A 72,089-nucleotide genomic window follows, 5' to 3' on the forward strand; every position below is an offset into this window, starting at 1 on the left:
TCCAGAGTTACTTCCAGACACACCAGGATGGGGACTCAGCTCTCCTATGTAACTCTGATCCCCCATCATGCATTCTTCAGAGTGGATCTTTTTTTATTTTAGTGTTTTTAATCTTTGAGTGTCTCCCACCACATTGAAGTCTTGGCAAGAGAAACAGATGACCTTGAGATGGAGAGGTTGTTATTACAGGACCTAACTCAGTGGGGGAAGAAGACCGATACTGGTGTCCTGTGCACACTGGGGGGGGGGTCACAGACACCCTCACATCTCACTGTGCAGAAAATTCCGTGTTCCCAGCACCCCTTGAGGCACTGAGATCTATTTATTCTGAGCCTTAGGAGGGAGAAATAGCTCCCAGCACAGGGTGGAATGATCAGGAGCAAGGGAAGGTGACCTCCATCCTGGAGCTGGTGAATGGATCTTGGCCTGGGTTTCAGGATCTGGTGACTGGCGATGGTCACTCAGCCCACCCAGGTATTAGAGCCAGAGTCACACTTTGGGCTGCACATATGGCAGGATGTGAATGTCCCCTCCAAAAGTCACATTGAAACTGAATTATCACTGTAATAGTATCCAGAGCTGTGGCCTTTAAAGTAATGATGTCACTCTGTCTTCATGAATGGATCAGTGCCTTCATGTTGAACTCAGGTGGTTGTTGCAGAAGTAGGATTCTGATGAAAGGATCAAGTTCAACCAGATTCTCTCTGTCCTCCACTCTTGCTCACCTGTTAACCATGGGACAATGTAACAGGAAGGCCCTTAACAGATGCCAGCATCACGCCCTGGGACTTTCCAGACTCTGAACTCTGAACTGAATAAACATTTACTCGTTATAAATAGCCCAATTAGTGGTATTTTTTTTATAACAAATGAAAGAGAACTGAGACAGGGTGCGTGGGCTCAACCATGTCCTTACTCAACCATAACCACCCTGGAGGGAATCTGTGCTCTGAAAACTGATTTACTGGCCAGGCATAGCGGCTCACAATGGTAATCCTAGCTCTATGGGAGGTGGAGGAGGGTGGATTGCTGGAGCTCAGGAGTTTGGGAGAATCACTTGAGCCCCAAGAGTTTGAATTTGCTGTGAGCTATAATGCTATAATACCACTTATTGGGCTATTTATAAATAGCTCTGTCTACCCAGGGCAACGGAGTGAGACTCTGTCTCAAAAAAAAAAAAAAAGATTTACTCAACATGTAGACATAATAAATGTGTGAAGATAATAACAGTAGATAAAATTGACATTTTATGGCAATAACAATAACAAGAAAACTTCACAATTCCACAAGTGCAATTCCTAGAAAACTAACCCTTAGCTTGATTCAGCCCCAGGCAGGGAGGGCATCAGTGTCTGCACCAGGCAGGGAGAACACAGGGGAGGTTTTCTGTCACTTCCGCCTGGGTCTGAAGCACTGTGTACTTGCCACTGTTGGTATGTAATGTGCCACGGTAATAGTCAGCCTCATCCTCTGCCTGCAGCCCGGAGATGTACAGGATCCCTGCATTGGCCGAGGCATCTTTAGATCCAGAGAAGCGGCTGGAAACCCCAGAGCCCTGATGCTTATCTGAGTCAGACTTGAACCTCAGGAGATACCGGGGAGGGCTCCCTGGCTTCTGCTGGTACCAGGACATGTGATAGCCACCAACAACAAAGCCGCTGCTCAGGGTGCAGGTGAGTCTGGCTGATGCTCCAGGAGAGGCAGAGAGGGAGGACGGCTGAGTCAGCACAGGCTGGGAGAGGGAACCTGCAAACACGGATGTTCATGGTTGAGAAACCAGGGAGAAAAGTGGAGCTGCGTGGGGACATGGGACAGAGGGCACTGACTGGGGCCAGGAGGCTGCTCCAGGACGTGGAGGCCCATCCCTGCCTGAGAAGTAGCAGAGGAGGAGAAGGAGGAGAGAGGCCCAGGCCATGGTGGACACGGTCCTCCTGAGCAGGACCGGGATCCTAGGCCTCTCTTATACCTCCACCAGGATCACAGGGGAGGGTTTATGGATGCAAATGTGTCCCACCCACCGCCTGCCCCCTCCCAGCCGCACGCATTTGTTGAGGATCTGGGGGCAGGTGGAGGGGGGAGTCTGGCAGGCAGGACCTGGGAGGACGCAGGTGCTGGGAAATCACACTGAGAGGACACAGCTGCAGAGTCTGTGCCAGGCTCCACTGCCCCAGCCATGCACAGACAGAGAAGGTTCTGCTTCCCTATGTCCCTTGGACACACCTTCCACCTCAAAGCCTAGACTGTTGAAAGGACCAAAGCAGTGCCTTTGGGCTCAGGAAACCCACCCATGGGGTCCCCATGTCTCTGAGTGAAATCGGCTGCCGGAAACTCACATTCATGGGACCTGCGTCCCCCACTCCCCTGGAGCAGGCTCAGCATTTCACAGCAGAGGAGGAGCCTCCCCTTCCCCTCTCACCTCCCACAAGGACATTGCTGCCCTCACAGCCATCATTGTCCCCATAGCTACCCCTCTGTCCTGATGTGACAGCTAAAGCTGTGAGTACTCATGAGTGAGCCAGGCCACCTCTGTGCCTGGAATTCCTCCCTGACCTATGTCCTCAGACAGGAAATGACTTCTCATTGTCTCATCACCACAATGTAGGGAGATTAGGAGCCTCAGGCAGCCCTGAGCACAGGTGACTGGGAGGGAAGGGGAGGTCTCTGCTGTGACAACTGGAAGGGCACAGTCCATGCTTTAGGACTGTCCACCTGCTGCAATGGTCCCTGGGTCCTGATGAACATGTGACTCAGAAGAGACTCATTTTCCACCTTTGAAGAAAACAAGGCCAGCCCAGCAGACACTGGTGTTAGCACATTTAGATAAACAGGCAACATTTCAGGGTCAGCAGAGGGGTTTGTTTTTGCTTTCAGTTTTCCTGAGAATTCAGAACTACTGAAGGGAAGATAGAGAGTTGAAAGATTTTAAATCAAACGTGCTTCCAAGAAGAGTTAGTTTATATGGTATGTATTTTAAAATTTGAAAATTATCATAGAACAAGACCTTGAGCAGGTTGAAGTTTTTGTCCCACTTTCTCATCTGCCTGTGTCACTGTGAGCAATACCACTGCTGTCAGAGGACTGACAGAAGTAATCAGCTTTGTACTCAGACTGGAGGTTGGAGATGGTTAAGTAGCGGTCAGCCCCAGAGCCAGAGCCTGAAAAGCAGTCAGGGATCCCGTCCCTCTTGGCATGGTTTCCAGCACTGTTAACATAATCAAGTACCGAGGGGCCTCTCCTGGCTGCTGCTGGAGTCATGCAAAGGTGTAGCCTCTGTGCACACTGCTCAGGGTGCAGGTGAGCTTGACCAAGGCTCCCAGGGAGGCAGAGGGTGGCTGAGTCAGCATGGGCTGAAAGAGGGACCCTGGAAACAAAGACACCAATTATAACCTGGAGGAAGGACAGGAGGGAAGAATATTCCGGGCATGAGTTCAAAAATTGGGGGTTCAGGGTGTTGAGGACCGTCCTGACCTGTGCAGTAAAGGAGGAGGCTGAGGAGGAGAAGTGGGGTCCAGGCTGTGGTGCAGACACCCCAGAGCTCTGCTGAGGCAGACACACTGCAGGTCTCTCTTATCGCCCCTCCAGCCCCAGGGCACAGAGAGGGGCCCTGCATGCAAATGTGCTGCTCTTCCCCTGCCCAGCCCAACCCTCCCTGGGTCTGTGTGCAGCCTCACTGGCTGGGTGTCATTTCTGGGATTGGGGATGGGCTGGGCTTTTGTAGAGGTTCCCCTAGGGATCAAGAGTGAACATAGCTGCTGGCACAAGTGAGCCCTTAGCAGAGCCCAAGGCCAGGAGTCAGGGTCCCCAGCTGAGCCCCACAGAGCCTTCAGTGTCAGGCCCACAGCGTCCCCTGCTGCCCACTTCCAGGTCCAGCATGTCTGTGACCAGATCCCAAGGAGTCCTGAGAAAGGCTCCTGACCTCCAGGGCCTTGACCACTGCCTACTCCCCGCCCAAGGGCCAAGCAAGGCCCCTCCACAGGGCAGCTCCTACCTCATCTCAGTTCTTCATTTTCTATTTTTGCCTCCTCAGTGGGAACAGGACACACAACTCACCCCATATTAAGGGGAAGGTGTGTCTCATACACAAACTGTACATGAAATAAGATGCCCGTTAGAGACACAATCATATCTAAATAGAACATCAAATTCCTGGGCTCAATGATCCTCTTGCATCAGCCTCCTGAGTATCTGGGAATATAGATAGAAGTCACCACATCTGCCTGATTTTCTTCACTTTTGTAGATATAGGGTTTCACTATGTCATCCAGGCTGGTCTCAAACTTCTGGCCTCAAGTGATCCTCCTGCTTTGACCTCCTTTGGGAGGCACCTCCTGCACCAGGCCATAATAAATATGCTAGTCTGCTTTGTGATAATAGCCATTATACTATCTGTATGTATCCCCTAACATCAGGTTCTGAACCTCAAACATACACAATAAAATTTTTTTTTTAAATAAAAATTATAAAAAAAAAAAAGATGCCCATTAGCTAAGAACAGGACAGGGCATGAGCCCACTTCCCAGGCTGCTCTGGAAGCCTGTTTCTCTGTCCCCACTGGATCCCTCAGGAGGTCACACACAGGGATCAGAGTGAGGAGTGTCTGGGGGATAAAGGAGCGGGCTGGAGACCCACTGGGGTCACTGGGGAGGGAGGAGAGACCCAGGGAAGATCCTTCCAGAAAGAGAAGGTCATGAGAAAAGAGATTTAGCTCACCCAGGGGCTTTTTCTGAAGTGTGAGATTAGAGAAGTTTACAAAATAGAGGATGTGAGTGAAAACACTCAAGGAAGTATTTTAAAAAGTTACATTAAAAATTTCTACATAAGTATTTTAGTACTTAGCTTGAGGACATAACAAGAGAGAAGGCAAGTGCAACGAACGGGACAGAGCCCTCAGGACTGACAAGGGCAGTCTTGAGTCAGAGAGGGGAGGGGAGAGAGTGAGGATGGTCCCCACGGCAGAAGGGACTGGAGGAGAGGCCAGGGGAGAGACTGGGCAGGAGTCAGAGCCGGCATAAAATCAAGGCAATGTTTGGAGTGTTTTTCTTTCCATGTCTGTTTTGTTTCTCAAAGAAAGTGGAGCCTGTTCCAGCTCCTCAGCTCTCCTTGAGTGGACCTGGGGATCCATAGCTGGTCAAAATCCCTCGGTTCTCTGTGTGAGAGGTTTCTCTTTGGTTTCAATTGTGACTATCTCTTTCCTTCTTACTTTCCGCCATTCTTACATATTCAGTGATGTTAAAGAACACATGTGGATGTTTTGAGGAGGGGCCTTCCCAGGCCCCACTCCAGACCCCTGAGGCAGAGTCCACATGTGACAGGATCCCCGCTGACCCCTGTGCACAGGAACATCTGAGAGTCTCTGGTCCGATACGGGCAGGAAGGTGCTGGTGGGTTTGGTGAAGGATTGTTTCTCTGGCCTCAGTATGTTCCGCCTCCTGCCAGTGAGCCTCCCAAACTGCCCTCCTGTGCCCCACGTGGTGCGTCATACATGTGTGGCTCCCCATGGAACATGACGGGTGTCTCTGAGCTCAGCAATCCGCAGAGCTGACAGAGGGCTTGATAATAAAAAGCACGATCTTCCCATCTTTACATCTTGATAGCAGTGAACAAGTGAAATAAAGTAAACAATGTAAAAGCCAAAATGTTTCTTTAGTACGTATAATCTTAATAATATCAAGCAGTATTTGTATATTTCTGTATTTTGAAGGCAGGGGAATTCATTGTATTCATTATTTTAATTACAGTCATAAAGTTTAGAAATAGGACTGCATATATCACGTACTTGTGGAAATATGAGAGTCAGGGTGAAAGAAGTACCATCGGATTCAGAAATATTGCTGTATTGATTGAGGTACTTGTTCTCCAGGAACGCTGTCACAATGCAGCACACCCTGGGGCTCTACACTCACAGAAGCGTGTTGTCTCACGGTTCCCGATGGTGGTCAGCACTGTGTTCCTTCTGAAAACTCCCGGGGGCCCTTCCAGGGCTGCCTGCTCCTGGTTTGCCCCCAGTCTTTCCTGTCCCTCATCTTGTAGCTCTGTAAATCTGTTTTCTGCCTCCATCATCACCTGGGATTCTTTCTACGTCCCCCTGTCTTCTCATGACCTTGTATTGAGGACACCAGGCCTACCATGTCAGAGCACCCTCATCTTAACTAATTTCAGTGACTTGGTATTATTATTGTTATTTTATTGAAACTGAGTCTCACTTGTGTGACCCTCAGTAGAGTGCTTTGGTGTCACAGCTCACAGCAACCTCCAACTCTTGGGCTTAAGTGATTCTCTTGCCTTAGCCTCCCAAGTATCTGGGATTACAGGTGCCTGCCACAACGCCTGGATTTTTTTTTTTTTTTTGATGGAGACATGGCTCAGGCTGGTCTTGAACCTGTGAGCTCAGGGCAAACCACCTGCCTTGGCCTCCCAGATTATAGCATGAGCCACCACGCCTGACCAGTGACATTACTTTTTAAATGATTTTATGTTAAGCAGGAATGGAGGTTTTCCCTTCAGCATATCTTCTTAGAGGGATTTATTTAAATATTAGAAAGAAATTTATGTTTTTAATTGTATATTTTAAAATGTTTCTAAAATGTCATATAACTGTGTTGTATTAAAATGGAACCTAAGAAAATAACATACCAGCAAGTGTTTCTTTCCTTTATTCTTATTTGGAAAAAAAAGGACATAATCCTAAATGCTTGCTTCTTTCTTTTTTTTTAGAGTTGACATAGCTTTATTATCATCTTTTAAAAATATCATTACATTCCCATTTATGCTGCTTATTTGCACCTTTAAAGCCCTCTCTATCAGGCACACAACCCAAATAACTGATTTCTTGTAAAACTTATGTATATAGAAAAATATTTCTTTTTTTATTAAGTCATTTGTATATAGGTCATGAATACATTTATGCCATTATGGGATTCAATGTGTTGATTATACAAATTGGAGAGTTTACATCCTATTTAAAATAACCTTCACCTCATTTACCCAATTACAGCGTTAAGACATTTGTGTTCTACACCTGATAGATCCAAATTGTACTTGTAATATGCTTCATAAGTGTGGTCCCCCTACTAACCCTCTCTCTATTGGGCCACCCTCCTTCCTTCCCCTCCCCCTCCCCTTCTCTCCTTCATCCTTGGCTGTAGTTGTGGTTCATCTTTCATATTAAAGGGTGAGTGATTATAAATTGGTTTCATAGTAGTACAGAGTACATTGGATTTTTTTTTCCATTCCTGAGATACTTTATTAAAAAGAATATTTTCCAGCTCCATCCCTGTAAACATAAAAGAGGTAAAGTCTCCATTTTTTTAATGCTGCATAGTATTCCATGGTATACATATACTGCAATTTATTAATTTATTCATGGGTTGATGGGCACTTGGGCTTCTTCCATGACTTGGTAATTATGAATTGAGCTTCAATGAACAATCTGGTGCAAATATCTTTGTTGCCAAATGATTTTTGGTCCTTTGGATTTACACTTAGAAGAATTGCAGGATCAAATGGCAGGTCTACAATTAGATTCCTTAGTATTCTCCAAACTTCCTTCCAAAAGGAACGTACTAGCTTGCATTCCCATCAGCAGTACAGAAGTGTTCCCTTCTCTCCACATCCACGCCAACATCTGTAGTTTTGGGATTTTTGTGATGTGGGTTACTCTTACCGGAGTTAGATGCTATCTCACAGTGGATTTGGTTTGCATTTCTTTGATGATTAAAGATGATGAGCATTTTTTCATGTGTCTGTAGACCATGCACCTATCTTCTTCAGAGAAGCTTCTGTTCATGTCTCTTGCCCACAATGAAATGGGATCACTTGTTTTTTCTTATTAATAAGTTTCAATTCTCTATGGATTCTGGTTATTAGACCTTTGTCAGAAATATAACTTGCAAAAATCCTCTCATTCTGAGAGCTGTCTATTTGCTTTACTTAGTGTATTCTTGGAAGTGCAGAATTTTTTTAATTTGATCAGACCCCAGTAATGTATTTTTGATGTTGCTTCAATTGCCCAGGGCGTCCTCCTCATAAAGTATTCTCCCAGGCCAATGTTTTCAAGTGTTTCTCCTGCACTCTCTCCAAGCATTTTTATAGTTTCAATGCTTGTTTATGAAGGAAATGTGTTTGACTTTAGGTCTTTAAACCTCATCCAGCTTTTGTTGGTACTTTTGGAACACAGAATGATTAAATTCTGCTTTTTGTGGTCCACTACTTCCCAAATCATCCACAGATATCCTCCACTGTAAAACTCAAATGAGGATGGGAATAAATTCATACCCTTCCATTCACCTTTCTTCCTAAAGGTAGTCGACATGGAGGCTGCCCTGAGAGTTTAGATGTCTGGCTATGTGCTTCTGACCTCACATGATCATATTTGACTGATCCAGGCTCAGTCAGGGGCAGGTTTACGACTTCTTTCCCCCTCGATCTCTCCATGGGCTGAGCATCCCTGTGGTGCAGCCTGTAGTAGTCATCAGCCTAGTCTGTGGGCTGGAACCTCAAGAGAGTCAGGGCAGCTTTTCCCCCAAGGAGGGAAAATGTGTACTTGGCTGGCATTCAGCATTGATTTCTGTTTAAACTATAAATTAATGTCCCTAGGTATTGGCTAAATTTGTGCTGGATCCACTAAGGATAGTGACCATTGTGACTGCTCCAGTGCTGAAGCCACAAGTGAGAGCGGTTGTCTCTCCAGGAGACATGGTAGAAGAGACCTGACTCAGCATAGCCTGGAAAGAGAACCCTGAAACCAAAATCAGACACCTGATAAGAATGAGGAAGGCAGGGGATGCTTTCAAAAGCTTTTCCCTGAAATCTTTATGTACCTGGGCAGAGTGTGCTGAAGGAGAGGGGGAGGAAAAGGAGGAGAGGCATCCAGGCCACAGTGTGGGCTTTCCAAAGACCCTGGAGCCCACAGTTTCTGCTGGACTCTGGAATGGTTCTTTTGTTTCCTCCTCACTGCCCCACCCCTGCCCCTGCCCCACCCCCAGGAGCAGGGTGTGCGTGTTGGGTTGTGCATTATGCAAATATGAGCTCTTCGCCAACACCAATGCCATCTGATTCTGTGTCCTTGGCCCTGGAGGCAGCTCCTCTGTCAGGCACTCTTCCCTTGACAGGAAGCACCTGCTGTCCCCTCTAACTCAGGCCAGTGAGCTCAGGCCCAGAGTCCATAAAATTGGAACATTTGAGGTTGTTTCAGGCATGGCTCAGCCCTGAGAAGACCCACAGCTCCCCGCACTGGGCTGAGATAACAGTGTTCGTACTTTCTTCTCCACTTGTGTGAAGTATCTTCCCTAGTGCCTGAATTTTAGTTTTGTTGGGTCTCATTTGTTTAAGTATTTTTGGTTCTTTAATTTCTGTTAGTTTTTTTCATGACTTCTTTTTGTTCTGAGGTTTCCACCTTTCATATTTGTTTGAAGACTATATGAAATAGCTCAACGGAGGCATTTTATGACTGATGACTTCAATATATCTGCTATACAATTTCATTACCTAAATTGTTTCAGTATTGAGGACAATCTTTTCTTATTCAAGTCATGATTTTCCTGGTTATTCATGTGATGGACTTTTTTATTGTATTCAAGTCATTTTAATTTGATATTATATTTTGAATTTGATATTATATTATGAAACTCCCTAGAGGTTTTGTCAATAAATATGACATAGCACCTGGTTTTGGTTCATTGGTTTTCTCAATTCAATTTCATTCTGTCATTCTGAGGAGAAATGAGACACATTCATCTTTTTAGGCATCTACTTACAGATTTTTCCATCAGCCAAATCCTGTTGGAAATGTGTCCCCTGCAGTCTGCTTATCGCTCGAGGTCCTGGGGCCTTGACTCTTTGTCATCCTGTATCATCATCTTTCTCTTTGAAGTCATCCCAACATGATGCTTATGACTTGAAGAAGGGGAAATGCACTTTTGGTCTGAAGTGGTGCTTTTCACCAGGTCAGCTCCCCCAGGCCCTCAGTGACCTTCATCCTGCATTTCTTCTCTGGACATGTCAGGGCTCAATAATGAACTGTGTGAGGTCTCAACATCCTCCCCTAACAAGATAATTTTCCCCAGACATAATCCCAGCCCTGTGAACATCTTCTTGACTCTATAGTGAAATAACATCACATCTTCTTGGGGGCTGATGAGTGGGTCCTCTTCCTATTGGCAGCGAGCCCCTTGAGAAATCTCAGAGCCCGTGGCTAGGGGTGTAAAACACAGGGGTCTCCTACAGGCACAGTCAAGCCAACTGTGTAGTACAGGAAGTGGGGTGAGGGCAGGGCTGGTGCTGCCAGGCTGGGCTGCTGACCCCCTTCACTGACAACACTTGGTTGGCACTGCAGGGGACAACATGCATTATTAAAGTCTGAGATTTCTACCAACTTCAGATAGAGCACAATAGGGAATCATGTGTCTCAAAATCAGAAATCTCTTTTTTTTTTTTTTTTTTTTTGTAGAGACAGAGTCTCACTGTACCGCCCTCGGTAGAGTGCCGTGGCATCACACGGCTCACAGCAACCTCTTAACTCTTGGGCTTACGCGATTCTCTTGCCTCAGCCTCCCGAGCAGCCGGGACTACAGGCGCCTGCCACAACGCCCGGCTATTTTTTTGTTGCCGTTTGGCCAGGGCTGGGTCCGAACCCGCCACCCTCGGCATATGGGGCCGGCGCCCTACTCACTGAGCCACAGGCACCGCCCAAAATCAGAAATCTCTTGAAAATGTTCTGTGTTTGAATGAGTTGGTGTGAACATCATGGAACATTCATTGATAAAAACACCTTATCTTAGCCTCAGTGCCTGTAGCTCAGCGGCTAAGGTACCAGCCACTGGTACCATACACTGGAGGTGTCGGGTTCGAACCAAGCCCAGGCCTGCTAAACAACAGTGACAACTACAACCAAAAACCAAACCATGGGCGGCGCCTGTGGCTCAAGGAGTAGGGCACCGGTCCCATATGCCAAAGGTGGCGGGTTCAAACATAGCCCCGGCCAAAATCCAAAAACCAAACCAAACAAACAAACAAACAAACAAAAAAAAATGGGCATTGTGGCGGGCACCTGTAGTTCCAGCTACTGGGAGGCTGAGGCAAGAGAATCATTTAAGTCCAAGAATTTGAGGTTTCTGTGAGCCATGATTCAATGGCACTCTACCAAGGGCAACATAGTGAGACTCTTGTCTCAAAGAAGAAAATTAAATAAATAAATAAATAAATTCCTTATTAAACAAAAACCACCTTATCTTAAAATGCTCTGATGGAAAAGAAGGGACAGGAATAGAATGTATATTTACCTTTATTTTCAGGGAGTATATTTTTATCTAGTTCATCCATGAATTAACATTTAGAAAAAAAAAAAGAAAAGGTATGGATATTCTGTTTGTGTCGACTTTTCTCTTTATTCACCTATTTTTGTTGGTGTTGTTGTTGATATTTGTTTGTTTGTTGAACAGAATCTCTGTCTATGCTCTGTTGTTCTGGGTAGAGTGCCATTCCCAAGCCTAGCTCACAGCAATCTCAAATTCCTGGGCTCAAGTGATCTTCCCACTTCAGCCTCCCAAGTAGCTGGGATTACAGGCACAAACCACCATGGCTGTCTAATTTTTCTATTTTTAGTAGAGAGAGAGTCTCACTCTTGCTCAGGCTGGTTAAGAATTCCTGACCTGAAACGATCCTCAGACTCCCAGGGTGCTAGGATTACAGGCCCCAGCCACCACTCCTGGCTGGCTTTGTTGCTTAATTTCTCCTTTCTTAATCTCCACTCCCCCAGGAATAAAGCATTTCCACTGCATCATTTTACATTTACTACCCTGCTTCCCTGAAAATAAGACATTCTTCAAAAATAAGGCCTACTTACAGGAACGATAAGACGTCCCCTGAAAATAAGACCTAGCGCATCTTTGGGAGCACATCTTAAAATAAGACACTGTCTTATTTTCGGGGAAACAGGGTAGCTCTTTATCTTTACATTCTACTATTTGAGTAGTAATCCAGGCTATTGCTACATAAGACCTCATCTTAGTGCCCACAGAAAGTTAGTACTTTGACTAATTTACCTACAACACGGAACTTTACATTGTAACTAAATACAACACCAACAAACCCCCTACATTTCCACATTCATAATTCTTGGAAAAATTAAGCGCTGGTGAAAAAAGTAATAACAGACCTCAATCTTTAGTTTAATTTGGCCCCAGGCAGGGCAGCTGTGTCTGATACCAGGGGAGGTTTTCTGTCACTTCCCCCTGGGTCTGGAGCACTGTGTACTTGCCACTGTTGGTATGTAATGTGCCACAGTAATAGTCAGCCTCGTCCTCTGCCTGCAGCCCGGAGATGTACAGGATCCCTGCATTGGCCGAGGCATCTTTGGATCCAGAGAAGCGGCTGGGGACTCCGGAGCCCTGGTGCTTATCTGAGTCAGACTTGAACCTCAGGAGATACCGGGGAGGGCTCCCTGGCTTCTGCTGGTACCAGGACATGTGATAGCCACCAACAACAAAGCCGCTGCTCAGGGTGCAGGTGAGTCTGGCTGATGCTCCAGGAGTGGCAGAGAGGGAGGGTGGCTGAGTCAGCACAGGCTGGGAGAGGGAACCTGTAAACACGGATGTTCATGGTTGAGAAACCAGGGAGAAAAGTGGAGCTGCGTAGGGACATGGGACAGAGGGCACTGACTGGGGCCAGGAGGCTGCTCCAGGACGTGGAGGCCCATCCCTGCCTGAGAAGTAGCAGAGTAGAAGGAGGAGAGAGGCCCAGGCCATGGTGGACACGGTCCTCCTGAGCAGGACCGGGATCCTAGGCCTCTCTTATACCTCCACCAGGATCACAGGGGAGGGTTTATGGATGCAAATGTGTCCCACCCACCGCCTGCCCCCTCCCAGCCGCACGCATTTGTTGAGGATCTGGGGGCAGGTGGAGGGGGGAGTCTGGCAGGCAGGACCTGGGAGGACGCAGGTGCTGGGAAATCACACTGAGAGGACACAGCTGCAGAGTCTGTGCCAGGCTCCACTGCCCCAGCCATGGGCAGTTTGGCGGTTGGCAGATGTGGGCGGCCCCTATGCAGACCCGGGAAAGAGCCACAGCGCCCCCTGCTGCTCACTGCGCAGACTGCAGTCTCTGAGTGAGAGTCACGTGAGTGGGCTCCCCTGAGAGCCTGGTCATTGTCAGTCCACAGAGTCCACGGCCACATCCTGCTATGTCCTGAGTGACCGATGGTCATAATCGGCCTTTCCAGTGAGGACTCCTGGCTCCCTAGGAGAGGCCATGTGGGAGATGCGATGACTGTCCAGTGTTGGAAGCTGCAGTGAGGCGGGGGGATGCAGAGGGATCTGGGAGCAAAGCCCTGAGCAGCCCCTTCCCCAGGGACCAGGGAAGGAGGCGACTGTGCCCTGGGTCTGAGTGGAGAGTGGGCTCCTGCTGAGGGACAAATGTGGAAAACACTATTATTAGACGAGTTGACCCTTCTAGATGATGGAGCAGCACGCACAAGTGTTCAGACTGCACATGGTGTGGGGTGCGGGGAATGGCAGAATTTCTCACTTCCATGGGTCTGCCATTTCTTGGGTGATTCTGTAGAAGGAGGGCACTGTGCGGGTTTATGTTTATGTTGTGTTGCCTGCCCTGGAACAGCTGACCTTGCCCTTGCCACCACAGTACTGTGCACCAGTGAGTCATTACAGCTGGGCCACAGGGCCCTGAAATATGTATAATATCTCCTCTCATGGGACTTTGTAAAGATGTCACTGTCCATTCAAAATGTTTATGAAGTGAGTCATACAAGGCAGCAAGGTTCAAGCCACAGGGATAGGAAGGGGAAAGTCACGGAAGGCTACCGTGGGCAAATCAGAGGAAGAGAAAAATGGGTGGGGGTGGAGGAAGAAGGGGGGATGCCTGAGTGGTGACAACAGTTTTGTCACTGATTTCCCTTCATTCCCTGGACAGCTACATGGGTACTCACATTGTCTTTGGGGTGGGACTTGCTAACAGCCTGGGCTCTCCCATCCTTCCTCTCTCTTTTCTGCCCTAACTTTGTGAGTTTCTGATGCCGCATTCACTGAGGAGTGTGAAAAGGCCTCCTTTCCTCCATCGTTTGGACAGTCATTATCAAACTCACCTCCTGAGGTGAAAAACTAGATGTATATCTCTTCTAAACTGTGGTTGGAAAGTGCTCTTCAGTCATCAGCCGTACAGAATTTGGACCTGCTGTCTTTGTATTCGTCTCTTTCCCAGTGGCTGCCCCGCTTGTTACATCACCAGCTTCCCTATTGAAGGGTCGGCAGTGCACACAGGTGTCCCCTTAGTGCTCAGAGGAACAGGGGAGTGACAGCTCATGTCCTTCTGCCCTGGACAGACTCTGGCAGGTGAAGGACAAAGACAACAGGAAGATCAGGACCTTGAATTTGAGGAATTCAGTTTTTAAAAGTCAGGATTTGGAAGATATGACCTATGTCAAACTTTGATTAATTGACATTCAAATGATTAGCCAGGGAACCTTGACAAAATTTAATAAAAGTGCAGATTCCTTGCACGATGGTAACACCTGAGTCATAGATTAAAAGAAAAAGCACTCACTTGGCATCTGTAGATGAGCAGCTAGGGCATCAGCCACATATACTGGAGCTGGCAGGTTTGAATCCAGCCCGGGCCTGCTAAACAACAATGACACCTATAACCAAAAAATGGCCAGGCGTTGTGGCGGGCACCTGTAATCTCAGCTACTTGGGAGGCTGAGGCAAGAGAATCGTTTAAGCCCAAGAGTTAGAGGTTGCTGTGAGCTGTGATGTCACAGTACTCTACTGAGGATGACAGCTTAAGACTCTGTCTGAAAAAAAAAAAAATGAATAAATAAACTGGGTGGTGCCTGTGCCTCAGTGAGTAGGTCACCCGCCCCATATGCCTAGGGTGGTGGGTTCAAACTCAGCCCTGGCCAGACTGCAACAAAAATAATAGCCAGGTGTTGTGGCGGGCGCCTGTAGTCCCAGCTACTCGGGAGGCTGAGGCAAGAGAATCACCTAAACCCACGAGTTGGAGGTTGCTGTGAGCTGTGATGCAATGGTACTCTACCAAGGGTGATAAAGTGAGACTCTGTCTCTACAAAAAAAATAAAAAATAAAATAAAAATAAATAAATAAAAAGAAACGGAAAGGGCTGGTGCAGTACACAGGCCACTGGAATCATAAGTGGGCTGGCATTCATCATGGTCCCATCACATTTCACTAAAGGCAGACAATAAAAGTAGGGAACCATCTCCCCCTCACACGTTGCCACTCCCCTCTCTGGGTGTGATCAGCATCTGTTACTTCCCATCTAATTCTCCAAAATGTAGCAGCTTAAAACAGCAAACAGGTGTGATCCCACAGTTTCCATGTGATAGGAATTTGGAATCAGCTTAGCAGGGTGGCTCTGGATCAGATTTGTTCATGAGGTGACAGTAGAATTTCCGTGGTGGCTACAGACATAAGGAGGCTGGAAAATCAACTTTCACATGCACTGGGTCACGAGACAGGTGTCAGGAGACCTCGGTTCCTAGAAACATGAGCCTCTGCCTGGGGCTACTTGAGTGTCCCTACGACAGGGCAACTAGCTTTCCCAAGAGCAGGTGATCTGAGAGAGCAGATGCAAGGTGCAAACTATTACAGCCCCACAGGAGAAATCAAAGTCTGTAATGTCTTCAATTTCCTGCTAATTACACAAGTGGTCCCTACTCCGTACGTACAAGAGCACAAGTACCAGGGGTCAGAGATCATTAAGGGCATCTTGAGGGGCAGCTGCCACTCACAGTAAATTTCAGAAAACGGAAACCTCAGCTTTCCAAGGCCTGATGTTGACACAGAATGAAGCAAAGCCCATAGCGTTAGAAATCCCACCTGTCTCCCACACTGCAGTTGTCTGATCGGCAGAAATCTCAGGACCCTTCACAGTTGGCACGTCCAGTTCTCCCATTCCTTCCTTTTATTATCATCATTCCCAGGTTTTCAAAATGCAGTGCACATAAAAGTTCACATCAGAGTTGAGTGCAAAAGCACCATGCTCTCAGGATAAAGAAGGGATGTCCCTGGAGTATTTTATTACCAAATGGACTACCCATGACCCCTTTAAAGTGTGTTGTGCTGACAGCTGCCTCCTGGGACTAATGACATTTAGTGGACAAGCAGTGAGGGGTTTGGAAGGACAGCCAGACAGGAGGCAGCATAAACACCTACATGTGTGACCCGCAGAGCATAACAAGACAGGATCCAGGTGGTGGAGACTTACCCTACCGCTTCCTGGACCCCACCGTGGTGGATGGAGTGGTGCAAAAGTAATGCTCTGTTGAAGAGCACAGGGGAGGCTGGAGTGGCGGCCACAGTAGTGATAGGCCTAGTGGGCCTAGGCTAAGACAGAAAGGTGTCAGGCCTAGGCTATAATGGAAAAATACCAGTTGACTCCTAGCAAATTTCTGGACTGCAAGCTTTCAAATGAAATGAAATAAGTCTAGATCACTACCAAGATAAATGAGAAAGTACTAACTGATTTCTTGCTTCTAGTTCATTCCCAGTTTCCTGCTTGGCTAACTCCCTGGGAGACAAACTGGGAAGTACCAACTGTTCCCAGACTGACTTTTAAACAATACCAAGTGACGAAAATACTGAGACTAAGATGTAAGAGGAAAAATACTGAAACTAAGATGTATAGAGGAAAATATTAAAACAAACATGCATGACGTATGGCTAACTAACTGCAAAATTCTGTACAATGCTTGCTTGCTGTCTGCCCAGATGCACCTGGATGCCAACCAGGATGCAGACCAAGCCTTATAAACCCAACCCCTTAAGCACTCGGGGCTGCTCTCAGAAACCCTATGTTGGGACACTGAGGCAGTTGCCGGCTGTGAATTTGGCTTGTTTGGCAGTGTGGTCTTTGTGGAACTCCTGGGCACAACAAGCAGCACAGTGATTTAGCTGGGAGAATCAACGCTTAGTGAGCACCAGGAACACTACAGCTCTTTGCCAAGACCTCTGATCACCTCTGATCACCTCTGATGCATCATTTGAACTTCATTACCAGTGGGGAGGGCACCTGTAATCCTCACAGAATTTGGTATAAAATGAGGCTCTCAGAGGTCTCGGATAAAATCACAGGGCTAAGGAGTGTTGGGTCCATCCCCACCCCTTCCTCTGTGAATGATTCAGCAAGCAAGGATCACCAGTTTGCACCTGGAGACAGCAGAGTGAGGAGTGGACACCTGGATACCTACGAAGGACAGGAACTGCTGACGTGACCACCTTCCCTGTGAGAGGCCTGGACCACTCTCCGGACAAGGGAGGAAATGAATGAAAGGCAGTGGGTGATGGTTACACTTGGTGTCCTTGGAAAGAGGCAACAAGCAAGTAATTAGCATAATATGGATGCCTGTAATTTCCAAATTATTATGCCTTCATTTCATTCTGTTTAAGACTTTCTTCCTCAATTTATATCTGTCTTCATAAATTTTGCTATATGTACCAGAATAAACCAGGTTGCACCTTCACTACTTTGATTCAAAATATTAGCACTATATGACTTATCCAGGTTCATGGCTTACCAGTTCTCCTTTCCACACAATGGTACCACACAGGAAAGCTTGGCTTCCTTCCAGAATGATTCTCTCTCTGCCAGCACACCAAAATGTGTCCCTTAATTCCTCATGAGCTTCCCCCAGTAGACCAGGAGCACTATTAGCAGCCATGTTTCCACCATCAGTCTGTCTGTGCAGCGCTGGGTGCCCCCGTGACAATGCAGCTGTCCCCTGCCACGCTCCTCACTTCCTACTGACCCCAGCAGAGCCTTCAGCATCCACATTTCTCATGACATCACGTTTAATCCATCTAGGCCAGTGGTTCTCAACCTTCCTAATGCCTCCTAATGCCTTGACCCTTTAATACGGTTCCTCATGCTGTGGTGACCCCCCACCATAAAATTATTTTCATTGCTACTTCACAACTGTAATTTAGCTACTATTTACTTAGCTGTTATGAATAGTAATGTAAATATGTGATGTGCAGGATGTATTTTCATTGTTACAAAGGAGTCATGACCCATAGGTTGAGAACTGCTGATCTAGGCTTTTCTACCTGGTTTCTCAGAGTTCTCCCAATCTCTACTTCCTTTCCAATTTCAAAACTACACCAACACTTTTGTATATCATTTTAGAGAAGCACCCCTCTTCCTTTCACTTGCATTCATTTTCTTTCTTTCTTTTTTATTTTTGAGACAAAGTCTCATTTGTAGCCCTCAGCAGAGTGCTGTGGTGTCATAGCCCTCAGGAACCTCAAACTCTTGGGCTCAAGTCATCCTCTTGCCTCAGCCCACTGAGTATCTGGAACTACAGGTGCCCACCACAACACCTGGAAATTATTTTTAGAGCAGGGATCTCATTCTTGCTCAGGCTGGTCTCAAACTCCTGAGCTCAAGCAATCTACCTACCCTGGCCTCCCAGAGTGCTAGGATTACAGGCATGAGCCACTGTGTGGGGCCCTCGTTTTCATTCTTTTCTTGTTATTGTTGTTGTCGGTCTGACAAACTGCAGTAAACCGAGTGGCCTTAAACATACAGGGATGTTTAAGGATAAGGGGAGGAGGAAGTGTGGGCAGCCAAGGGCAGCCTTGAGGGCTGGATGGTTCGGAACTGAGGATGGGGTTTGGGTACCACCTGAGGGCCAGGCACTTTGTCCTCTGCAGACTGTGTGGGTTTAGGTATCTAGAGCTAGATCTCTCTAGGTAGAGAAGGACATATGTGATAAACAAGAAAAAAGAGAGAGAGAGAAAGGGGTAGAAATTCCAGGGTTGGTTCCAGGCAGCTTTCTCAGAGCAGAGATGGGACTTAGGTCAGATGTCACACGAGGAGGAACAGTGCAGGTCTGATGAACAGGGCAGCTGTGCGGAAAAAGATGGCAGCTCCGTGAGCCGTGGAGGATTCCTATCTGCAGCTCCTGTGGTTAGCTCTGTTCACCATACGATTCACAGAGAGAATTAAGGCCAACTCTGAGGCTTAACAATTTCTGTGACTCAAGTAATAGACATATCATAAAAGCAGATAAGGTACATTATAAAGGGTGAGTGCTTGGGGAGAGGAGATAATCCTTTCAGCCTGAAGATGCATATGGTATCTACTTTAACAAGACTATAATGTGTTTATCAAAAGCATCTCAAGAAAAGACAACTCACCAAACTTTCTTGCCTTGAAGAACTGGTAGCTTCAAAGAGTGACAGTCACGTCACATGAGCATCTACTCTGCAGATGGTCGAACACGTAAGTGTGTACTAGAAACATGTCTTGTTCAGCAGATGCCAAAAACCATGCTGATCTGATTGAAAAATAATATGAAATACAAGCATAAGACTTTCATTTCATCCAAGATTTTAAATTGAAATAACAACTTAGAATACAAACGTATTCATATGTAGTATCCACCACTGGTTGAGCAAGTGATAAATACTAACATTTATTTTATACAACCATAATTTGCATGCAAAATAATTATCATGCCTTTGACATATTCAGTAACAAGGTGAAGAATGGATTTGATGTGAACAGCAACTTGCTATCTCAAAGTAATTCATCTCTTAATTAGCAGCAAGGTCAGCAGCGTGTGCGTTGAGCTACAGAACATTTTCACAGAGATTGATTTCATGCATAATCCATGTTACTATGGAAACAAACTGTATTTTACTCTATTGCATGATATATTTTAATCTAAAGTTTTAATATGTATATACTTCAGCTTTTGACAACAGGTGAGAGTGTGTAATTTGGGATGAAGAGGGGTACAAATTTCTGTGCTATGTAAGCTTAGTGGATGTGTGAAACTTCAACTTGGAGTGGCTTTCAGCACAAAGGAACAATCTAATATTGCCTCTATTCGTCTTTTTCAACTTATGGATAACAAAATTTTTTCAAAAATGCCTCACAGTTATAGTTTCTTTTTGTCCTCCATCCCCATATAACTGAAGTCTTGTCCTTCATCTCACATTTCCCAGAGTGTAGTGGGCAAGGCCAGCCCTGGACTGCACTGCTGTGGGTGCTGGAAGGAGGAAAGGGAGTCTCACTGGGGCCAAAGTGGATTCTCAGAGCTGGGAAGGGGACTCGGGAGGACAACAAGCAGGCTGATCAAATGGAAACAAATTTTAATTATAAACTGCTTTCTGAAGATGACTGAATTTTGGGTACAGGTGCAATTTAGCAGAAGAAATTTCTCTTCAATAGTGTCTGTAATTCTGTTGGCTGAGCAATTGGATTGGCATTTGTTTTTTGTTAGATCTCATAATTATTTGGTAAGTAACCAAAATAATCTGAAAATCATCTGATTTGTTTAAATCATAGTAGTGTGGATACAATTAACATAAAGAAAATAAGCATAACCATTTTTGACCCACTTCCCTAATTGTGTGTGTCACTGTGAGAAGCACTGTTGTACCATATGGCACAGTAGTAATCAGCCTCGTCCTCGGCCTGCAGCCCAGAGATGTGCAGGATCCCTGCATTGGTCGACGTATCCTTAGATCCAGAGAAGCGGCTGGGGACCCCAGAGCCCTGGTTCTTATCTGAATCTGAGTAGTATCTCAGGAGATAGTGGGGAGGGTGTTCTGGCTTTTGATGGTACCAGGATATTGAATAGCTACCAACACTGATGTCACTGCTCAGGGTACAGGTGAGTCTGGCTGATGCTCCCGGGGACTCAGAGAGGGTGGGCGGCTGAGTGAGCACAGGCTGGGAGAGGGAACCTGCAAACACAGACACAAGCTCTTACTGGGTCAGAATCCATGGTAAAGTTTCTCAGGCATCTTTGCCAGAAGATCCAGAGTCAGGGTAGGGGGCTGTTCCTGGCCTCTGAGGCCTGACCCTACCTGAGCACTGAGATAGGATCACAAGAAGGACAGGAGCCCAGTCCATGGTGGACACAGCCCTGGTCCCCACAGTGGGGCTGGGCTGCCCCAGGCCCCCTTTTCTCCCCACCCTCTGCACAGGAGGGGCTGCTCATGCAAATGTGTTTCCACCCAGGGACTCCCCAGCCCCTCCCTGACCCTGCGCTGGGGCTCAGCTCTCCCTGAAAACTGAGAAGAAGAGGTTTGCTTTTCCCCTTGGAGGAGTTCTGGGGGAAACACCTGCAGAGACCATACAAAGGTCTGCTCAGGGGACTGAGCCAGGCCAGAAAAGAAGAGAGAAGCTGGTGGGTAGACTGGAGGAGCCACGGGTGGCACCGGTGTAGAGAAGGTTTGGGATATGTTTGCTTTCGTTTCTGAAGAATGTAAAGCCTCTCCCAGCACCTCAGCTGTGCTTTGTAGTCACTGGTCATTTGGTGGCTGAGACTGGGGGAATTCCTAATCAAAACCCTTTAGTTCTCTCTGTCAATTCTTTTTAATTTCTCTCTGATAATGCCTTTTCCAATTATTTTCAATCATTCTTATGATTTAGATTTAGTGATGTGAATTTTGTGGGGGAAGATACTTATTAGAAATTCAGTCTTTAAGGCTCCCACCAGATCTCCTGAGTCAGAGTCCACGTGTGACAGGATCCCGGGTGACCCTTGTGCATGGGAACGTCTGAGAGTCTCTGGTCTGACACAGGCAGAAAGGCGCTGGTGGGCTTGGTGAAGGATTGTTCCTCAGGCCTCAGTCTGTTGCACCTCCTGCCAGTGAGCCCTGCAAACTGCCCTCCTGAGCCCCAGTCTGGGCAGGATGATCCAGGCATGGTGCACTCCGGGCCTCCCACTGAACACGGCAGGAACCTTCTCCCGAGCTCACAGATCCACAGAGATGACCAGAAGGATTTTAATATGGCTTCCTCATATTTATTGATACTAATAAGCAATTAGAATTAGCCAAAAGCTATAATTTTGTATCCGTACCAAAAATTAAAACATGTAGTCGTCATATAAATTATACTCTCTAACACAGAGTGAACTAGTTATACTAAACTTAAATAACAATGGTGGTGTATAAACACAGACAGATAAATATAAATATGATCATAATTGTGGAAAAATTAGAAATCTGCATGAGTAAAGAGTGTGCAAATTCAAAACATACTTACCTTGATTATTTGGTGTAATAACTTCCCACGGCTGTCATAACAATGTACCACCAACTGGGTGGCTTAAGGCAAAATAAATTGCTTCAAAGTTTCAGAGGCAAGCTGTCTAGAATCCACAGTGTAGGAACAAGTTCCTTCTGCAAACTGGAGGGGCCCCTGCCTTGTCTCTCCCTAGCTACTGATGGCTTGCTGGGAATCTTTAGGATCCCTTGCCTTTCAGCTGCCTAACTTCTCTGCCTCCATGCTCACCTGGGAATCTCCGGGTCTCTACACCTGGAAGCCTCCTAAGGCTGCAGCCTCCTGCCCGGCTCAGCTTAGCCTAAATCCCTTGTCCTTTTCCCTTGGAACCACCCTCAGGGTGACTGTATTTGCTGTCATTATTTGTGAGGTGGTTGTAGGAGACTCAGAATCTGTCCACAATGCAGGGGAGCAAAAACGCAAAGGAATCTGGTGACCCCACCCCCACAAGGCTTCCAAGTGTGGGAGACCTGAGACTGTGATGCCCTCTCCCCGACTCTCTCCGCCTGCTGCTCTGACTGAGCTCCATCCTCACCCCTGACGGGGAGGCTCCATCAGAGTATGACCCAGGCGACTGCAGAGGGGAGGGTGTCCTCATTTCCCAGAGCAGCTGTTTCTCCTGTAGGCTCTGGGCCATGTTTTCAGGGACCTAAAGCTGCCCTTCCATGGTGAAGATGGGACTTCATTATGGGTTTGGGCCCTTGGGAGGGCAACAGGGTGGATGGAAAAGGAGAGAGGATGCCTGTGTGGGCCCCTGTGTGCCCTCAGAGATGGACTTTGGACTGAAGTGTATCTGGAGGGACAGTGAGAATTTAAAGACAGCTGTCTTTACTTCCTTCTGCCCCACGAGTGTGCTCAGGACAGGATCCAGGTGAGTCAGACTCTTCACGGAGACACTGTTCCCCAAACCTGTCTCTAGATGTTTTTAGGATGAGGTAGGGAGTGGTACAGCCCACTCTGTGGCTGAGAAGCTTGTCTGTGCCCTCAGATGCAGCTGAGTCCGGGGATGATTTTGGCTTTTGACTTATGGGACCTCCTAAGTGAGTGCCCTCCCCTCCCTGAGCTTCAATGTCTAGTCATGTAAAATAGAGAAAACAGTTACCACAAAAGAGCTCCACCAGCTGTTTTCACTGTTTCACATTTTACCATGTGAATATTTGTATTGAATTAAGAGCAAACCTTAGGACATAGGTTAGGGATTTGTTTTATAAGCCTTCCTTTCTGAGTCCTCAAAAGTACCCTGGACATAGCGACATTATTTGGGACACACTTATACCAAACTTTATTTATTTTTTAATGTTGTTCATATAAATTCACATGCAAGTGATCTTCAGTATTTTTATTTGTTAAATAGGGGAACCCTTCCCTCAGGCCACATGCACCCTTCTTTCGGAGGCCACTGCCTGGGATGTAATAATAAAGCTGTTGGCAGGATTTCACGAGGTTACACACTGAATGACCTAAAAAGCTGTGGGTTCAAGAATAGACTGAGATAAGGGAACAAAACTGCATGTGGGTCCCAGGCAAGGTCAGAATATACAAAGAGCACATGTGTAGATGGGGGTCCTAATGTTCACCATGGCAACCACAGGTAATACAATTGTGCGCTCAAGGAGTTTGGGATAAAGGAGCAGATTTTAGCTGTTCTTGGCTCCCTGCCACACACACTGTGGGCGAACAAAATTCATTTGTTCCTTGTATGAATCCCTTTGTGAAATGATATTTGCTGTTTCTTTTTATGTTAATCAATGATTGTGGAGAAATCTTTAATCACTGCTATTCTCTTTACGCTTAACCTTGTACTTATTTGCTCGCTATGTGACTGTGACAGAGATAAAGTAAAGCGTCATGAGCCATCAATTATAGGTGTGGGAAACGTGTAAGGAAGACATCTCAAGATGTGCAGAGGAACAGGATGTCCAGGTCAGACAGCGCAGGGCACGTGAACTGCAACAAAGTTGTAGTCGCGTGCATAGCAGAATAGGGTGAGTGTGTCAGCAGCAACAGCTGCAACCATTTCCACAACTAATTAATCACTTAACCAGGCAGAAATAGCTAAGGCAGATACCCGTCAGACCAATACGGAGTTGGTGTCAAAGCTCGCGTGTCCCATGCTAGATACATCCACACAGGAAAACAGTCACATCTGCCCTTTCTGTATGTCCTGCCCTCCTGTTACACAGTGTGACATTTATGGTAACTTTTTCCCTTACAATTCTTTGTTTGAATCTCAGTAAGTACCCATTGGAAAATGGAGTCAGGGCTCCACTTTGACAGTGCCTGGCCCCCCAGGATCTTTCTTCAGGTTTTCACTCTGCCTAGTTCCCAAGAGCCAGGAGGCTCCGCGTTGCCTCAACACACACACGCACACACACACACACACACGCAAGAAGAAAGGGCATATTGGTTTTTTTTTTTGCAGTTTCTGGCCAGGGCTCGGTTTGAACCTGGCACCTCTGGCATACGGGGCTGGCTCCTTACTCCTTTGAGCCACAGGCACCGCTCTGTTAACATCAGTATTTTTTACTCTCTATGTCTACTTATGTTGTAATATCACATTGCATATGTTCAATAGACACAAGACCAGTTATTTTAAGAATCCTCAATCAACAGTGAAGTCCCAATTGTATCAAAGAAACGCAGTGATTTAGGCACACATATGAACTGACGTCTGTACACACAGAGTGAAACGGGTACCCCCTCCATCGCTGACAACCTCTTGAACCCCCCAACAAGGAACAGGAATGGAGGGGGAACCGAGATAAGAATTCTGTGAGGCCACCTCGGCCCTGAAATGGTGAAAACACTCCCTTAGACCTAGTGCGGGGGGAGGAGGGAGGAATGAAGAAACGGGATAAGAGTTTACTGAATTTGACTTCTTTTGAAAATTGCTCATCTGCTAACCACACCTGCAAGGTCTCATCCTGTGAAGGCTGGTTCTAAAATCCGGCAGCTTGCTTGCATCAGCTCAACCAGCCCCTACCCTGCCTATGCCTTATAAAAACCCAGACTCCCCAACTGGTCGGGGCTGCTCTCCAGACTTAGGGAGACAGCCGGCTGGCCAATCAATAAAGACTCCTGATTGGCATTTGAATTTTATCTGTCTGGTGGTCAATTGTTCACGCTATAACAACAGGTCCCCACTGGGAGGAACATAAGAATCAGCATCTTAGGTGGCACCTGTGGCTCACTGAGTACGGTGCTGGCTCTATATATCAAGGGTGGCAGGTTCAAACCCGACCCCGGCCAAACCGCAATAAGAAAAAAATAGCCGGGCATTGTGGCGTTGTGGCAGCTGCCTGTAGTCCCAGCTACTGAGGAGTCTGAGACAAGACAATCGCCAAAGCCCAAGAGCTGGAGGTTGCTGTGAGCTGTGACAATACAGCACTCTACAGAGGGTGACATAAAAAAGAAAAAATCAGCATCTTGGTCACTGCTACTGAGGGAATCCAAAGGGCCAGAATTAAGAATCTAGGACGAGGTGGTGCTTTTACAAAGTTTAAGTTGGGAGTTTGTTCTGATTAAAAATCAGAAGAATAGAAGCACCTGTGGCTCAAAGGAGTCGGGCACTGGCCCCATATGCTGGAGGTGGTGGGTTCAAACCCAGTCGCGGCCAAAAACTGCAAAAAAGAATCAGAAGAATATGGCACAATTTCAGTACTGACTGGTTAGAGGTGAGTAAATAGTGGCATAAGGGGACAGCAGGGCTGAGCATCCCTCCAGACAGAAGACCCAGTGCCTAGAGGATGCCACATGTTAGGAGCCAAGGGGGAAAAAGTATTTTTTTAATCAGAAAAAATACACATAAATAAATATGTTTTGTTTTTGTTATTGTTGTTTTTAGTGAGGAACAACCATGAAAGACATTGGGCCTAGGGTCCCTCAAGGTATAATGAACTCTCTATGGGATGGAATTCAGTTCAACCATAACGCAGAGACTCTCCACAGAAGTGACCAGAGTGAAAGAAGCCAGATGCAAATGGAATGGGAAATCTGTAAATCCAGAGAAAAGACACCAAACAGTACTGACAGGAGGTGAACCAGGGCTGCCCAGGAGGGGGTGGGGGTATTACAAAGGGTCAGGAGGAGGCTAGGGGATCGGCACCCACACTGATCTCTCCACTGTGCTGAAGTTTTCAGGGATGCATAAAAATTTCAAAATGTACCTACTTTTATACGATCAATATGGGCCATCTATTGTATGTCTTCATGACAAGAGATTTATTAAAAAGTATAGGCTGAGAAAGAAAAATGAAAAGAACCTGGATCCACCCTCAGGACCAATGAGAAAAAGACAGCCCTGGGAAGTCCTGGACATGGACAGGAGGATGGAGACTCAGGGTTCCCCCTTCAGAGGAGGGTTCTGAGATGACACAGCTGGGCCTGCCAGGCCCTGGAACTCAGTACAACAGACCCCGTGTCCCCAGATGCAGGGGAGCAGGGCATGCTGTTTCCTTGGAGGCCCTTTTCCTGGCTGCTGTGAGTGACTCTGAGGACTGAAAGGGAGGAGGCTCCAATCTGTGGTGCCCATGGCTGCACCTGGGCCCAGGGTGACAGCAGCAGCAGCAGCAAAAGCCACATGCCAGGCCTGAGCATCAGCTGCTGGGTGTTCACCCATTTGAGGGGTAAGAAGGGAGTTCTTGTCTTAGTTCCCCCTGGCCCTGGAGCACTATGGGAGCATCCAGGCTGCTGTCATAGGACTGATAGTAATAATGAGCCTCATCTTCACTCTGGAGTCCCGTGATGGTCAGGGAGGCAGAGCTGCTGGACTTGGAGCCAGAGAATAGGTCTGGGACCCCTGAGGGTCTTTTTCTGTTATCATAGATGATGAGTTTAGTGGCTATTCCTGGGAACTGCTGGTACCAGTGCACATAATGCCCACTCCCGTGCAGGAGTTGGTGACCATCCCCCCCAGGGCTTCAGACATGGAGGGCAGATGAGTTAGCACAGACTGCGCCCAGGACCCTGGAAAGGAGAGACAGACATGGTGATTCTGGGTCTGGAGACAAGAGGAGAGAGCAGAGCCCCAGGGTCTCCCCAGGGCCTTTCCCCTGGCCCAGGTCTGGTCACCTGTGCAGTGAGCCAGGAGAGTGAGGAGGAGAGGGGACCAGGCCATGGTGAGGACGTCCTGATTCCTGTCTTCTGTGCCCACAGCTGAGGCACAGCTCCCCCAGGTCTGCCTGTCCCCTCTTCTTACCCTGAGAGGATAGGCCCCATCCATGCACATGAACCTCCCACCCTGGGCCCTGCTCAGGCCACTCAACCTCAGGGTGTCAGGGGCAGGCAGGGACAGGGCTGTGTGGTCACAGTAGGTGGGGAGGTCATAGTTGGAATTGAGCAGGTGGCTGGTTCCAGCTCTGATTACCCTGAGACCATGAAGAAATGAGCCACATGGTCCCCCTGGTGGCCAAACCTGCACACACAATCATGTGGCATGGTGACCAGAGTGTCCCATAACCAGCCCTGCCTCCCCACTGCTCTGTCTGCTGCCCCCTGACTCAGCCTAGGTCAGGTGGCTGCTCCTGTCACCTCCGCATCAGCTCAGGGAAATCTTCCTGCTCTATTGGGCTCCTCATTTGAATCTGTCCCTGGTTCCCTGGGCTGTTCCTAGGTGGGGTCCCTGTAGACACAGTCTTTGTGGGTCAGGATCAAGTCCAGAGCAGGGGCCAGCCGGAATGGACTCACTTCCCTACACTGGGGGTGACCAGGTCTTTCCTTATATATGATCCCTACCTGGTGGCCAGAGATTTCCTCCCAGAGTGCTGGTGAAAAAGGGAGCTCTTCTCTCCAATGACAGAGGAGTGACAGGAGACGCCCATCAGGAACATTTCCAAAGGGTTATTCTAGGAATTCTTTATTCCCATTCTAATTTCCACAGACTTGAAATAATAGCTATACCTGCATGTACTGTGATCTGTGCTCCTCCCCTAGGAATGGATCTTCCAAGACCCTAAGGCAGGTCTGAGGGACCCATGGCAGCTGCCTGCACAGTATTTTTCTTAAGAGCAAAAATGACAGACACATTCAGTATGTGAAGATGGACAGAGTTAGGAATTTAAATTGCTTCTACCAGTGTCTGATTCCAGGTGAGCCTGGTGCCTGATAGCTCTGACATCATCCTATTTGGAGAGAGAGAGAAATAAAAATAATATTTTATTTAGAGAATAAAGATAAATGGCCCATATTCAGAAATGAGTGCTATCAGGGATGGTATAAATCCGAGAGAAATTATTGATCTATAAATTGTAAAGATATCTAACATATAATATATTTGAGAAACAATTAAATAAAACAAAAGATGTCATTGACCAAAACAAAAATAAATAAAAATATACTCGTAATTTTTATTACAAATGCAAGAGTTCTGGCATTATAATGGGGGGGCTTTAGGTATACGGGTTGATTTGTTAATATTTATATTGGTGAGTTTGTCACTAGGCAGTGACAATGGGCGGCGCCTGTGGCTCAGTGAGTAGGGCGCCAGTCCCATATGCTGAGGGTGGCGGGTTCAAACCCAGCCCCGGCCAAACTGCAACAAAAAAATAGCCGGGCGTTGTGGCGGGCGCCTGTAGTCCCAGCTGCTTGGGAGGCTGAGGCAAGAGAATCACGTAAGCCCAAGAGTTGGAGGTTGCTGTGAGCCGTGTGACGCCACGGCACTCTACCCGAGGGCGGTACAGTGAGACTCTGTCTCTACAAAAAAAAAAAAAAAAAAGTTTAAAAATAAAAAATAAAAAAAAGGAATAAAGAAGGAATAATTACTACAGTCATGTAAATAAAACCCACCCATATAGATAACTGAATATAAAGATATGAAACATTTTAGGTTTGCAACGTTATTATTTGAAACATTCTTTTTTATTGTAAGCTGTGTTTTGTTTTTTGTTTTTTTACCATGCTTTTATATGCAATTTAAAAAGTTATTGTGTTTACAGACAACAGGAAAAAAAATATTTTTTTGACACAGAGTCTCACCATGTCACCTTGGGTAGAGAGCTGTGGCGTCACAGCTCACAGCAACCCCAAACTCTTGGGCATAAGCAATTCTCTTGCCTCAGCCTCCCAAGTAGCTGGGACTACAGGCACCTGCCACAATTCCTGACTATTTTTTGGTTGAGTTGTCATTATTGTTTGGCAGGCCCAGGCTGTGTTTGAACCCTCCAGCTCTGGTGTATGTGGCTGATGCCCTAGCCGCTGAGCTATAGGGCACCAGGCCAACAACAGGAAATATTAAATTCAATTTTTTATTACATAGAAAAACTATTACAGTTGTGCTGGCATCTCATGTTTCATGGCCCTTGCTTCCCCTGTGGTGGCGCATACATGTTCACAGTGAACTTCGTTTCCCTCTCCCTCTCACTTGAATAAGGAGGGACTTGCTCAGGCTGAAATGTCTCTCACACAGGACAAGGATGCTTGGGTCCCCTCCCTGTCTACACTAATAAAGAATTACAAGTTTATCTCTCCAGGTGCAGAACAGGGACAAGGAAAGATTCAACGTTTCACCTACCCAGGGACACCTACACAATTGATGTTTTTACTATCTTTTTTCCCCTCTTCTAACAATATCTTTATCTTATGTCAAAGATAGATTTCCTAGGCCTCACAGGAAAGCAACAGTTTTGCCTCACTGTGCCCTTCAGCTTCTTTTATTTATTTTGTGTACCCTATGCTACTTAAAAATTATAGTTCCAAAATTCCCCCTTGGAGAAGCAGTCACATTGTTTTGGTTTGTTTGTTTTGTAGTTCCTTTTTCTCCTGGACATAGCCTCACATTTCGGCTTAATAAACCTCCTTTGATAGAGATCATTCATTGCCTCAGTAACCTATTTGGGGTTGTCAACCTCCTAATCACATTTGGATAATAAAAAAAACTCATTTTCATAAATAACTCTCCTATACATGGATCATTATGAAAAGTTTTGAGATGCCCCAAGATTATGAAACATGAAATCTATACAGTTGAAAACAAATGAATCCCTCCCGGTGACACCGATAAGTAAAGCAAATTGAAACTTGCATGGGTGAATCAGAAAGGATGCTGTTAACCGTGTTTCTTGGAAGTGAAATAATGGACCATAACACAGTCTACTATCTCAAAACTTTCATAGTGACCCATGTATTATACAAAAATTAAAACTATGTCAACATACTTTTTGTCCGTTGGGGAGATTCTGTGTCCTGAATGAGGAATTGCTTCCCATACAGAGCTGCAGTTGCATGGGATGGCTGATATGTCTCATGATGAGGCATAAATGCCTAAATTTGTCAACACTGATGATGGACATAGTGAGGACTGACACCCCAAAAGGAGGGACTGAGGCAAACATCTCAACAAATCTATAATCCAACCTCAAGCAGTTCCAAAATTAATTACATAGGACAGATCTAAATTTTTGACCATTTAGATTTGCTAAATAATTAGTGAAAACATTGCTAATTATTTTTTTTTTTTGTTTTCCAGAATAAAAGAAAACTTATAAGCTATTTGTAACTTATAACACATTGGTAAAGTATATTTTGTAAGTAATTCAAAACATTTATTTGTTCCTCTATTTGATTTCTCTAGAATTTGGAAACTATTCATACATGTTCTTATATCGTGGCAATATAGGCATTTCCGTGAGTCCAACCATAATTGGTTTTTCTATTACCTGCATAAAAGGACATAATCAGAGATACGGGTTATTTTATCAATTGTTTGAGTGGTCTGACATATTTTCAAATATACCCAGACTGGTTCGAGGAATCAGGTTGTTTAATAAGGTCAATAAGAACCCATCTGGAAAAACAAATACTGAGCTGATACTTCATTTATAATGTTCCCTGATCTGCGGAAAGGAAAGAACTTACTTTTCGATAGGTCCAGGAACCTCAACCTACATTGGCACCTTGAAAGGGAGGAGTTGCCCAGTTCATGTGGGGATATATAGGAAGTTACCTCCCTGGCTCGCCTGAGGAGACATTTAAGTAATCTGAAATAATAATAATAATTATTATTATTAATTATTAAAATTGCTTTGCTTATCAGTGTTACTGGGAGGGCTTCATTTGTTTCCATCTGTATAGATTTCACATTTCATAATTTGGGGTATCTCAAAACTTTTCATAATGACCCATATATAGGAGATTTATTTATGAAAACAAGTTTTTCTGGTTAATTATTAGTTATTGTTATTATACAGAGTCTCTGGTAGAGTGGGGTCCCTGGTGTCATAGCTCACAGCACCTCCAAACTCTTGGGTTCCTCTTGTGTCAGCCTCCTGAGTAGCTGGGACTACAGGTGCCTATCACCACACCCAGCTACTTTTTTTTTTGTTGTTTTGTTTTGTTTTAGGAGAGATGAGGTCTCTCTGCCCAGCCTGGTCTCAAACTCCTGGGCTCAAGCAATCTATCCCCCTCAGCCTCGCAGAGCGCTAGAATTAGAAGCATGAGCCACTGTGCCTGAGTCAAGTAACTTGAAATTCTTTTTAAAAAGGAGGTGATGGTTCTAGCAAAGCCAGTGTTTCAAACAAACCTTTATACGGCTAATGTTTGTCTTCACTGAACTTTGTGCATATACTGAAGCCAGGTATAAGGAGGCTAAAATTTAGTCTGTAAGTAAGTTGGCTCTAATATGATTTGTCTTTGGTAAAAATGGAAAAGTGAGGAGAAAAATAAATTATCAAAAATCCATTATCAAATCCTAGTCTTGTCCTTCTGTTTATAGAGTTTTTTTAATAACAAATTATCCCAAGTTTGGACTGAATACTACTTAGTTATTGTCTACAAAAGAAGAAAACATAAGAAAAGGTCAGAATTTACTTCATGATGTTTTTATTTGACTCCCTAATTAAAAACAATGCTTTTCCATTCTGATACCCAAATTCCTCTTTAATTGTCAGATAATTAATGCTATTATAATAATCTCTCATTTTACTTCTGTAAAAGAAGAAAAAAAAGTGTTATGATATCCTGAAAACTGGAGATGACTTAACAAAGCTTGCACAGCTTCCTCATCTGAAATCTCATGGGGCCCGGTTTGATTTCTATTACTGTTTTCTATTTTTATTCTATTTCTATTTCTATTTCTGTTACTCTACAGACAGACTGTTCCCCCTCTAGACCCAAGAAACATCACAGGAGGGAGAAGGGTTGGAAATCGTAAGGGCCAGTTTGAGAGATAGAATGGTCTTAGCAAAATGCTTATGTTCACAAAAATTGCTACATGTCTGTGACTACAAGCAATACTACAGTGTCTTGACACATACATGTAAGTTTGTAAACTTAATTTATAAACCTGTTTTTAACTTTTGGTTTTGAATTGCATTGCTTAAAAGTTTTCAAGGGGATAAGGAGTTCCTATGTTACTCCAATCCTGTTTGACACAAAAGGTTTAATTGACTGTAAGACTTTATGACTCTAAAGCTCTCCTTGTCCATCAGGGTCCCAGTGAGGGCCTACATGGCTTTAGGGCAAATGGGCAGTCCACACTGTCAGTGAGGGGAGAAAACAGAGTTCAGTCATCACTGCTGCCTCTGGTACGCTTTGGCCAAAATGGAAGACTGTGAACTGAAAATCTGGAACCAAATAGAACACCCGGAGGTGGAAGCAACATCTTACAGCCACCTAGTCTTTGGTAAACCAAACAAGAACATACACTGTAGGAAAGAATCCCTATTCAATAAATGATTCTGGGAGAACTAGATATTCACATGTAAAAGACTGAAACTGGACTCACACCTTTCTCCACTCACAAAAATTGAGTCAAGATGGATAAAATACCTAAATTTAAGGCATGAAATGATAAAAATACTCAAAGAAAGTAAGAGGAAAACACTGGAAGATATTGGCCTAGGGAAAGACTTTATGAAGAAGACTGCCATGGCAATTGCAACAACAACAAAAATAAACAAATGGGACTTAATTAAACCAAATAATTTCTGTATAGCTAAGGAGACAACAACCAAAGCAAATAGACAACCTATACTAAGGGAAAGGATGTTTGCATATTATGAATTGGACAAAAGCTTGATAAGTAGGATCTACAGAGAACTCAAATTAATAAACTTAAAAAGAGCCAACAATACCTTATATCACTGGGCAAGAGAGATAAATATAAACTTCTCTAAAGAAAACAAATGGCTAACAATTATATGAAAAAAATTCTCATTACCCCTAATTATTAGAAAAAAATCAAAACCACCCTGAGATAGCATCTAACCCCAGTGAGATTGGCCCACATCACAAAATTTCAAAACTGCTGATGCTGGTGTGGATGTGGAAAGAAGGGAACACTTTTACACTGCTGGTGGGACTGCAAACTAATGCAACCTTTTTGGAAGGAAGTTTTGAGAACCCTCAGAGAACTCAAGCTAGACCTCCCATTTGATCCTGCAATCTCATTACTGGGTATCTACCCAGAAGTAAAAAAAATCCTTTTACCGTAAGGACATTTTCACTAGACCATTTATCACAGTTCAATTTACAATTGAGAAAATGTGGAAACATCCTACATGGCCACCAACCCAGGAATGGATTAACAAGCTGTGGTATATGTATACCATGGAATACTATTCAGCCATTAAAAAAAATGGAGACTTGACATCCTTCGTATTAACCTGGATGGAAGTGGAAGACATTGTTCTTAGTAAAGCATCACAAGAATGGAGAAGCAAGAATCCTCTGTACTCCAGTCTGATATGAGGACAATAATGACCTAGTACACAGTGCGGGGTGGGGTAAGGGGAGGGCAGGGAGAGGGAACGAGGGAGAAGGTGGAGGGTCATGGTGTATGACACACCTTTTGGGAGAGGGACACAATATAAGAGGGACTTTACCTAACAAATGCAATCAATGTAACCTGGTTCTTTGCATCCACAATGAATCCCCAACAATAAAAGAAAAAGAAATCCTAAGCCCTCTGCTAACTGAACAGGCCCTCTTATTCACAAGCACTGCAGAAACACCTAAAAACTGAGTTCCTGGCCATGACAGAAAGAGAGAGAAGCACCATTATGTATGGGCACGATTCTAGTTCGTGAATAGTCATGACTCCCCTGTATCCTGTGGAATATGTTTATTCAACCACTCCTCCCAGTGTCAAATCCTGCTTTTTAGGTCTCTTCTGTGAAGCTATTGTTCCTGTGTTCCTGCCTGTGGCTGAGAGCCGTGTTTCACGCAGCTTCCCGGAATAGATACTGGGGGCTATAAAAAGCCCCTGTATTAGCAATAAAGTTCTCCTTTTTCCAAAATACAAACCACATTTTTTTTTTGGTTTGTTATCACTCCACACCCCTTCCTCAGATACAGTCAGGTTATGTGAAACATGAGCAGATTGACACAGAGCTATGTTTTCTTGATGCCTTTTCTTATGCTTTTTATTTCTTAGCTGAGAATTCTACCTTATCATTCCCTGAAAGCATATTTTATAGGAAGACCTTGCAGTGAATCTATCAAAAACTGGGAAATATTGATTTAGCCATATTAAGTATTTGAAAACACAAACTGAAAATAGAGTATTTCTTCACCTATTTAATATTTACTTAATTATTTTGTATCATTTTGTCCCTACTTACTTTATCCTTAAGTATTTCATTTTGATTCTATCATAAGTGATACGGTTTTATTTCATCATACTTGCTATTTTATTTTTAGCATACAGGATGCATCCACGTCTGTTGGTTGGAGTTGTCTTGTGAACCCAGATTGAATCTGGGCACGATGAGGTCCTCGAGTGCAGATCACGGCACTAGGAGCCCCTCATGGACTCTGGTGGGACATGGCTGTGATCAGCCTCTCTTGATTCCCCAAATGTCTCTACTGGGAAGATTTATTTTTTGTCTGTGAACAAGGGATATCTTCCCGGGAAAACATGAATGAGGTGAGAGAGTAAATGCATTGGCTCAGTCTGTCAGGAGAACAGAAGGGAAGAATATGGCCCTGCCAGGGCTGCTCTCCTGAGGACACTAGCTGTTCACACTAGATGTCACCCTGAGCTGGGCTTGTCAGGGCCACCAGCAGGGGTGACTGCAACAGGTCCAGAGAGCAGACAGGAAGTATTTGTCTCACTCCCACCTGGGTCTGGAGCACTGTGTTAACATTAGAATTGCTGTGCCATATCAGACAGTAATAGTCAGCCTCGTCCTCAGCCTGCAGCCCAGAGATGTGCAGGATCCCTGCATGGGCGGAGGCATCTTTGGATCCAGAGAAGTGGCTGGGGACTCCAGAGCCCTGGTGTTTACTTGAGTCTGAGACATAGCTTGGGAGATACCTGGGAGGGTTCCCTGGCTTCTGCTAGAACCAATATATTGCATAGTATCCCAGATTGAGGTCACTGCTCAGGGTGCAGGTGAGTCTGGCTGATGATCCCGGGGATGCAGAGAGGGAGGGTGGCTGAGTCAGCACAGGCTGGGAGAGGGAACCTGCGAACACAGATACCCATGGTGATGGGGCACAGACCAAGATTAAGAGTCTTGCTGGTCTGAACCAGAGGAGCTGGTAGCAGCCCAGGCACCTGCAGTCTGTCCTCACCTGTGCAATGGGACAGGAGCATGAAGAGGAGAGGAGTCCAGGCCATGGTGGACACAGACTCCTGAGGCCCTGGGGCAGCGCTGAGAGGCCTGGAGCTCTTTCATCTTCTCCACTGTCCAGAAGGAGGAGGGGCATTCACACTAACTTGTTTTGCCAACTGGAGGTCTCTGCCCCAGCCTGAGTACTATTTGACATTCGAGCTTAGTTTTTGGTCTGATGAGTGAAATTCACAGTTTGCCCCATGGGAGTGACAAGGAAGGAAGCAGCTGCTGTGACCTTCCACAGGCCTGTGAGCAGGAGAATCTGCCCACCCCATGGAGGACGCAGCTGCTGAGTCTGTTCCAGTGAGTGCAGGCTCCACTGCCCCAGCTCTGGGGAGTTTTGGGAATTGTGCAGCTGGGGGTGCTCCCTACCCACATGTGCTAGCAAGGCCTACAGTGGCCCCTGCTGCCACTGTCCAGACTTCAGTCTCTCAGGGGTGATATATGAGTGGGGTCACCTGAATTCAACCCCAGACTTAAAAATTGACACATAATTGTCCAGTGAAATTTACTCCTGAAATATAGGTTATTTTGATAATAATAAAGTCTTTAATAGAATACACCATATTATTACATCACAAAAAATATTATTGAATGAATGGATTTTGCAAGACTCTGGCCAATTTTAACAGCTATTCCTGATTTTAAAAAAAAGTAGTTAATGGTACAGAAACAGAAAAAAGAAATATGTTTATAATATGGTAATACACAGCTTCTTACTTGAGGGGAGACATTTCCACATAGATCAGGAAAATGTAAAGGTATCTCCAGCCCCTTAGTGCCCTCGTTTCTCAACATTGTTATGCAACTATTAGATGATAAAATTACACAAGGTAAATCAATGGTTTGACAACCAGGGGTGTCCAACCTTGTTTTTTTTCTGCTGTAAATTGGAAGAAAAAGAGTTGTTTGGGACCACACTAAAATGCAAAACACTAATGAAAGCTGATGAGAAAAAAAAAAAAGCTGATGAGAAAAAAAAATAAATAAAAAAGAAATAAAGCTCTGTGCTTAAGTTTTGCAATATTCAACACTGCAGAGAAGCAAAAAAAAGGTCTCAAATATTCTGCATGGTGCCCTAGGGCCACAAGCTGGACATTCCTGAGTGGGAAGCCTGGACCTGAGTGCATTTATGACCTTAGATATTTAGGGTTTTCTTCCAGAAGTGATAGTTCTATCTCTAATGAGCTAGAGCAGGTGAAATACAGTGAGAGTGGAGCAAAACACTTGGCAAAGACAACAGATAACATGTCTTAGAGCTTTTCCTGGGGCTCAGAGCAAAGAGTCACCTCTGAGGCTGTCATCCTGGTCTACATTGGGCCTCCTGCTCAGGGGGTAGTCCAGAGCACAGCACTCCTCACCTTATAGAGCTTCTTTATGGGATCTGGTGGCTCCAGACTGCATGAAAGTTACCAAATTCCCGAAGTTTCCTTTGCAGAAGGCTGTGAGCAAGTTACCAATACACTGAGACAGAGGGCCATGAGTCTGAGGACACAACACACATGTGGCTTGTGGGGCCAGAGGAAGAATGTAGGTCCTGTGTGACCTCAGGTCCCCTTCCTCTAAATGTCTAGCAAATGTTCCTTTTATAAATGACTGAGGGAGAAAGGCTCTAGGGCATGGTGAGACGCCTCAGAGATTTGTCTCCAGAATTTCCACTGTGAGCATTGTGATCACAGCTGTGTCCCATCTCCTGGCCAGGCTATAATTGGAGCAGAATGACTCCATCCACACGTATCCTGGGACTTAACCATCTGTAAGCCCTTCTTGGACCAGATTTGGGAAAAACCACTAAAGAGGAAAAATAGCTGTGACAAACAATCTAGTGCAAATGTCCTCATGATAAAATGATTTTTTTTCCTTCTAGGTAGGTGCTTAGTAATGGGATTGTGGAGTCAAATGAAAGTCAAACTATTTTGAGTTCTTTGAGGATTCTCTGTACTTCTTTCCAAAGAAGCTGTATTAGTTTGCAGTCCCACCAACAGTATAGAAGTGCTCCCTTCTCTCCACATCCATTTGCACTAGATTGTTTATTGCACACAATTTACAACTATAAAGATGTAGAAACAACCTAAATGCCTAAAAACCAAGGAATGGATTAATAAACTATAGCATATGTACACCACAGAATGCCACTCTGCCATAAAAATATGGAGACTTTACATCTTTCGAATTAACCTGGATGGAATTGAAACTCATTATTCTTAGTAAAGTATCACTAGAGTGGAAAAGTAAGTATCCAATGTACTCAATACTAATATGAAGCCAGTAGGCCAGTGGTTCTCAACCTTCTCTCGACCTTCCTAATGCCATGGGCCTTTAATATAGCTCCTGGGGGTCGCGACCCACAGATTGAGAACCGCTGCAGTAGACAAGCAAATATTCACATAAGAGACACACCCACCCAATTCAGTTGGGGGAAGAGGGAATGAGGGAGGAAGGAGAGGGGGGAGGGAGGGAGATTGACATGCTCTCACTTACTGGGCACAGTGTAAGGGGATAAGGCACAACTTCTGTGTGCAGGACATAAATACACTACAACATGGACTCTCCCTAACAAACCCAAACATTGTAACCTAATTGTTTATGCTCTCACATTAAACTGAAATATAAAAAAAAAAATCACAACAGGATAGCAAGTTATAATGCAGTTTATTTCTATTAAATTCTGAAGATCTTTTGTAAAACTAAAATTTGTTTCATTAAATAAGCTTAAGAAAATATCGGCCTTGGAAAATATTTTATGAGGAGAACCTCTGGGCAATTGAAGCAACACCAAAAAATACATTACTGGGATCTGATCAAACTAAATAGCTTTTGCACAGCCAAGAGCACAGAAAAGTAAAGCAAACAGAAAACCTTCAGAATGGGAGAAGATTTTTTACAGATTATGCTTCTGACAAAGGTCTGATAATTAGAATCCACAGAGAACTCAAACTTATCAACAAGAAAAGAAAAAGTAACCTCATTTCTATGTGGGCTTGAACAGAAACTTCTCTGATAAAGACAGGCGCATGGCCTACAAACACAGGGAAAAAATGCTCATCATCCTTAATCATCAGAGAAATGCAAATCAAAACCACTTTGAGATATCATCTAACTCCAGTAAGATTAGCCCATATCACAAAAATCCCAAAACTACAGATGTTGGTGTGGGTGTGGAGAGAAGGGAACACTTCTACACTGCTGGTGGGAATGCAAGCTAATATGACCTTTCCAGAAAGAAGTTTGGAGAATGTTCAAGGAACTAAAAGTAGACCTGCCATTTGATCCTGCAATTTCTCTACTAGGTATATACCCAGGTGATCAAAAAGCATTTTACAACAAAGACATTTGCACCAGAATGTTTATTGCAGACCAATTCATAATAGCCAAGACTTGAAAACAGCCCAAGTGTCCATCAACCCATGAATGGATTAACAAATTGTGGTATATGTACACCATGGAATAGTATGCAGCCATAAAAAGATGGAGACTTCACAACTTTTATGTTTACCTGGATGGAGCTGAAGTATATTCTTCTTAGTAAAGTATCTCAAGAATGGAAAAGAAAGTATCCAATGTACTCAATACTACTATGAAATCAATATATAATCCCCTACACATTCATATGAATGGTAAAACGTAACTATAGTCCAGAAAGTAGAAGGGAAGAGGAGAGAGAGGGGAGGAAAAAGGGGTGATGGGAGGAGGGAGAGCATTTGGGGGGACCTCACCTAATGTGCGTGATGCAGTGGTACATTTCAAAACTATTAAGAAATGAGCATAACGGTGATGGATGTGTTACTTAATTCAATGTAAGCATTTCACATTGTATATTAAACCAGTACACTGAAACGCATAAATACATCAATATACACAGTTATGATTTAAGAAAAAATATAAAATTATAAATAAATAAATAAATTTCACGTTTAAAAAATAAATAGTGAAAAACTAAATAAGCTTTAAAAATCTTTCAAAAAATAAGAAGACAAGGAGGCAATGTCTCAAATCTGAAGCAATGGAGTAGGAGTCAGACTCAGGAGCAGAAGGGGTAGTGGGCAGGGACTCACAGGTGGAGGAAAGTCACACGTCACACATCAGTGAGGACACGGTGGTCAACTTCCTTCCCCCCAGCTGAGTGGTTTACCAGCTGTCTGCACAGCACCCTCGTTCTCAGCACATCACACAGCGTCCCCTGCTGGCCACAGGGCCCACCTCCTCCACTCACTGTGACAGCTGTAAGTACGTAGGACACTGGTCTTTTCACATGGTACTTTCGTCCGGTGTCACAACCCAAGAAAAGAAGGAACCCTGATGATCTCACACTTAGATTTTCATCTCTGTGGAAAATGATTTTTGAATTATGATTTATTCTTTTTTTTTTCAAAACGGAGTCAAAATTGTTGTCAAACATACCCGGAATCTCCTACCTTGCCTGTTTCAGACACTGCTCATGATTGTCAGAGTGAAAGAGCACAATAAAAAGTGGGGACATTGTCTGCGTAGGGGATGGGGGTAGACAGGGAAGTGGGGGATGAGGATAGACAGGGAAGTGGGACTGCAGAAGCATCAATCAAGTGTGATGTTCATGTCCAGATCTATGGTGTAGGTCAAGGAATCCCCACTGAAGAGGATTTAGGGTGTTCTAATGAGAGGTGAGGACATGTGCCCAGACCACAAGGAGGGAGGTAGTTTCTGGTGACCCTGGTGAAGGGACTGGCAAGAGCAGAGAGATGGATAATCTGAGCATGGACTCCAGCAGCTCCAAACCGAGGACACAAGAAAAATCTGAGAAAACTTAGTTAAGCCTTATATTTCATTTTACCAAATACTAGGGCACATATACATTCATATGTGCAAATAGCCACATATATACTCAGTGGTGTTGCCTAACACAGGCTTGTTAATTACTAATTTTATTCATGTTAATATTTTTTACTGTCTTGAATAGTACACAATATTATGACTAGGAAGCCGTCATTTTTACAGGTCTAGTTTACACAATGCTCTGTGAGGTTCCCACGTGCTGAGTGATGCAAGGGGAGCCCATGAGTTTTTGTCTCACTTCCCCACTGGCCTGAAGCACCGTGCAAACCATTGAGCTCTTGTCCCATGCTGTACAGAAATAGTCAGCCTCGTCCTCATTCTGGAGTCCAGAGATGGTCAGGGAAGCGACATTTCCTGACCTGGACCCCGTGAACCTCTCTGAGATCCCTGGGGGTCGGTTGTGCACCCTGTCCACCAGGAGTTTGGGGGACTGACCTGGGTGCTGCTGCAGCCAAACCGCTCCCTCATTACCAACATTATTGCCGTTCCCAGTGCAGGTGAGTGTCACTGTCTGTCCCAGGCCCATGGACACCGATGGGGGCTGAGTCAGCCCTGCCTGGGCCAGAGACACTGTAAGGGGGACAGAGAGGACAGTGAGAGCAGAATCACAGACCGCTGTGAGTGAGAGTGAGGGGAGTGGAGCAGAGCTGGGTGAGGATCCCATAGCTCCCTTTCCCACACCCACTGTAAGGTGCACCCTCACCTGTATGACATGTGAGGAGGGTGAGGAGCAGAGGAGCCCAGGGCATGGTGCAGACTCAAGTTCTGCTCCCTGAAGTTCTAGTTTGGAGACTAAACTCTACTAATTCTCCTTATATTTCCCACTGTCTTCATGGGGGTGGAGCCACTACATTCAAATACGACTTTGCTTTCTGTCTGTTCCTGGGCCACCTGCCTGGGTACTCACAGGACAGCAGGAGAAAGAGTAAATGAGATCAGCTGGCCCCATGGCTGGAGGTGGACTGACTCATGGTCCTGCAGGTCAGTGCTGTGGCCCAAATCTAACACAGTGAACGCGGTGATGGCTGAACTCCCCTGCAGGCCCTCAGAGGTTTCCCAGGTGGGTGGGGCCATCTCAGAAATGTCCCCCACTGCTCCTCACTGTCTCCAGATCCCAAACCCTACTTGTCTTTCTGACACATCTGGGCATTCCAGATGTGAAGAATTAGAGGAACACTGAGTGTCCTGACCCTCTTTTCTGAAGTGTTCACGATGTTGGTGAAAGATACAGGGAAGCTGGGAATTCTCAGTATACTGAGTGCCAGGCTAAGTGATTCCCTTGCCTGCAAAGAGCTAGTCTTTCACCTGAATCAGCATCACGTTATGTCATTACTTTACTGAGATCATCTGTTACATCTCCAAAAATGAAGAATATTTTATGTTTCCATTTTGGGGAGTTCAATCACATTTATTAACAGCACTCTCATGGTCAGCCTCTGAAAGTTCTCTATGTTGTTATTTAACTTATTTTTTAACCACCATATATGTCTCTTTGTTTGAGGCCCTCCCATTCAAGTGTAAATAATATTCCTGTCTACTTTCCCAACTGCCCATTATACACATACAACTTTGCAAATGTTACAAAGTGAGTTTGTGTTTTACAATAAACAACTTACTTTCTTTTCTTTAGAAATTTTGCTTTTTATTTAGTGGATTTTTTTCTTTTTAAACTGATAATTATGCTTTGAATTTCATGCATTTTATATGAAATTATTTTATTACTTCCAATTGGTTAGCATCCCCCCTACTGTGTGTTGGTTATAAATTCCCCTTGTGTTAGACAACAAGCTTGCATCCAACACTTTGCTCACAGTAAGGATCTTCTTGTAAACATTTCCCTCTGTCTCTGTACAGGGTAGACACCTGCGCGGCATGTGCAAACACACTTATTTTTTGTGTGTGCTGAGGAACTTTCTTCCAGATGGCTGAACATGTTTATGCCCCCACACTTGACAGTTTGTGATTTCCCACAGTCTCACTGGCATTTTATTATATTTTACATTTTATGTATTTATTGTTCTTTTTTAAAATTTCAGATTAATATGAGGGTACAAATGTTTAGGTTACATTGTTTTCATTTCTAAGGAAAAGTTCAAGTTGTAGTTGGGCCCTTCACCCAGGGGTGTGCTGAACACCCTCACAATGTGCACATTAGTTGAGATCCCACCAGTTGCCCCCTCTTGCCCCTCTCCCTACTCATACTCTGAGGGCTCCATCCGACATTCAGTATGTCAGGTCTTCCTTGTCCAGCTAGCAGAAGTACAATGGGGCTAGTGGGTCCACAAATCTGGAGTTTGGGGGCAAGCACCAGTAAGAGCTGGTACCAACACAAATGATAAGATGCAAATGTTGCTGCTTCTCCCAAAGCAGGAGATAGTGACTTCCTGATCCACAGACTCCAGCAATAAGAATGGTACATGTCCAGGATCCTGAAAGTGCATTGACTCAATGATAGAAAGTCTGGGGCCCAACACACCAGCCATGCTGGGCACCCAGAAGGAAATAAACCACCATGTTTTCTTCTAGGGATTCTCCCCTCACCCCAAATCCAGTCATCTGTGCAGAGAGTGGTGAGGAGGAGGAAAAAGGCCAGGCCATGGTGGAGAATCTCCAGACATCTGCTTCCCAAGACCATCAGCTGAGACAGAGATGCCCAAATCTTTATCCTTCCCCTCATTCTGGTAGAGGAGGGAGCCCATCGTTAAAATTATTTTTTCACCTGATTCTCCAAGCCCCTTCCTGAGACATGACTGATTCTGGGTCCCTCTGCCTTGGAGTTTGGTTGTGGAGGGTGTAAGTCTGGTGAACTTCTGATGTGGGCATCCTTAGGGATTTGGGAGGAAGGATCCACTGGGCACCAGGGAGCGCTTAGCATAGGGCACCAACCAAAGAACCCCAGCTGCGGCCTCACCATATGTATCAGACAGTCCCACAGCGCCTCCTGCTGGCTGTCCGTGGTCCAGCATCGTGTCTGAAAGGCACTGTCAGCATCCTGGGCTGTGCCATTGCCTCTGTGATGGGTACTACCTGACAGTTGCCTTTACCACACCCCTCGTCTTCACAAAGTACACCCAGGGCCCTCTCAAGGCTCCAACTTCCTCACCACAACTCATCTCTTACCTTCATAGAGTGCTCTCCTCACTATTTGGACTTACTGAGTGATCCTTGTTTATGTGAGGAGTGAACATTCAGCACAGCAAAAGGACAAAGGACCCAAAGAACAGCCGCAGGCTCAATGCGTAGAATTCTTGAGAAGCTCTATGTTTCTCTGAACCCAATTTCCACGGACTTGGTATCAGGTCCCTTAAATCTCCCATTTATTCCTCTCATGCCCACCTAGGTGTGGATTAGGTAGGTCCCACGGTAGATCAGAAAACAGCCCTGGATCCCAGCTTCTCTGCTTCAGTCTGAGAGAGCATCATGCTCACCCAGGATCCTAGAGGGAGGCAGACACATCTGTGCCCCCAAAAGCAGACCAGAAAATCAACAAGGCTCAGCAGATGCTGAAATGGCCCCAACATTCATGTCTACCCCTTCTCAGCTGTGACTTTACCTCAGTCCTGTAGCTGATATATATATGTAGATATATAGATATATTTTTTTTTGTAGAGACAGAGTCTCACTTTATCGCCCTCGGTAGAGTGCCGTGGCATCACACAGCTCACAGCAACCTCCAACTCCTGGGCTTAAGCGATTCTCTTGCCTCAGCCTCCTGAGTAGCTGGGACTACAGGTGCCCGCCACAACACCCGGATATTTTTTGTTGTAGTTCAGCCAGGGCCGGGTTTCAATCCGCCACCCTCGGTATACGGGGCTGGCACCTTACCAAATGAGCCACAGGTGCTGCCCCCTATCGCTGATCTTAAACTGTCCGTGTAAATCAGCTCCAGATTCTCTTGCCTGTACTCTGAGATCAGGCCTGTCCTCCCAGGGGCCAACTAGGAGACACACCCATCTGTGACCCCAGAGTCAGGCTTGAAGATGTCAGTCTTGGCTGTAAATATTGAAGCATCCCTGTAACTCGGTTCCAGTCCCTCCCAGCCAGGGTCTAGGGCTGCACTGCCTGCCTAGGGATCTACTCAGTGGACATTAGGAGACTTACACAGGCCAAGAGGAAGCCAAGCTGTCCCACACACCTGATAATAGGCTTTCTACCTGTGGAAACCAAAGAGGATCCTCATCACTGCCCCAGCTCTCTGGACCAAAGTCCAGGATACAGTCCAGTCCACCCATGGACTAAACGGATTCTATGCTGACTAAGACTTCAGATAAGTGTCTTCCCCATCCCCTACTATGGTCTCTACATCAGCCATGTGACCCAGATCCAACCTCATTCAACTATGATCCCACAAACAATTCCATTATCCCAGAGACCAAACAGAAGAAGGCATTAATGTGCCGAAACTGAAAGTATATTATCTATCTAATAGTATTTTTCCTCTTGTTCTTCTCATCCTTTAGAAACCACCTTTGTAATTTATGTTTCTGTGATTTTGGCTATCCTGGGTACTTCCTATGTGTGCAATTGTAAAATCTTGCTTAGCATAATGCCCTCCAGGTTTATTCATGTTGTGGCCTGTGACAATATTTCCTCCTTTGCAATGTGCATAACTTTTCTTATATTCATATAACTCATTTTTTTTACCCATTCACTTCAATCAGCATTTCAATTGTTTCTACCTCTTGGTTTTTGTGAATAAATGATATAATCAACATAGATGTGTAAAGATCTCTTTGAGATTCTGCTTTGAATTATTTTGGATATATGCCCACAAGTGGGAACTAATGAGATTTTTAATTTTGAATTTTGGCTCCTGGAATACAGAAAGAATCTTATTTTATACTCTGTGTCCATAACTCCAACTTGAGCCCGTGTTGTTCTATTTTTCTTACCTGTTCTTTTCTTTTTGTCTATGTCTTAATCTGTCATATACGGATATATTTTTGCTGAGTATTATATATTCTGTTTGTTACATTTTTAAGATTGTTTGAGATCTTGAATGATGTTATTCTGAAAAGAGGCCATATATTTGCTTCAGGCAGGTGATTGTGAAACATTAACAATAATTGTTAAAAGAGACAAAGATGTTCATTATTTAATGATGAAGAGGTCAATTCATCAAGAGGACATAAAAATTATAAGTATGAACATACCTAACAGCAGAATGCCTACATAAATAAAGAAAATATTAATCAACATGAAGGAATAAACAGATAGCAATATAATACTAGCAGGGGACTCCAATATTCAACATTCAATCACCACACAGAATATTAATACGGGAATACTGAACTTGAACAGCACTTTATACCAAATGAACCAAATAGACATACAGGGTGTAGACAAGTTTGTGTGCAATTTACAATAGTTGTAACTTCAAATTGCACATGAATTTTATATCCACTCTGTATATGGAAATTTGTATCCAACAGCAGGTGGTGAATGTACATTTTTTTCCCTAGTACATATAAAAACATTCTTTAGAGTAGACCATTTAAGGTCATACAGCAAACCTTAAGAAATTCAAGAAAATTTAAATAATATCTAGTAGTGTTTATCACCACAAAGGAATGAAGCTAGAAATCAGTAACTGGAGGAATCTTGAATAATTCACACATGTGTGGAAGTTAAACAGAATGCTTCTGAACATCCAACTGGTCAAAGGAAAGGTCAAAAGGGAAAATTTAAAATATCTTGACACAAATGACAACAGAAACACAACATAACAAAATTTATAGGATTCAGCAATAGCAGCTGTAAAGGAGAATTTTATAGAAATTAAAAAGAAGATGTCTTGGTGCTCATAGCTCAATGGTTAGGGTGCCAGGTATGTACACTGAGGCAGGTGGGTTCGAACCTGGCCCATGCCTGCTAAACAACAATGACAACTGCACCAAAAATTAGTCAGGCACTGTGGCAGGCATCTGTAGTCCCAGCCTTTTGGAAGGGTGAGGCAAGAGAATCTTTTAAGCCTAAGAATTAGAAGTTGCTGTGACAGCCAAGCACTCTAGTGAGGGTAACATAGTGAGACTGTAACTCAAAAAACAAAACAAAACAAACAAACAAATGAACAGTCTAACATTATGCCTCAAGGATCTAGAAAAAGAAAGCTATATTAAGCTCAAAGTTAGCAGAAAGAAGGAAGCAATGAAGATCAGAATACAAATGCACCAAATAGAGAACAGAAAAAACAGTGGGAAAAATGTGAATAAAACTAAATGTTCTTTTGAGAAAAAATTGGCTAAACTCTATGTAGGCTAAAAAAAAAAAAAAGAAAGAAAATAATCAAATAAGTAAAATTAGAAATGATAGTGGATCCATTACAACAGATGTCTCAAATATTAAACAAAACCATAAATAAACTATTATGAATAGCTATATGACAACAAATTAGATAACCTAGACAAAAAACTAGATAAATTCTATTATAATATACCATGATTCAATCGCAAAGAAATACAAAGCTTAAATATAGGAGTAGTAAATAAAGTGATTTGGAGAAGTAATTTTAAATCTTTCCAAAAGGACAAGGCAAGCTTCAGATGGTCTCACCACTGAATTATTCTAAATACTAATAGAAGATTTATCACTAATACTTTTTAAGCTCTTTCAAAAAATAGAATAGAACAAGAGGGAATACTTCATAGCACCTTTATTAGGGTCAGTATCACCTTGATACTTAAGACAAAGACACCACAAGAAAAGAAAACCAGAGGCCAATATCTCTGATAAATATTTATGCAAAAGTTGGGCGGCGCCTGTGGCTCAGTCCATAGGGCGCCAGCCCCATATACCGAGGGTGGCGGGTTCAAACCCGGCCCCGGCCAAACTGCAACCAAAAAAAAAATAGCTGGGCGTTGTGGCGGGCACCTGTAGTCCCAGCTACTCGGGAGGCTGAGGCAAGAGAATCGCTTAAGCCCAGGAGTTGGAGGTTGCTGTGAGCTGTGTGAGGCCACGCCACTCTACCGAGGGCCATAAAGTGAGACTCTGTCTCTACAAAAAAAAAAAAAAAAAATTTATGCAAAAGTCTATAATAAGATTTTAGCAAAAATTCAACAATATATCAAAAAGATTATACATCATGACCATGTGGAATTTATCCCTGTCAAGCAAAGCTTAACACATGCAAACCAAGCATTGTTAAATCACATTGACAGAATAGATAGACAACACATGATCATCTCAACTGATGCAGAAAAACATATGACAAATTTCAGCATCTTTTCTTGATGCAAAAAAGTCTGAATGCCTAAATATAGAAAGAAATGTCTCAAAAATAATAGAGTCTATTTATGAAAAAAACAACAGCTAACATCACAATTAACAGGAAACAACTGAAAGATTTCTTCACTAAGAAACCTTCACTAAGATATGGGACCAGGCAGGCATGCCCACTCTCACCATGTTTATTCAACAAAGTACTGTCAGTACCAGTAAGAGTAGTCAGAAAATAAAGGGAAATAAGAAACCATCTATATCTGAAGAGAAGAAGTAAATTACCTTTATTTGTAGATGACGTGATTCTATATATGTAGAAACTCTGAAAACTCTATCAAAAAACCTGTTAGAACTAATAAATAAATTAAATAAAGTTGCAGGATACGAAACCAACATGCAAAACTCATCTCTACACACAAATAACAACCTAGACAAAAAAGAAATCAAGAAAACACCAAAAAATGATAGTACCAAAAAAAATAAATAAATTTGACCAAGGTGGTGAAAGATTGCACACTGAAAACAGTAAAATACAGATGAAAGAAGGCTGGGTGTGGTGGTTCATGTCTGTAATCCCGTAAATTTGTGAGACTTAACACATGTCAAAGAACTAGAAAAATAAGAACAAACCAATTCCAAATTTAGCAGAAGAAAAGAAATAATAAAGATCAGAGGAGAACTATATTAGATACAGAACAAAAAACAAACAATACAAAGGATCAACAAAATAAAAGGTTGTTTCTTCAAAAAGACAAACAAAAATGAAAAATCAATAGCTAGACTATCAACAAAAAAATTAGAGGCAAGATTCAAACAAACAAAACAAGAAATAAAGAAGGATACATTACAACTGATACTACAGAAATGTAAAAGGTCATCAGAGACTATTATGGACAATCATGTGTGTACACTCACAAACTGGAAAATCTAAAGGAAATGCATAGATTCCTAGACACATACCTATAACCTTTTGAGATTAAAATAGAAAGAAAAGAAATGAACAGATCAATAATGAGTAGTGAGATTGAAACAGGAATAAAATTCCAAATTAAAAAAATAAAAAAGAGCGAAGTGCCACCTGTATTCACACCTGAATTCTACCAGACATATTATGAATAACTGGTTCCAATGCCTCTAAAACTGTTTCAGAAATTGAGGAGGATAAAATTCTCCCTAAATCATCCCTACTAGGTCAGTATCACCCTGATACCAAAATGGGACAAGGACAAAACAGCAACAACAAAAAAGAAAATTACACAGCAAAATCCCTGATGAACATAGACACAAAAATCTTCAACAACATACTAGCAAACCCAGTAAACCATGAATAAGTGGGTCATATACCAGAACACAAAGGTGGCTCAACGTATAGAAATCAATGAATGTGATATATTGTGTAAACAGATTTAAGGGCAAAAAACATTTTATTATATGCAGAAAAAATAATTTTATATAATCTAGTGTGCCTTCATAGTTAAAACACTAAACAAACTAGGCATAGAAGCAATAATGGCCATATACCAGAGACTCACAGCAAATGTCACACTAAATGGAGAAAAATTGAAAGCATTCCTTCAAAGAACTATAACAGGACAAAGATGCCCACTTTCACCACTCCTATTCAGCATAGTATTGGAAGTCCCGCCCAGTTCAGTTAAGTCAAAGGGAAAATAACAAAAAATAATGCATCCAGGTTGGAAAAGAGGAAATCAAATCACCTTTATTCACTGATATGATCATTTATCTACAAAATCCTAAAAACTAACACAAAAAATTCTGGATTTGATAAATGAATTCAGTAAAATTTCAGGATGCAAAATCAACATACAGAAATAAGTAGTGTTCCTATACACCAATAACGATCCAGCTAATAATAAAATCAAGAAGGCAAACCATTTACAATAGTGACAAAAACTAAAACTACAAAAGAAGTGATGTATCTTTGAAAGGAAAACTATAAAATACTGATAACAAAAATTGTAGATAACACAACCAAATGGAAAAACATCTCAAGCTCAATAATTGGAAGAATTAATATTATTAAAGTAATCAATGCAATCTCTGTCAAGACACCATGGTAATTTTTGCAGAATTAGAAAAAATGGTAAAGTTCACATATAACCAAGAGGATCCTTAATATCCAAAACAATCCCCAGCAAAAAGGGCAAAGCTGGAGGCATCTTATTATCTGACTTCAAATTATACTACAGGGCTATAGTAATGAAAACAGCATGGCACTTATATAAAAATGAACACAGATCAGTAGAAAAGAGGAAAGAATCCAAAAACAAAGCCACATATAACCAACTAATTCTTCACAAAGTTGCCAGGAACATACAATGGTGAAAAGACACCCTTTTTAATAAATTGTTCTGGAAATTAGCTTGTCCTATGCATAAAAATGGAATGGGGCCCCTATCTCTCACCACCTAAAAAATCTACTCAAGGTAGATTACAGACTTGGATGTAACATCTGAAACTATAAAAAATATTAGAAGATAACCCATAATAAACTGTTCTGGACACTGGTCTAGGCAAAGAATTCTTAACTATGACTTCAAAAGCACAAGCAAATGAGACTTAATTAAACTTTCAACAATAGAAAAATGAGGCTTAATTAAACTAAAAAGCTTCTGCAAAGCAAAAGAAGTAACCAACAACAGAGTGAATAAACAACTCACGAAATGGGAGAAAATCTTTGCAAACTATATATCCAACAGGGCACTAATACACAGAATTTACAAGGAGCTCAAACAATTCAGACATAACAACCACCGAAAACCCAAGTAATGCCATTACAATTGGGCTAGGAATATGAATATAAAATTTTCAAAAGAAGACAAAAACACATATAAGAATGTCCAACATCTCTACTCATCAGAGAGATACAAATTAAAACCACAGTGAGATATTTTATACCAATCAGAAGGGCTACTATTAAAAAGATTAGAAAAAACAACAAATGTTGATGAGGATGCAGAGAAAAGAAAATTCTTATACCCTCTTGTTGAGAATATAAACTAGGACAACTTCCATGGAAAACAGTAGGGATATTTATCAAAGAACTGAAATTAGAAGGACCCTAATTGCCATACAGTCCAGCCATCCTGCTACCAGTTATGTACTCAAGAGAGAAAAAATAATCTTATCAGAAAGATACCTGTGCTTGTACTTTTATCACAGCATTGTTCACAATGGCAAAGATAAGTAATCAACCTAAGTGTTCATCAACAGAAGACAGGGTAAATAAAATGCAGTGGAATACAGGCAGTCCCCAAGTTACAAACATCTGACTGATGTATGACTCAACAATTAGGAAGAGAGGCCATTACAGGTGATAGGTAAATATACCCGTTCCCACTGATATACAAATTCAACTTAAAAACAAACCTATAGTATCTATCTCATTTCTAACCCGGGGACTGCCTGTATTATTTGCTATAAAAATAACCATGAGGTAATATATCTTGCTGCAACGCAGGTGGAATCTGAGAATGCTATCTTAAGTGAAACAACTCAGATGTGGAAAGATAAATATGACATGTTCTCACTTAGGACTGGGAATTAAATAGTGTTCATGCATGGAAATGGAGTGTGAAATGATGGGCAGGGGACTCACAGGAGGGCTAGGTGGGAGGGGGGGTGTGATAGGAGGTTGCCTGATGAGCACATTGTGTGTGGCTACCCTGTGGATACACTGAAGGCCCCAACTTACTACAGAGAAGTATAGCAATGTAGAAAAATTACATGGGTATTAAAATATAAAAAATGGTGAAACCCTTCGTTAGTCTAGTTACACAGTGCCCATCCACTCTTGGGAGCCACTGTCTTCATTAAGCCACCAGCCCATCCTGATCCACCCCCATACACACACATTTATTTATTTATTTATTTATTTATTTATTTTCAGACAGAGTCTCACTATGTTGCCCCCAGTAAGTGCTGTGATGTCACAGCTCACAGCAAACACAAACTCTTAGGCTTAAGTGAGTCTCTTGCCTCAGCCTCCCAAGTAGCTGGGACTACAGGCGCCCACCACACCGACTGGCTATTTTTTAGAGACCGGGTCTTGCTCTTGCTCAGGTTGGTCTGCAACCTGTGAGCTCAGGCCATCCACCTGCCTCAGCCTCCCATGTGCTGGGATTACAGGCGTGAGCCCCATACCCACACTCTCATGGATAATCACCTAGCACACAGTAGACCCTGAAGACCTAGATTGTGACTGACGCAGAGGCTTTCCCATCATGTCACGTAATTCAGCCTCTGCTGCTCCTCATCTGTACTATCCTATGTCAGCATTCTCCCAGGGCTATTGTGTTGTACGGAGGCCTCGTCAATATTTGTACAAATGTCCAACTCTGCTCATCTGTCCTTTCAAATGCTCCTTTCCACCGGTGCTCACACTATCTGTGCTATGGGAGGCACATTCTCCAAGCCCTCTGAAAGACGGAGACAGATCCCACTCAGGCTGATAAGAGAGTTCAGTGGATAAGTGGATGTCACAGAGGGGACAGCATTGCCCGGTCTTATCCCTGAACTGTGCCCAGATATGCAGTTGGTGCTGTGTCCCTTGTTTCAGGCTGTCTGCCCACTAAGGTGGGTGTTTTATGGCCATCCTGCAGACCGTAGCAGTGACACATGCAGCAATTCAGTAACATGTCTAGTATGCGTGTGTCATGTTTGTAAGAGCTGTGTTTGCAACTCAGATTTTTTAAAACTAAGAAAACAAAACAAGTAATTAAAAAAAAAACTTCTGTTATAATTTCCTTTCTTGATGGAAGAGTCTTGGAGAAAGGAGTGATAGGAGGAACAGGAATCAGGGAAAGAATCAGAAGACAAGAATTCTGGAAGGGAGTGGTGATGATGCTCACAGCAGCTGAGTCTGGGCCAAACACCGTGATGAGATTATTCCATGACCTTGTTTAATCTCCCACAACCCTATGACATAAGCAATGTCCTGATCCATCTTCCACAGGCTGAGGCCCCCAAGATGGAGAAATTATTGGACCTTCAAGGTGAATTAGGGTCATCCTGGACACAGGGCTTCTGGGGCCCAGTGTTCCTGCAGACTTACGAGTGGCTGCACCCTGAGGATGTTCCAGCCCAGAACTGAGCAATGTCCATGAGGCTGTGCACATGTGGTTCTGAGAGCCCACCCAGTGCTGGGGCAGGGGGAGGAGCAGATCAGAGCCCTTGGAGGTTTTTGTCTCATTGCACCACAAAGGTCTTTGCCGTGATATGTTTTACAGTAATACTCGGCCTCTTCCTTGGACTAGAACACAGAGATGAGCCAAAGTCCTGCATCAGCTCATGTCTGGTTGGATCCAGACAGTCAGCCGGGAACCCTAGAGCTGGGGCGCTTGTCTGATTCAGGTGAAATGTCAGGAGATACTGGGCTCTCTGGTTTCTGATACCAACCTATCCAGAAGTCATTGACACTGAAGCCCCACTGCTCAGGGTGTGAGATGACTCTCACAGACCTTCCCACAGATTCAGATAGAGAGGGTGGCGGAGTCAGCCCAGCGGCAGAGGGAACCTGCAAATACAGGCTCTCATGGGACAGGGACAAGGTACAGTACATGGCATTCGGAGCCAGAGGGGCTGACAAGATTGGGGAGTTTCTCTGGGCCTTGGAGGCCTGATCTTACCTGGCCAGTGAGAAAGGAACGTGACTAGAAGTGTCCAGGACAAGGTGGACACAGTCCTTCTTTGGCTCCTGAGCTGGGGGTGGGATGCCCTGAGCATCTTTTATCTCCTTATCTCCTTCCATGGCCTCAGGTGGGAGAGGATGTTCATGCAAATCACTTCCCCCTCCAGGAGGTCTTTATTCTTCCATCAGCACCAGCTGAAGCCTGAGCTGTGTTCTTTAGACAAATGAGGCTGATGGGTGAGACACATACTGAGGCTCATGGGAGCATCTGTGAGGAAGCTGCGGCCTTCCCCAGACCTGTAAGCAGGAGTCCCCATCAACAAGCATCTTGAACTTCTAGTACCGTACATGGCAAATCCTCACAAGACACAAATCTGAGGTCCCAGAGGCCTCACATTATGCAGAATGAGCCCATTAGGTGAACAAGAAAATGAGAAATGTATCCTGCCACTGCAGTTTGCTTTCCTGACGGGTGGAATCTTTGGGAGCCTTTTTAGCTCATGCCTAGATATTTCCTTTATACCTATCATTACCATGACTGTTTGGTTTTCAAAACTAAGTGCTCATAAGAATTACACACTACAGGTCAGATATAGTGGCTCATGCCTGTAATGCTAGCACTCTGGGAGGCTGAGGAGGGAGGACCACTTGAGTTCAGGAGTTCAAGAACAGCCTAAGCAAGAGTGAGACCCTGTCTTACTCTTAGCTCAGTGTTGTGGGGGGCTCCTGTAGATATTCAGGAGGCTGAGGCAGGAGGATCATTTGAATCCAGGAGATTGAGGTTGCTGTGAGTGAGGCTGATGCCATGGCAATCTAGCCCAGTAAACAGAATGAGATTCTATGTAAAAAAAAAAAAAAATTACACAACATACTATTTTTTGTTGTTGTTGTTGTTGTTGTTTGTTTTTGATTGTTGGTTTGTTTTTGTTTGCCTTTTCCCAAATGCACTATGGCTCACAGAGTAAAGGAGGACTTTCTACAGAGTATTTTTACAAAATGTTTTGCCTTTACCACGGACTCACTTCAAATTGCAAAGGGAAAATGTCTCTCTCCTGTGACTGATGGGATGGAATGGCCACACAGTCCAGGATGTCAGCACGGACAGAAGTCAGCACAGTAACCTGTGTGTGTAACACCACAGGGAGAGAGCAGCCTTCTGTGTGGGGGGGGGTGGGGTGGGTCACTGTCCTGCTCCCTGGGCCTCACAGCAAGTGGGGAAGGAATAAAAGGGTGCTGCTCTTTGGAACAGCATGGAGGTGCCTGGAATGACAACCACAGTAGCTCAGGGATTTAGTCGTGAGCCTCATCTCTGGAAGGCGCAGCCCTGGTGAGCACTGTGCCCACTACGGCTCATGATGACAATGTCACACGTGATACATCATTTGGTCTTCACCACACAGGGAGGGTACCTGTCATTCTTATAGGAATAAAGTGAAGTGAGGCTCTCCGATTACAGATTACAGACTGCCCTCTGAATCACACTCTCCCCAGGAGAGCGAGGACCACCTGCTCCCTCTCTGAGGATGCTCGTGTGAAAAGTGGACACCTGGCTTCCTGCAGAGGACAGGATCACACTACTGACTCAGCCCTCATGGGAGAGGACTGGACCCCATCCAGGATGGGGGAGCTAGCTGGGGACAGGGGATTCTGAGTTACCTCTGGGGTCTCTTGGGGAAAGAGGGAACACACAAGAACTTGTCAGCATGATCACAAGTCTATTCTGATAAACTCCCAAATATCAAAGCCTGTTATTTTTTGCTAAAGAGTTCTTCCCTCATTTTATCTAATGCCTCACACATTTTACTGTATCAAGGAGAAGGAACATGGACATGCCTTCAACACTTGGCTTGGAAATCTCAGCTAAATATTGAAGTTTGTTATTCTCGAGTTCAGCTTTTGCCACAAGTGCAGGACACAACCCAGCCGAGATTTCTTCACAGCACAGCAAATGTGCCCTGTCCTCCAGTTTCCAGGACATTTCCTCCTTTCCTTCTGAGTCTTCACCAGCATGGTCGTCAGCACCCATATTTCTTTCTTTTTTTTTTTTTTGGTTTTTGGCCGGGGCTGGGTTTGAACCCACCACCTCCGGCATATGGGACTGGCGCCCTACCCCTAGAGCCACAGGCGCCGCCCTAGCACCCACATTTCTACAGATGGCATGTTGGAAGCAATCTAGGCCTTTGCTAACATGCTCTTCAAAATTCCTCCAGGCTTCACCTTTTATCTAATTCCAAAATTACTCCCACATTTGTAGATGTTTGGTATAAAAGCACCTTTCTTCCAACCAACAAATCTGTATCTGTTTTCATTGTTACTGTGTGACTTACCACAAACCGAGAGGCTCAGGGCGATGTGTACCCATGTGTCTAATAGAAAATACTATATGTGGTGCAAAATGGAGCAGTGGATGGGGGAGCTGCAGGGGAGCCCCCGAGACAGAGCTGTTGTGGACATAATGGTGAGTGTTGGTTGCTACAGTGAGGATCGGCCACTGTATCCTCTATGGATTTGAGAATATATCGATGTTTTCAGTAAAGAAAGAAAAAAAGAGAAAAGAAAGGAAGGGATGGGAAGAGAAGGAAATGAAGGGAGGGGAAAAGAAGGGAAGGGAAAATAAAAGAAAAGGAAAAAAAAAAGAAAAGAGAAAAATGTGCACTTTTCAATCATCTGTTTCAGACAAATTTCACAGAATAAAGGATGAATTTAGGACAGCCTTCACTCAAGGAGGACAGTATAGATCAGCTGTGGCATGTTAGATATAGAGAAAAAGAAAAAAAGAAATAAGAAGGGACAAATATGAGGAATGTTTAAGATTTTCTTCTCCAGCTCCAGTTATCAGCTAGATGTGTAGTGTAATTGAAAAAGAAGAGCAAGTTAATACTCTGAGGTTTCCAGTTACGTTTATTTTCACTGAGAAAAGGACAATGTCATAAAAGCAGAGAATAAATATTAGACAAGGTACATGATCGGGAGGATAAGGTAATGCTTGATAATTGCAAATGAGTATGGCACCTGTTTTAGCAAAAACATGTGTTGTTCATTCAAAGCATGTTATGATAACTAACAGCAAATAAGTGTGATAAATAACTCTGTTTCTGGGCCATAGTATCCTTATCCTTTTTTTATATTCAAAATTTCATGGGAGTGGCATCTTACTGTTTCAAGACCACTTCTTGCTTCGCTGAATGGAAGGTCAGCACTGTGCCCGTTGTCGTCAGACACATCCACAATGATTTCTTTGAAGATAAAATTGATTTTACCACAGAGGTAAACTGTATTTATCCCCTTTACATGCTATATTTTAATCTTGAATTTTCTTAAATAACAGGTATTGTCTAGTTTTGATAATAGGAAGGAGTATATAGTTCGTGATGTACAATCATTTGGATTTAAGCGTCCTATAAGCTTAAAAACACCAGTACAACTTCTATCCAGAACAGGCATCAGAATAGAGAAATAAGCTCCTTGTACCCCCTGGACTATACTTGACATTGGTGACTAATGAACATCAAAATATTTATTTTTCAACCTCCAAAGCCACAAGTTCTTGTCGTTTTTGATTCCGGTTTCCATCTTCACAACTGAATTTTAATTCTTGATGATACAACCTCAAGAATTCTGTGGACAAAGCTTGGTGCTGTCACTGCCTTTGGCTGTGAGGACAGATCTGAAATATGTGTAGGAGGCACCCGGCAGTGAACTCTAAGTGGGAGAACCAGGAGTCTCCCCTGGTGCTGATGAGTCTTCTCCTTCCCATGAAGAGGGCCCCTGGAGGAGGCCAACAGGTCAGCTCCCACACTAACTGGACACGATCCCTCCCTGTCAGCTGTCTGGAAGACACTGGAAGTGAAAGGATTGAGAGGAACACATAAGTAAGCAGGACAAATTCCTCTCAATCATTTCACTCCTGTATTTGTGTGGGTTTGAGCAAAATGTTGATTCTTTATATTTATTTGATGAAAAAGTAGGAGGAATATTCTTGTTTTTCTTTTCTTTTTATTGTTGGGGATTCAGTGAGGGTACACAGAACCAGGTTACATTGATTGATTTTGTTAGATAAGAACTCTCTTATATTTGTGTCCCGAGATTCTTGTTTTTATGAGAGCAATGTAGGTGCCCTGCAGTTTCAGCAGAGTCACAGACCAGCGCCTACGGAGCGTATGTCCCCTTCTCCATGTGTCTGTGCTACTATGAGAATCATCACTGTTCCTGGACTGACAGTGATAGTCAGCCTCGTCCTCAGGCTGCAACCCAGGGATGCGCAGAATCCCTGCCATGGTCAAGGCATCTTTGGATCCAGAGAAGAAGCTGGAGACCCCAGAGCTGTGGTGCTTATTTGAGTCTGAGTAGTAGTTTAGGAGATACCAGGAGGGCTCTCTGGCTTCTGATGGTATAAGTGTACCTAGAAATCACTTGCATGGAAGCCACTGCCCAGGTGCAAGTGAGTCTGGGTGATGCTCCAAGGGATGCAGAGACAGAGGGTGGCTGATTCATCACAGGCTGGGAGAGGCAACCTGTAAACACAGACACTTGTGGGTGTTGGGGCAGGGAATAGGGCTTAGCCTGGTGGGGTTCTGAGGCAGGGGGTGGTCCGCTAGGGGAGCTGATCCTGGACTCTGAAGCCTGTACTAACTTGTGCCGTAAAGTAAGAGTAGGAGGAGAAGAGGAATTGTGTTCTACAGCTGTGTGGAAAGCTTGCCCAGGCCATGGTGCAAACAGCCCCCCATCCTCACAGTGGTTCAGCCTGTCCCAGGCTGTCTTATCCATTCTCAAAGGTCTCACAGAGGAGGCCTTGTTTATGCAAATGTGTTGATACCACAGTACATGGCCTGGGCGGGTTGTGGACAGTTAATTGCCTGATCTGCAGAGCCTGCAAGGAAGCAGTGCTGGGACCACATACAGAGAGGACACAGCTGCTGACTCCACATCAGTGAACACTGTGTTCTGCTTTCTCAGGCCCACAAATTGTCCTAAGGTGCCCCCTGGTGACCACATGTAAAACTGCACTCTCCTCTTGGTCTTGAGTCTGTGCTGTTTTGCCTTTTCACTGGGATTCCACACATCCTGACTGAGAGGTCTGTGTGCCAAATACTTGGCTCAGATCAGTTTTCCTAAACTCTGTAATTTTTCTGGAGTTTGTGATTTCAAAGAAAATACCTTCACCTCTGAGGAATAAATAGTACAGTGAATATTTAAAAATCAAAAGGAGAGGATGATTTTGAAAAATCATCCAGGTTGCCTCCTAGTGGATTTCCAAGCTAGAAATCAGAAGAATGAAAGTGAAGATGTGAACCAGGTGCTAAGGAAGTAGATTTGGATATACACCTTCTTCTCTAGTGAAGTCAGAAATACCCACCTGCCATTGTTTAACTCAAACATTTTCAGTTTGGGCTTTAAATGTTTGGAGTTGAGAATTATCGCCTTCTCAAGTCTGCCATTCTCCTTTTCTTGACTGCCTTTCTTGCCTTCTTCCTCTGACTGTGGGGGGGGACCCACGATTCTCTCTAAGGTTCTCTCAAGAGTAGTATGCCTCATGGCTTCATACCAGAATTCCATCAAACCTTCAAGGAAGAGCTTATTCCTATACTGCAGAAATTATTCCAAAAAATTGAGGAAGAAGGAATCTTCCCCAACATAGTCTATGAATCAAACATCACCCTGATACCAAAACCAGGAAAAGACCCAAACAAAAAGGAGAATTTCAGACCAATCTCACTCATGAATATAGATGCAAAAATTCTCAACCAAATCCTAGCCAGTAGATTACAGCTTATCATCAAAAAAAGTCATTCATCATGATCAAGTAGGTTTCATCCCAGGGATGCAAGGCTGGTTTAACATACGCAAGTCCATAAACGTCATCCACCATATTAACAGAGGCAAAAATAAAGATCACATGATCCTCTCAATAGATGCAGAAAAAGCATTTGATAAAATCCAGCATCCTTTTCTAATTAGAACACTGAAGAGTATAGGCATAGGTGGCACATTTCTAAAACTGATTGAAGCTATCTATGACAAACCCACACGCAATATTTTACTGAATGGAGTAAAACTGAAAGCTTTTCCTCTTAGAACTGGAACCAGACAAGGTTGTCCTCTGTCACCTTTACTATTCAACGTAATGCTGGAAGTTCTAGCCAATACAATTAGGCAAGACAAGGAAATAAAGGGAATCCAAATGGGAGCAGAGGAGATCAAACTCTCCCTCTTTGCTGACGACATGATCTTATACTTACAGAACCCCAAAGACTCAACCACAAGACTCCTAGAAGTCATCAAAAAATACAGTAATGTTTCAGGATATAAAATCAATGTCCACAAGTCAGTAGCCTTTGTGTACACCAATAACAGTCAAGATGAGAAGCTAATTAAGGACACAACTCTCTTCACCATAGTTTCAAAGAAAATGAAATACCTAGGAGTATACCTAACGAAGGAGGTGAAGGACCTCTATAAAGAAAACTATGAAATCCTCAGAAAGGAAATAGCAGAGGATATTAACAAATGGAAGAACATACCATGCTCATGGATGGGAAGAATCAACATTGTTAAAATGTCTATGCTTCCCAAAGCAATCTACCTATTCAATGCCATTCCTATCAAAATACCAACATCGTACTTTCAAGATTTGGAAAAAATGATTCTGCATTTTGTATGGAACCGGAAAAAACCCCGTATAGCTAAGGCAGTTCTCTGTAACAAAAATAAAGCAGGGGGCATCACCATACCAGATTTTAGTCTGTACTACAAAGCCATAGTGGTCAAGACAGCATGGTACTGGCACAAAAACAGAGACATAGACACTTGGAATCGAATTGAAAACCAAGAAATGAAACTAACACTTTACAACCACCTAATCTTTGATAAACCAAACAAGAACATACCTTGGGGGAAAGACTCCCTATTCCATAAATGGTGTTGGGAGAACTGGATGTCTACATGTAAAAGACTGAAACTGGACCCACACCTTTCCCCACTCACAAAAATTGATTCAAGATGGATAAAGGACTTAAACTTAAGGCATGAAACAATAAAAATCCTCCAAGAAAGCATAGGAAAAACACTGGAAGATATTGGCCTGGGGAAAGACTTCATGAAAAAGACTGCCATGGCAATTGCAACAACAACAAAAATAAACAAATGGGACTTCATTAAACTTAAAAGCTTCTGTACAGCTAAGGAGACAATAACCAAAGCAAAGAGACAACCTACACAATGGGAAAGGATATTTGCATATTTTCAATCAGACAAAAGCTTGATAACTAGGATCTATAGAGAACTCAAATTAATCCACATGAAAAAAGCCAACAATCCCTTATATCAATGGGCAAGAGACATGAATAGAACTTTCTCTATAGACAACAGACGAATGGCTAACAAACACATGAAAAAATGTTCATCATCTCTATATACTAGAGAAATGCAAATCAAAACAACCCTGAGATATCATCTAACCCCAGTGAGAATGGCCCACATCACAAAATCTCAAAACTGCAGATGCTGGCGTGGATGTGGAGAGAAGGGAACACTTTTACACTGCTGGTTTGACTGCAAACTAGCACAACCTTTCTGGAAGGAAGTATGGAGAAACCTCAAAGCACTCAACCTAGACCTCCCATTTGATCCTGCAATCCCATTACTGGGCATCTACCCAGAAGGAAAGAAATCCTTTTACCATAAGGACACTTGTACTAGACTGTTTATTGCAGCTCAATTTACAATCGCCAAAATGTGGAAACAGCCTAAATGCCCACCAACCCAGGAATGGATTAACAAGCTGTGGTATATGTATACCATGGAATACTATTCAGCCATTAAAAAAAATGGAGACTTTACATCCTTCGTATTAACCTGGATGGACGTGGAAGACATTATTCTTAGTAAAGAATCACAAGAATGGAGAAGCATGAATCCTATGTACTCAATTTTGATATGAGGACAATTAATGACAATTATGGTTATGGGGGGAAAACAGAAAGAGGGAAGGAGGGAGGTGGGTGGGGCCTTGGTGGGTGTCACACTTTATGGGGGCAAGACATGATGGCAAGAGGGACGTTACCTAACAATTGCAATCACTGTAACCTGGCTTATTGTACCCTCAGTGAATCCCCAACAATAAAAAAAATAATAAAAATGAGATTCCCGTCTCTACTAAAATTGAAAAAATTAGCTGGGCGTGGTGGCATATGGCTCCAGTCACAGCTACTGGGGGCGGAGGGGGTGCTGAGGTAGGAGGAGTTTGAAGTTGCAGTGAGCTATGAGGACACCTGTGGACTCTATCTAGGAATACAGTCTCCAGCTCAAAAAATAAAAAAAGGAAGAAGAACCCTGTTGAATGAATCTCCCCTTTCTGGTGACTGTGTCCATGGACTTTGCCAACAAGTGCAAATTCGCTTCTCTCTTGCTCGCTTCCATCTGAAATAAGAGAACCTCTCCTCCCAGCGTGGTGTTGTGGCTCACACCTGCACCTAGCACATGGGAGGCCAAAAGGGAGGATTGTTGAGGCCAAGAATTTGAGTCCAGACTGGGCAATACAGCAAGACCTGGTCTCTACACAGTAAAGAATTAAAACATTACCTAGGTGTGGTGTCCTAGTCCCAGCTACTGGGGAGGCTGAGATGGGAGGATTGCTTGAGCCCAGAATTTCGAGTTTACACTGAGCTATGATCATGCCACTGCCAGAGAGCAAGACTCTCTCAAATGAACAAGCAGTAAGGAAGCTCTGCGAGGAGCAGTAGGACTTTAGGGCATGTTAGCATAGCAGAAAGTAGACACCTGATGAAATCAGAAGTTCTGGGTGCGAGTGCTCACTAGGCCTGTGTGACACTGGGTCTGCCTCTGTGGGAAAGGATGAAAGTTTCTCCTACCCGCTGAGAGTCAGTACCAGAGGCCTATAAGTTATATTGAGCAAAGGCTGATTAACAGGAGAAAAGTGTAATTTGTCTGAGCATGGGAGGCCTCATAGCAAAGAGGTAAAACCATCAATGGGCCTGGACGCTTATTTACCATTTAACAAAGGGTGATGCATTGTGGAGAAGCCCTAGGATGGAGCACAAGGAGTTGGGGCTTCTACGCGCCTGGTCAATTGTGGGCACATAAGCATGGGAGGTAAGGGTCATTTAATAAGGTGTGTCATGCAGACTCCAGGGGACACTGTCTCCAAGGATAAGTGTCTTCAAGTCAAGAGTGGGAAGGGAGGACCCCGTCACTGAGGGAAATTGATGCCCTGCTTTGAGATGGAAAGGGAAGAGCAGGGAGCTCCTCCTGCCTCTGCTGTTACTCACTTGCCTTGAACTCATGCCAAGTGGCAGATTGGTGTGTCCTGATCCCCTCTCCTCCCAGTCTCATCATTTATAAAATGGGTTCTCATGTCAGTGCACATGAAAGTGTGTGTGGATCTGGGGCGCCCTGCAGATGCTGCCTTGGGGTGCTCTGAACCCGGTCGCTCAAGGTCCTCAGGGAGACCACAGCTCCTGGGAGGAAGTCAGGGGCCTTCCAGCAGGAGGAATGTCTTGGGGTGATAATAGAGACTCTTTTCAATAGCTCGAGTCACTCTGAATAGGTGGCCACTCACATATGAGGCTCGTCATAAAAAAAATCCTAAGAGAAAAGGGGCTGTGAGGAAAAGTGAAATTTCTCAGGTGTTCTGGTAGTGACCTATTCCTGTCGTCTCCCCCACGACTGTGACTATTTTAGGACTCAGTAAAGCTGCACATTCCCTTGTACAAACTGATAGCAATGTAATTAAACCCTCTGCCTAGAAATGGAAATTGCACCTGGCAGGACGCAACTGATGATCCCCTTAGGGCCGAGAACTCGCTCTTGCCCGTGTGGCACTGTGTACACCGTTTCCCCTTCCTTCTCTGAGCATAAACTCGTAGTGCTTTGAGTTCTCTTTTTAACCTTTTGTACCCTCTTGCCAGTTCTCAGTTTGTGAGTTAAATATAATTTCTGACCCTTATTCCTTATATGTTTGTGTAGAAATCATGATTGAATTCTCTTCTAAATATTATTCTTAAACTGTACAGCGTGAAAAAAACAAACCAGGTCTCCTTCATCTTTCTTTTTTTTTTTTTTTTTTGTAGAGACAGAGTCTCACTTTATCGCCCTTGGTAGAGTGCCGTGGCGTCACACAGCTCACAGCAACCTCCAACTCCTAGGCTTAGGCGATTCTCTTGCCTCAGCCTCCCAAGTAGCTGGGATTACAGGCGCCCGCCACAACACCCAGCTATTTTTTGTTGTTGTTGCAGTTTGGCCGGGGCTGGGTTTGAACCCACCACCCTCGGCATGTGGGGCCGGCGCCCTACCCGCTGAGCCACAGGCGCCGCCCTCCTTCATCTTTCTAACAGATGCAGAAATGAGGATTAAGTACTGCAAAGTTAGAATCGGCCAGTTTAAGATGGCCTCAGTGGCTCACGCCTATAATCGCACCAGGGGTCCAGGGGGATGTGTTGCTTGAGCCCAAGAATTCACACCAGCCTGAGCAAGAGTGACATCCCTGTCTCCACTAAACAATTCAAAATAATTAGTCGGGTGTTGTGGTGGGAGCCTATAGTCCCAGCTCCTCAGGAAGTTCAGGCATGAGGATTGCCTCAGCCCAGGAGTTTGAAGTTGCTGTGAACTATGAGGACGGCACAGTACTCTATCCAGGGTCACAAAGTGAGCCTCTGTCTGAAAAAAGAAAAAGAAAAAGAAAAAAATAAACCAATGAGCTAGTTCAGCAGTTCCAGCCCATGCATTCACTGAATCAGTCTCACTAGTGGTAGGTGTGGGCTCAGCACACCATTCTAGTCGAGACCACAGGCAGTTTACACACAAAATGCTCCGGAGACACCACCTGGGCACTGAGAATATGCTAGGGGACCAGCCTTGTCCCCCATGCTCTATACCACTGTCCTCACCTCTTCTGGAGTCATGTGACCATTCAAGAGTCTAAGCTCATAGCACCCTCCAATTCCTGGACTAGGTGATCCTCTTGCCTGAACCTCCCAAGTAGTTGGGACTACAGGTGCCTGCCACAATGCCAAGCTATTTTTTCTTGCAGTTTGGCTGGGGTGGTGTTTGAAGCCGCTACCCTGGGTATTTGGGGCCCACACACTACCTACCAAGCCATAGGAGCCGCCCCCTTTCTGCATTAAAATGTTTTCCAGCCACTGCAGCTTTCTAAGGAAAAGAATCTGGGGTTCTGGATTGCCTATGGCTGTCCCTGTCATGCCCCCACCCCCCAGTGAATAGGCAATCATAGCCTCATAAAATACCCCAGTGGGAATGGAACTTGGAAAGTATAGAACCCATGTTTTTAATCTTTCTGCCACTATGGACCCCCCCCATCACCTTATTTTTTTTTGAGACAGACCCTCCATAGTATGCTATAGCATCACAGCTCACAGCAACCTCAAACTGTTGGGCTTAAGCAATTCTCTTATCTCAGCCTCCCAAGTAGCTGGGACTACAGCTGCCTACACAACGCCTGGCTATTTTATTGTTGCAGTTGTCATTATTGTTTAGCAGGCCCAGCCCAGGTTCCAACCCGCCTCCCTCAGTGTATGTGGCTGGTGCCCTAACCACTGGGAATCGGGAGGCAAGCCCCCTTTTTTTGTTTTTGAGCTACAGGCAAATCTCTTCCCTTCACAGGTTTCGTGTTTGAAGAATCCTCTCTACGGACTGAATTTTGAATCTAATATTTCATCCATTTCCTTTATTCTTCTAATGAAATCCTCTCCTGTAGCATGCTCTGCTTGGTCTCTGGGGCTGGCTTTAACACATTCATCAGTTATGTCCCATAAACTTCTATGAATAAACAGCTGAAGCTTCTGATTGTGGGGACACCAGATAAACACACACAAATCACACAGCACTACACAGCCACAACACCACCACCCACCACCACTATCACAAACCAACATGTGTCTGCCTGCAAACTGCAGACCACTATCACAAACCAACATGTGTCTGCCTGCAAACTGCAGAAGGGACGACGGGCCTCACTGTGAACACCCTCAGGTCCCCCACGGTGTGGCAGCAGAGAAATGGTGTTAACACAGACCCAGGTCAGGAGGCAGAGGCAAGTTGTTCACTGTGCTCTAGTTCAGGAGAAGCCAACTTTTTTATCCTCTGCTACAAGCTGGAACAATATGAGTTGTCTTGGGCCACACACTAAATACACAACACTAATGAAAGCTCATTAGCAAAAACAAAAGAAAAGGTCCGTGCATAGTCTATGTGATTTCCAATAGCACAGATAAGCAAAAAAAGTCCTCAGAAAATCAGCACCCAGCCCTCGGGTCGCAGTTTGGACACCATTGCTCTAGCTGATAACGTAGAGTTGTGTAACACAGAGATTTCCAAACATACCCTAACACATCTAACTATCAGTGCTTACAAGGATCTGTAATCTAGAGCCTTCACTGAAGATCACCTTAGTCCCTGAGGGTACAGAGAGGAGGCATTTTTATACCTTACTTAGAAAGCATCAATGGAATATTCCCTCCCTCCTAGTACCACAGGCATTATTGACAAGGGCAGGGGAAGAAACATGTTTCTTTCTTTGCGGTAAACAATATGTACATTACAAAACATTTCACTGGCAAAGAGCAAACCCAGACAAAACATTTCACTGGCATCACATCCTATTGGAAGTTCTTCTTATCTTTAAACTTCACTATAAGTTTGACTAGCTGGACCTTGTGGTGGGTGACCATCATCCCAGCTATTAAGGGGGCTGAGGCAGGAGGACGGCTTGTGCCCAAGAGAGTGAGGTTGCTGTGAACTATGATGCCATGGCCCTCTACCTAGGGCAACTGAGCGTGACTCTGTCTCAAGAAATATATATAAAAGTAAAAAGTGAAAGAAGTGTATCCAGAGGTTGAGAAACATCAGCCTTGCACATAAGGGTCAAACTCTGTGATGCAGCCTGTGCCACACCTGAGGCTCCCTCACAGCGACTTCTCAAACCCTTTCCAGCCACCTGGGTTTCCCTCCCCCTCCAGTCACAGCCCCTCTCCCATTCTGCTTCCCTGTCCAGGACTCTCCCGCCATCCTGTGGGATTGGCCCTCATTCCTCAACATCCAGCTCAAAAGCCTTCTCCTCCAGGAAACTCGCCCCTCTCTGCCGCCCCCACTGCCTTCTGCCCCCCAGCCTGCCCAGTCCTCCTCCTTCCCCAGACAGGGGTGGTTTCCTGTCCTCTTCACCTTCTCTCCTCTGCATCTGCTCAGGCACACAGTGGGCATGCCACAAGTGCAATCTGACATCATGAATATAACCGTGCTGGGTCTCAGTTGGAATTCACCACCAGTGACAAACTCACTCCGAAATGTTTCAAGGGAGGTTAATGAGCATAACAAATTGTCATCACACAGAACCTGCCCTTATCCTGGTAACAACAATGAAGAAAATTCTTTTTTCTTCTGCTCAGAAAGATAAAAACCCCAACAAGAAAAAGATTTGTATTTGGGTGATAATATTCTGGGGCTGAGCACACACGGAGGAACAGGCAGCCTCACATAGGGTTGGCACAGGTGTGTGTGGGCACAGCCCATGCTCGCTCCCTGGCACACGGTAACCTCACTTCTCCATGACTATCTTCAGAAATCTCTAAAGAACTTAAGTATTGGGCTTGGCTTGAGAGGCTCTGGAGGAAAGTGTGAAGCAGCCAGGGAGCTCCGGATCCCCCTTTCCTAATACTCTGTGAGTCCAGGCAGAAGCTGCGCACAGAATAAAGAAACACGACGAAAAAAAAACAAAAACAAAAAAACTTAAATATCACACCCAGGGAAATCCCTGAGAGCACGGTTTGTAATAGGGAAAAAGTGGCATCTGCTCCAAAGTTTATGAACAAGGGATGGGATGAGGAATTACCCTCCGCCCCCTACTGTCAGGGACTGAGCAGCCGCTCACGGATGGTTTTCAGGCAGCTGCGCTTACTCTGGGGGTTGCTGGCTCTGCCACCTCCACCTTTGGTTCAGATGGGACACCAAGGAAGCCTGGAGTGAAATTCTGGAACACATCTGATTGCCAAGGCCATTATTAGTATCTTTTGAGGATTTTCTTACAGTCATGAGTTACTTTTGTCATTAAAAAATACCATCTAGGGCCATGCCTGTGGCTCAAGGAGTAGGGCACCGGTCCCATATGCCAGAGTGGCAGGTTCAAACCTAGCCCCAGCCAAAAAAAAAACAAAAAAAAAACACAAAAATACCATCTAAATACCTATTTAAAATGAAACTAGTTCAACATCCCCTAGAAAAAGGACCACTACACCTCAAGAGATTATTTTCTAAGAGCCCCTAGATGTCACTATGAGTAAATGCTCTGTGTTATAATAGTAGCTACTACAAAATGCCAGTCCCTTGTCACCAGCTAGCCAGAAACAGCCACCTTATCAGGTCCTGGTGAAATGCTGACTCCCAGGAAGAGTCCCCAGAGACCGCACCCTGTGCTGGAGCCTGGTGGCCCAGTCAGGAGAGGGGAGGCCTCAACACACAGAGGTGGGGGCGGGGACGGTGCCAGGAGTGAGGAGGGCTAGGGCTAGGGCTAGGGCAAAGGGAGGCTCTCAGCCTCAAGGGAGACCTTGAGGTCCCTCTGTCATTCTGGGCCCTGAATTGATTTATATTAGCTGCCTCAACTTAACAACATGACAATACAAGTTTAACTTTAACAAAATTTCAACCACCTTGGAAGGAGTTTGGAAAAAACAATCCTAAGTGTACCCAAGCGTTTGGCTCTACCTATTAAACTACAGGAGCTACACGGCCAAGAGGAATGTGTCAAGTGATGCCAGGAGGCTGCAGTCAGCACAATTCAGACTATGAGCACTCTACAGGACAGAGGGTTTCTCCATCAGATAAATTACAGGAAGATCAACAAAAAGAGATGGAGAGGAAACCTACAGACCCAGAGAAGCTTAAGAGTCATAATCACCTGCAGTGCATCGAACTTACTTGGGTCCCTATTCAAAGAACATGGCTTTTTTTTTTATAAGACACAGATGTGAATACTGACCATTTGTGATAGGAGGGAATTATTAATTGTTAGATATAGTAATGACACTGGGATTTGTTAAGTCCCAGGACATACATACTGATATCTTTTCTGGGATTTATTTCAAAAAATGGGCCAATAGGTGGGGCTTTGACCAAAACCAGGCTGGTCCTGACTGTGGTCATTGTTGAAGCAGGGTGATGATTACAGAGTGTGTTATTACACCATTTTCATACATTTTTGTGTTTGAATCCTTCTGCAATAAGCATTTTCTCAATACTTAGACCTTGATGTTACAGTGAGAGGAATAAATGATACACTTGCCAAGGCAAATACACAAACAAACTTGCTCAAAACCAACTGGATCCAGGTGAGAACCATCCCAGTCAGTCATTAAATCTGTGAGTTGTCTTGAGTCAGATAAACAAAGCCCATTTCATGTTTTTTTCAGATTTTGGGATGAAATTACCTAATCTCATTAAATCTCATCTTCCTCATCTATAAAATGGGCATGAGATTTGTTTCTTTATTTTTCTTTAATTTGAGACAGAGTATCACTTGGTAACCCTGGGTAGAGTGCCGTTGGTCCATAGCTCACAGGAACTGCATGAACTTGGGCTCAAGTGATTCTCTTATCTAGGCTCCCAAGTACCTGGGACTACAGGCACCCACTTTCCTGCTAGGTTTTTTCAGAGACCGAGTCTCACTCTGGCTCAGGCTGGTCTTGAACACTGAACCTCAAGCAATCCACCCACTTCATCCACCCTGAGTGCTAGGCCTCTCAGTGTGAGCCACTTAGCCAGGCCTATGAGACTTGTTTAATAGTAAATGAAAATTGGGCGGTGCCTGTGATCTAAGGAGTAGGGTGCTAGCCCCATATACCAGAGGTGGCAGTTTCAAACCCAGCCCTGGCAAAAAACTGTAAAAAAAAAAAAAAGAGAGAGGAAGAAGAAGAAGAAGAGGAAGAGGAAGACGACGAAGAAGAAAAAATAATAAAGTAAATGAAAATTGAGACAAGTCCCAAAGAGATCTTGAGCAAACAAAACCAGATACTCCTCAGAAGTGACCTTCCCCTGGCTCGATTTGCAAACAGAAGGAAAACATGACTTGAGACATTTTTTGTATAAGGCTGTGCTAAAGAAAAACAGAATGTAAGCTCAACTAACAAGAAGGAACCAACAAACTTACCTAACTGGGGACTAACAGCCACACAGGCCAATTAAGGCAACTTTGTAACCAATGAAATATTTTCTTTCCTTTGCTATGCATTCACTCTGTAAGAGACTGTCCCTAAAGCTACTTCAGTGGAGCCTCTGAACCACGTCTGTTTTGGAGCTGCCCAATTCATGAATTGCTGTTTGCTCAAACTATTTTAAAAAATAGTCACTATTTTTGGATTATACCCAAGTTTCTGGATTTTGGTTTGTTGTGGTCTTTTTTTGTTTGTTTGTTTGTTTGTGTGTGTGTTTTAGAGACAAGGTCTTGTTGTGTCACCCAGGTTGGAGTATCCTGTCCCAATCATAGCTCACTGTAACCTTCAACACGCGGTCTCATGCCATCCTTCCCTCTCAGCCTTTCAATTTGCTAGAACTATAGTTCTATAGAGATGCCAGAGAACTATAGAGATGCAAACACACTGTGTTTCCCAGTCTGGTGTCAAACTCTTGGGAGTCTTCCCACCTCCGCTTCCCAACACAGTATGTGTTAGAGGCATGAGCTCCCATGCTGAGCCCCCATTTTCCTTTTCAACACTAAATGACAGGGGGCTACAACACTATTTTAAAACCCATGAAATGCAACTCAAGTGTTGGTAGATCTCTATGTGGTGACACGGGACCATTTCTTCACAAAATCCATGAATCTTTAGGCAGCACCCAAATACTAGTTGCCACTGGATACTGTGTTAGGATGGCAAATATAAAGATGAGCAGAACATTGGCTCTACTTGGTCTAATTCAGTGTTCCTCAAACTTGGATAGACGTTAAAAAAACACTTGGGCCTTGGTTTCAGCACAGACTAAAACACAGAACTTCTGGGCATGAGTCCTAGGCAATGTGATGTTTAAATAAATCTTCACAGGCTGGGCGTGGTGGCTCATGCCTTTAATCCTATCACTCTGAGAGGCCAAGGTGGATGGATTGCCTGAGCTCACAGGTTGCTCACAGGATCAGCCTGAGCAAGAGCGAGTCCCCATCTTTAAAAAAAGGCAGGGTGTTGTGGTGGGTGCCTATAGTCCCAGCTACTAGGGAGGCTGAGGTAAGAGAATCGCTTGAGCCCAAGTGTTTGAGGTTGCTGGGAGGTATGATACTAGGTCACTCTAACGGGGGTGATAACGTTAGAATCTGTCTCAAAAAATAATAATAAAAGAAATAAATCTTGGCAGGTGACTGATTCTACTGTCTAGACAGGCTGGAGAACCACTTGGCAGACTGATCTTAGTTCAATGAACAGTTCTGAGACAGCCATCAGGAAGACCAGGTCTTAGTTTACAAAGTTCTTGGGCAAGCTTAATGAACAGAGGTAACTTTAAGGTGCTTGCTCCCTGGAAACACAGACCTGGTCAACACGCTGTGTGGCCATTGGCCGCAGCTGACCTGCTAGTTGCTGACACAAGGGTCTATATCTTTCAGATATCCACAGTGGAATGTTCTATTGGCTTTCTCTTCCTTACAGGGGAGTTACCCTTTCTAATCAAACAAACCTCTGGGTTTTGTAAATTTCCAAGTTTCACTTATGAGCTTGGGAAACCAGTCAGGGTTCCTGACTCGCTTTTCAAGTCTTACCTTCCCAAGTTGGCACCTAATTCATGCTGAGCTCTAAGACTTTGGGGTTTGAGACAGACGAGCCGGTCGCCTGGCTGCACCTCCCCATCCAGCACAAACATTCTCTTTGACCTCCCTGTTTTCTATGGAGGGATCTGAAAACTAAGGATTAGGATGAATTGAAATGCCTAAGCAAGGAAAGAAAATCTGGCTCAGGAGGGTAAAGGTTCCAGAGAGACAAAAGAAAATAAATCTAGGAGAACAGACTCCCAGGTTTCCCAAACTCTTTCACAGAAGCACGAATTGTGTAAAACTACAGAAATGCAGACTATGAGCAGGGGGATCTTATCTTCCTCCCTCTACTTTCTCAGGCATCTTCCCTCCTCAGTGCACATTCTCACATGCAAGACACCTGGATGATCTGGAGGGGGGAGGCACACTCAGGAATCACTGGCCCCAGGTGACAGCCCAGGTGCACCCCCCAGGTGTGCAACCTTGCCCAGGTCTCTCCCCATCTGTGCTAGGAGTTTATGATGGGACCTTTGTCAGGTCACTGGGAGGATCTGATGAGATGAGGCCTCAAGAATGTGGAGTCCACTGTCCACGCTCCAAGCTGTGATCAGATCTGCAGGACCACAAGCCCCCTGCTGGCGCCTCCACCTTTCATGTGCACAGCAGTCACCTGGACATCTGGTTTGACAGTACACTCAGGGCACAGGGTCTCAGCTTGGGAAGGTGAAAGGCTGGGAGATGGATGGGCTAAGGTTGCACACTGATGGGAATGTACTTAATGCCAAGGAACTGCCCACTTCATTGTGGTTAAATGGTAAACTTTGTGTTAGGTTTATTTTACTACAAAATCATTTTTATTTTTTATTTTATTTTATTATTTTTTTTTTTTGTAGAGACAGAGTCTCACTTTATGGCCCTTGGTAGAATGCCGTGGCATCACACAACTCACAGCAACCTCCAGCTCCCAGCTGGAATCGCTTAAGCGATTCTCTTGCCTCAGCCTCCCGAGTAGCTAGGACTACAGGCGCCCGCCACAGCACCCGGCTATTTT

The 72,089-nt window shown here is 44.3% G+C and overlaps 1 pseudogene and 3 gene segments (V, D, J or C); all 4 read right to left on the minus strand.

Moving 5' to 3' along the window:
- Positions 1-12,103: 12,103 nt before the first annotated feature.
- Positions 12,104-12,754, minus strand: LOC128584941 (immunoglobulin lambda variable 5-45-like). The segment is given in 1 exon segment: positions 12,104-12,754. A coding segment is annotated over 1 exon segment (297 nt).
- A 7,625-nt stretch (positions 12,755-20,379) lies between these two features.
- LOC128584464 (immunoglobulin lambda variable 5-39-like) lies at positions 20,380-20,955 on the minus strand. The segment is given in 2 exon segments: positions 20,380-20,723; positions 20,847-20,955. Coding segments are annotated over 2 exon segments (390 nt in total).
- A 4,945-nt stretch (positions 20,956-25,900) lies between these two features.
- Positions 25,901-28,305, minus strand: LOC128584910 (immunoglobulin lambda variable 1-40-like; annotated as a pseudogene).
- Positions 28,306-40,096: 11,791 nt separating this feature from the next.
- Positions 40,097-41,181, minus strand: LOC128584916 (immunoglobulin lambda variable 10-54-like). The segment is given in 2 exon segments: positions 40,097-40,982; positions 41,116-41,181. Coding segments are annotated over 2 exon segments (447 nt in total).
- Positions 41,182-72,089: the final 30,908 nt, after the last annotated feature.

Source organism: Nycticebus coucang, chromosome 4 (genome assembly GCF_027406575.1).
Source record: "Nycticebus coucang isolate mNycCou1 chromosome 4, mNycCou1.pri, whole genome shotgun sequence".
Classification (NCBI taxonomy): Eukaryota; Metazoa; Chordata; class Mammalia; order Primates; family Lorisidae; genus Nycticebus; species Nycticebus coucang.